General features: G+C 46.6%; 7 protein-coding genes, 1 long non-coding RNA gene and 1 other non-coding gene across 11 annotated transcripts; 8 read left to right on the top strand and 1 right to left on the bottom strand.

Moving 5' to 3' along the window:
• The first annotated feature begins 18,971 nt into the window (after positions 1–18,971).
• On the top strand, positions 18,972–19,532 carry LOC112897619 (ethylene-responsive transcription factor ERF036-like). The gene has a single exon (XM_025965968.1). The coding sequence runs from the start codon at positions 18,972–18,974 to the stop codon at positions 19,530–19,532; it is 561 nt and encodes a 186-aa protein (XP_025821753.1).
• A 2,334-nt stretch (positions 19,533–21,866) lies between these two features.
• LOC112901297 (protein WVD2-like 7) lies at positions 21,867–26,591 on the top strand. 2 transcript variants are annotated; one of them, XM_025970289.1, is made up of 10 exons: positions 21,867–22,092; positions 22,653–22,791; positions 23,052–23,798; positions 24,360–24,857; positions 25,107–25,165; positions 25,252–25,335; positions 25,417–25,489; positions 25,701–25,796; positions 25,926–26,011; positions 26,147–26,591. In XM_025970289.1, the coding sequence occupies exons 2-10, from the start codon at positions 22,717–22,719 to the stop codon at positions 26,169–26,171; spliced, it is 1,743 nt and encodes a 580-aa protein (XP_025826074.1). In that variant the 5' UTR covers positions 21,867–22,092; positions 22,653–22,716; the 3' UTR covers positions 26,172–26,591. The 2 variants fall into 2 exon arrangements, with proteins under 2 accessions (XP_025826074.1, XP_025826001.1); XM_025970216.1 differs by having other exon boundaries at positions 25,405–25,489.
• A 672-nt stretch (positions 26,592–27,263) lies between these two features.
• LOC112902045 lies at positions 27,264–30,714 on the top strand. Its single transcript, XM_025970978.1, has 2 exons — positions 27,264–28,356; positions 30,106–30,714. The coding sequence occupies exons 1-2, from the start codon at positions 27,403–27,405 to the stop codon at positions 30,229–30,231; spliced, it is 1,080 nt and encodes a 359-aa protein (XP_025826763.1). The 5' UTR covers positions 27,264–27,402; the 3' UTR covers positions 30,232–30,714.
• A 683-nt stretch (positions 30,715–31,397) lies between these two features.
• Positions 31,398–32,191, bottom strand: LOC112902243 (molybdopterin synthase sulfur carrier subunit). Its single transcript, XM_025971247.1, has 2 exons — positions 32,030–32,191; positions 31,398–31,908 (listed from the first exon to the last, which is right to left on the bottom strand). The coding sequence occupies exons 1-2, from the start codon at positions 32,049–32,051 to the stop codon at positions 31,607–31,609; spliced, it is 324 nt and encodes a 107-aa protein (XP_025827032.1). The 5' UTR covers positions 32,052–32,191; the 3' UTR covers positions 31,398–31,606.
• Positions 32,147–40,700, top strand: LOC112901527 (APO protein 3, mitochondrial). 2 transcript variants are annotated; one of them, XM_025970568.1, is made up of 5 exons: positions 32,147–32,269; positions 32,399–33,160; positions 33,257–33,600; positions 33,646–34,288; positions 40,366–40,700. In XM_025970568.1, the coding sequence occupies exons 2-4, from the start codon at positions 32,745–32,747 to the stop codon at positions 34,173–34,175; spliced, it is 1,290 nt and encodes a 429-aa protein (XP_025826353.1). In that variant the 5' UTR covers positions 32,147–32,269; positions 32,399–32,744; the 3' UTR covers positions 34,176–34,288; positions 40,366–40,700. The 2 variants fall into 2 exon arrangements, with proteins under 2 accessions (XP_025826353.1, XP_025826279.1); XM_025970494.1 differs by having other exon boundaries at positions 33,257–34,288.
• TRNAS-AGA lies at positions 32,209–32,290 on the top strand. Its single transcript has one exon. It is a non-coding gene; the product is annotated as a tRNA-Ser (tRNA).
• A 1,028-nt stretch (positions 40,701–41,728) lies between the features above and the next one.
• Positions 41,729–48,119, top strand: LOC112901438 (ferrochelatase-2, chloroplastic). The gene is made up of 11 exons (XM_025970390.1): positions 41,729–41,893; positions 41,984–42,101; positions 42,586–42,868; positions 43,216–43,359; positions 44,917–45,018; positions 45,449–45,552; positions 45,639–45,765; positions 46,204–46,356; positions 46,431–46,531; positions 46,705–46,906; positions 47,622–48,119. The coding sequence occupies exons 2-11, from the start codon at positions 41,995–41,997 to the stop codon at positions 47,844–47,846; spliced, it is 1,548 nt and encodes a 515-aa protein (XP_025826175.1). The 5' UTR covers positions 41,729–41,893; positions 41,984–41,994; the 3' UTR covers positions 47,847–48,119.
• Positions 48,120–50,360: 2,241 nt separating this feature from the next.
• LOC112886416 (chloride channel protein CLC-c-like) lies at positions 50,361–57,579 on the top strand. Its single transcript, XM_025952319.1, has 8 exons — positions 50,361–50,475; positions 52,348–52,692; positions 53,400–53,600; positions 53,938–54,115; positions 54,779–55,041; positions 55,215–55,484; positions 55,584–56,715; positions 57,058–57,579. Exons 2-8 carry the CDS (start codon positions 52,433–52,435, stop codon positions 57,169–57,171), a joined length of 2,418 nt encoding a protein of 805 aa, XP_025808104.1. The 5' UTR covers positions 50,361–50,475; positions 52,348–52,432; the 3' UTR covers positions 57,172–57,579.
• A 2,609-nt stretch (positions 57,580–60,188) lies between these two features.
• Positions 60,189–62,972, top strand: LOC112898415. Its single transcript, XR_003229831.1, has 4 exons — positions 60,189–60,863; positions 61,376–61,448; positions 61,535–62,790; positions 62,888–62,972. It is a non-coding gene; the product is annotated as an uncharacterized LOC112898415 (long non-coding RNA).
• Positions 62,973–68,891: the final 5,919 nt, after the last annotated feature.

Here is a 68,891-nt window from a genome sequence, read left to right as displayed (position 1 = left end):
TTAAGCCAAGACACGTACATTGACAAGATATTGAATCGGTTCAATATGCAAGATTCCAAGAAAGGTTTCTTGCCAATGTCACATGGCATTACTATAAGCAAGAGTCAGTGTGCTACGACACCTGATGAGCAAAAGAGGATGAGTACGATTCCTTATGCTTCAGCCATAGGATCGATCATGTATGCTATGCTTTGCACGCGCCCAGATGTTTCCTTTGCTCTAAGTGTTACGAGCAGGTATCAATCAGATTTCGGTGAAGCTCACTGGACAATTGTAAAGAGTATCCTTAAGTACTTGAGAAGAACTAAGAATATGTTCCTAATATTTGGAGGTGAAGATGAGCTCATTGTAAAGGGTTACACCGATGCTAGTTTTCAAACAGACAAAGATGACTCCAAATCGCAATCCGGTTTTGTTTTCTGCCTCAATGGGGGGGCAGTGAGCTGGAAGAGTTCCAAGCAAGATACGGTGGCTGATTCGATGACAGAGGCCGAGTATATTGCAGCTTCCGAAGTTGCAAAAGAAGCTGTTTGGATCAGAAAGTTTGTTTCTGACTTGGGTGTTGTTCCTAGTGCGTCCAGTCCAGTGGACCTCTATTGTGATAATAGTGGTGCCGTTGCACTAGCAAAGGAGCCTAGAACAACCAAGAAGTCCAGACATATACTGCGGAAGAATCACCTCATCCGTAACTTTGTTGAGAGAGGTGATGTGAAGGTTTGTAAGGTGCAGACGGATTCAAACGTTGCTGATCCGTTGACGAAACCTCTCCCACAACCAAAGCATGAGGCACACATGAGATCTATGGGTATTAGATACTTACATCAGTAATTCTAGTGTGCATGGGAGATTTTTGTGTCATGAGTATGTTTATGTAATGATGAATAATTATTATTTGTTCCATGGATGATTATTTTTTACATTGATTATCAAGTACGTGACTTGTTAGTGAAACTCTTTGTTGACCATGATATGATTCTAAATTATCCCTAGTTTATGTCGTTATGCGGGACAACAACGACGTTGAGACTAGCACATGCATTAATTGATGATCATGTTTCACGGATCATGGATATGGAGATATCGGATTAATGATGTGGACACATGTTGGTGAACATGGTGTTGGATTGACCCACTCCAAGACAATGTTGGGATTGTTATTTTGTATGTGCCATCAGTTGTTCTTGAGTGTTATACCTACTGGATCCTTAGACCAGAGATCGCCATTGTTTCTCACTGTGTGTAGTGGTGCATCTTGGGGCTGCTAAATGCTACTCCGTAACTGGGTAGTTACAAAAGTAGCTTACAGGTGTGTCATGAAACTGTTATCGCCATATTCTGGATGGGCCAGAAGTGGGCCAAGGAGCAAGATGGGCCTAGGAGAAGGTTTCGGCACGATTACAGATCGGTTCCCGTACAAGTGTTTGGGGCCAGTAAGGCCGTGTAAACTCAGGTTTAGGCGGTTAGGATTCGTGTTGTGTTTGGTTAGGGTTAGTTGAAGAGGGCAAGTCTACGGACTATAAATATGTACCACGAATAAACAAGAAAGAGAGATTCATTCATCAACAACTCACGGCGCATCGCCTCCCCTGTTCCAGGGTTTTCCATCGGGTAAGTGCCATGTGGCCCCCTGATCACGCTTCGCGTGATCGGGGGCGCATTGCTCTTGCTTGTTTACTTCATGTGTTGCTCGTTCTGAAGCCTTGTAGATGGCGAGTAGCATTAGTTATCATAGCACGCATAGAGTAACGTTATTTTATTTGTATCATGATCATGTTCTGTTCATTGTTCTTGCGCGCTCCGCGATCACTGTGCCCGACTATGGATGCAATGGTCGCACCTTGCTTTGTTTATGTTGATAGATCCGATCTGTTATGGCTAGTTTCTATTTATTAGGGATTTAGCTCAATATGTGCATGATTAGGCCTTGCAAACGGGTTGAAAGTTCCGGCAGTATGTTAGTATCGGATCTTAGCCTGGGTAGAGGATTCCTTAGGAATCGGCTCTTTAGCTGTTTTTAGGGTCTCTGTTTAGGTTGTTTGTTCTGATGCTTTGCGTATTCGTTAGGCTCAATCACGAGTAGGATGTTCCGATCGTGTAGTGAGGGCTTAGTCATCGTGGATTGGATTAAATCGATATCCATAAAGCAAGTTTCATCTCATTATTGTTTACATACATTATTTGACCCGAAGGTCCGATCCGGTATTGATGCAATCGGCTCTTTACAGCCGATACCGGGGAGGAGTGATGAGCCAATCACGGCTCGGACTAACCTTTACAAGTATCTGTGCTTACAGGAATTTCATGAATCACACCTTCCTGATCAGGTGCAGGATCAGGTGGCACGCCTAGCGACTCCAAGCCAGGGTGTGCGCCAGATCGCTGGGCCGTTGACCGAGGGACCGGGGCCCGCCAGCCGTCCCGGAAGCCTCCCGGCTCCTCGTGTTGCCTGTCGTTGCTCGCCGGTGGGTTTCAATCGACAACATATTCTGGCACGCCCAGTGGGACCATCTTCATCGACTTCGTCATCGGTGTTTGCACCTTCTTCATCGACTTCGTCATCGGCGTTTGCATCTTCTTCATCGACTTCGTCATCTTCGTCGGCTCTGTCAGTAGTGGTCAGCAGGATGTCAAGGGACGATCCGATCACTTACGAGGAACTCTCTGCTGAACATAAGCAGAAGTACGATGAAATCAAGACTCAGTTTGAAGCCGATCTCATCGGCTCTTTCGAAAGGACTCGCAGCCATGGTGTCAGGTGGAAGGGATTTTCACCTGAAGGTGCTCTTGATGGAGTAGATTTATCTATTCCATCTGAAGATCGTACTAGAGCGCTACGTCAGGAAGTGAATTATGCGCTGGCTCATTCATTGCACCGACATTCGGAAAGTTTGGTTAATGCTTTCGAGCGTGTGGCTCTGCGTGTGGTCCAGGAGATTATGAAGCATCAACATTCCCCAACTGGACCTACCTTGGGGAGCCATAGGGGAGAATTGCCGTTCCAAACCAGACCACCGTTGCCTTATACACTTGCAGCTGCAGAATCCCATGGTGCTCCAGCTTATGTAGTTTACAAAGAGGGTGGTGATCCCCCGGATCACCAGTTTTTCAGCGAGCCACCCAAGGAGATCCCACATGGTTATGTGTGTGCGTATATACCGGACAGTAACAATCCGGTACGTCCTGTACAGAAGATAATTGGAGGGGTTTCTGGTGCTGATGCGGACAAACAAGCGTGGCTAGCAACTTACGCTACCGGGCCGAGTCATGACAGTATGCACTCGGCCCCTGGGTCACAGACAGCGGAGCAAATCAGCACTATCCTAAGGGATCAGTTCGGCATATTACCAAAGAGGAGAGCGATCGGCTATACTAAGCCGTATCCAGGAGATTATGATTTAATCCCGTTACCACCCAAGTATCGGCTCCCCGAGTTCACCAAATTCAGTGGGGCAGAGGGATCTAGCTCCATCGAGCATGTGAGTCGATATTTAGCTCAGTTGGGAATGATTTCTGTATCAGATCCATTGCGAGTAAGGTTCTTCTCGTAATCGCTTACAGGACCAGCCTTTGGATGGTACACGTCATTAGGTCCGGACTCCATCCGCACCTGGAAGCAGTTGGAGGAGCAATTTCAAATTCAGTATCATTCAGAAGCCGCGGAAGCAGGAATTGCCGATCTGGCACAGCTCCGACAGAAGCGTGGAGAAACCGTAGCAGAATTTATTCGACGTTTCAGAGAGATGAAGAACAGGTGTTATTCAACACGGATCTCAGAAAAAGAGGCTGTCGAATTGGCATCAGTAGGATTATTAAAGCCGATCAGAGATCTGGCTTTTCAACTGGAGTTCACCTCTTTGGCACATCTGGTCCAGAAACTGTCGACATATGAGCAGCGTCATCCCGAGTTATACCAAGATAAGTTTAAGCGTCAAGTAGCGGTAGCCAACACGGAAGAAGCCGATGACTCGGAAGAAGAACTGGAGGTGTCGGTTGCTGAGTGGGCTCGTGGCGCAAATCCTGTGCCTTGTAAATGGCTGAAGCAAATTGGTCCTGCAAAAGGGTTTGACTTTGACGTGAGTAAAGTCGAACAAATTTTCGACTTATTACTAAAAGAAAAGCAGTTGAAGTTTCCAGAGGGACATAAACTTCCCACGGCACAGGAATTAAAAGGAAGATCATATTGTAAATGGTATGACTCCTTTACTCACGGCACGAGTGATTGCAAGGAGCTCCGTCGGCAAATCCAATCGGCTATTGAACAGGGCCGGTTGATCTTGGGACAGACCGCCATGAAGGTAGACACTCAGCCTTTTCCTGGTGTAAATATGGTGGAACATCATGATCGGTCTGCAAGGCGACAGTTGGACTTCGCGCTCGGCATCAACATGGCAGGGATGGCGTCGCGATACCAGGCCACCAATAAAGAGGCTGATTCCAGCAATCGGCCCCAAAGGGAGAAAAAAGGATATGTCACAGAAGAACAAGTAAGGTATGTAAGGAATCATCGTCCAACTTCTTCTGATCTTCTCAGGAAATATGAGTATCAGTACCAGCAGCGCCTCCGACGGGAATCTGAAGATGAGGAATATGAGCATCGCACTGGGAAGCGTTTGAAGAAGCATGAGGATGCTCGTGATCATTGGCACTGCCCATTCTTCAGGTACTGTTGGGATTCCGGTATGAACCGACTGCCTACTGTTAGGGACTACCCAGAATGTGGATCTATGAAGACAGAGGCAAGGGAATCAGTTTTCGGACGGTTAGGACCTGTGCCAACTCAGCAAGAGCGGGTTCGATCACCACGAAGGGAAGATGAAGAGGAGGATAGGTATCATCGCCCACGTTGGTGCCCGGATGGACTAAACCGTTCACAAAAGCGTAGGGTTCAGAGGCTACGGAGCTTGGAGGAAGCTGAGGCTAGATACATCGAGACATTGAAGAAAGCGCGACTAGATCTGGCAAAACAGGTTCATTATGTGCAGGGAAAGAAACCGCGCGCTTCAAGGAAAGAATGGCGACCCAAGTCAACAAAAGCCGATAAGAAGGTATCGGCTGATACGCACATGGTTTTTGTGCTTCCTGCAGAATTCCATGCCCGGACCTATGAAGAGCCGTCGGTAGCCCAGCTTGATTTGGGACCACGGCCGGTGATATTCGAGAAGCCGCAAGTCAAGAATTACAAGCACTTGAAGGCATTGTATCTCAAAGGGTATGTCAATGGTCAGCCCGTTAATAAAATGCTGGTGGATACGGGAGCGGCAGTCAACATTATGCCATATTCAGTTCTGCGCCGATTGGGGCGATCCACCGGAGACTTGATCAAGACCAATGTCACGTTAAGTGACTTTAACGGGCAAACTTCAGAAGCTCAGGGTGTCCTCAGTGTAGATCTCACCATCGGGAGCAAGACCGTTCCTACTTCCTTCTTCGTCGTCAACAGCAAAAGCACCTACAATATCTTACTCGGCAGGGACTGGATCCACACCAACTGTTGTATCCCCTCAACAATGCATCAATGTTTGATCCAATGGGATGGAGATGAAGTGGAGGTAGTCCAGGCAGACGACTCAATCGAGATTTCGCATGCTGCCATGAGCATCTGGGATGCGGAGGACCAAGAGCCAATCTCAGGGATAAGCTTAGAAGGGTGTGATCGCATCGAGGCTACAAAAAACGGAGTAAGGCTGGTCTTATCCACTGGCCTTACAGAATAGAAAAGTTGCATGAAGAGCGTCACGATAATGTACCCATTGAGGCCGATTCGCGCAATCGGCCCCCAAAAAATGAATTTTTGGTGACAGGTGTTTTACATAGTTGTCATGGGATGGCCAGCACTGACAGTCGGCTTGATTCTTTTCATAAAAACTTGGAAAATAATGAAATATGTGTATTGGCCGATACTAACGATCGGCTGGAAATCGTTTTGTTATCTTCTTTTCCTATCTGCAGCATTGATCTAACGGAGGACGGGAAGTTAGGATATGGCTTCACATCGGCTGATGAACTTGAAGAAATCGATATTGGTCCCGGGGATAAGCCGCGACCAACGTTCATTAGTAAGAAATTGCATCCGTCGTTGCGAGAGCCGATGATAACTCTATTGAAGGAATACGCCGATTGCTTTGCCTGGGATTATACAGAGATGCCTGGGCTCGATAGGAGCATAGTGGAGCATCGGCTCCCTCTCAAAAGTGGATTTCGACCATTCCAACAGCGGATACGTCAGATGAAAGCCGATGTCTTGGTCGAAGTAAAAAAGGAAATAGAGAAAATGATAGAAGCCGGATTTATCAGGGCTAGCAGATATGCCGAATGGATTTCAAGCGTCATACCCGTACAAAAGAAAGATGGCCAATGGCGGGTTTGCGTGGATTTCAGGGATCTTAACAGGGCCACTCCGAAAGATGAATATCCAATGCCTGTTGCAGAAATATTAATCAATGCAGCTGCCGGCCACAAGATTTTGAGTTTCATGGATGGTAATGCTGGGTACAATCAGATTTTTATGGCCCCCGAAGATATACACAAAACGGCATTCAGAGTACCCGGAGCGGTGGGGCTGTTCGAGTACGTGGTTATGACCTTCGGATTGAAAAATGCCGGTGCAACATATCAGCGTGCCATGAACCACATCTTCCATGACCTAATCGGCAATCTGGTAGAAATCTACATCGATGATGTCGTGGTAAAGTCAGCATCAGTCGAAGGGCACCTGGATGATCTACGGCAAGTTCTGGAACGAACCAGAAAATTCGGGCTCAGGATGAATCCGAAAAAAATGCACTTTTGGTGTAACAGCTGGGCAGTTCTTGGGTTTCCTGGTTCATGAAAGAGGAATAGAGATTGGCCTAAAAAGCCAGGAGGCCGTGCGTACTATGGTGCCACCCACTAACAAGAAGGAACTCCAGCAACTTATTGGTAAGATTAACTTCGTCAGGAGGTTTATTTCTAACTTATCTGGGCGGATTGAACCCTTTATGGAATTAGTAAAAATCAAAACCAATGAAGAGTTCCGCTGGGGGGCAGAACAACAACGGGCATTCGAAGAAATCAAAGAATATTTGTCGAGACCACCTGTGTTGGTGCCACCACAGCAAGACAGGCCATTTTACATATATTTATCGGTCGGTGACACCTCAATTGCTTCGGTGGTAGTACAATTATACGATGGCAAGGAGAGGGTGGTGTTTTATCTCAGCAGAAGGATGTTGGACGCTGAAACAAGGTACTCTGACATGGAAAAACTTTGCCTTTGTTTATTTTTTACATGCACCAAGTTTCGTCACATCCTGCTATCGGCTGAGGTAATCATCATCTGCAAATCGGATGTTATAAAACATATGCTATCGGCTCCTGTGTTGAAAGGCCGATTGGGAAAATGGATGTTTGCATTATTAGAATTCGACATCCGATATCAACCCGCGATGGCAGTTAAAGGGCAAGCATTGGCAGACCTCATTGCTGAGAGGGTTAATACCAACATAGCAGCGCTTTCCATACGAGCCTGGGCTATGTATTTCGACGGATCCGCCTGTGGAGATGGATGTGGAATCGGCATCTTGCTGGTATCACCTCGGGGTGCAACATACTCTTTCTCAATTAGGTTACCTGCCACTTGTACTAATAACCTTGCAGAGTATGAGGCGGTGCGTAAAGGCATGGAATTGCTTCTGGAGGCCGGAGCTGAAGCCGTAGAGGTCTTCGGAGACTCTAAATTGGTGATCTCCCAACTCACAGAAGACTACAGGTGTGAAAGTGAGCTATTGTTTCCGTTATGGATGCAATGCCAGGAACTGATAGCCCAGTTCAGGTATATAAATTTTTATTGGATACCTAGAGCTCGGAATGCAGAGGCCAATGATCTCGCGCAGCTGGCTTCAGGATACAAAGCCGATCGGTCAAGACATCAGGTGTATTTCCTGGATCAGGGAGATTGGAGAGCCGATATCTTCAACTACTTGAAGGATTCGGCTCGGGGGGCACCCAGGAAGATACGATATAAAGCCATGAGGTACGTCCTGATAGGAGATGATATGTTTTACAGGACCTTGGAGGGGCTGCTGCTCAAATGTCTAGGGCCGACCGAGTCCAATCGGCTCCTGCATGAAGTTCACGAAGGAACGTGCGGGACTCATCAGTCAGCTCACAAGATGAAGTGGCTAATCAGGCGGTCAGGATACTACTGGCCCACTATGCTTGAAGATTGTTTTAAGTATTATAAAGGATGTCAAGCATGCCAGAAGTTCGGAAAAATCTAGACGGTGCCAGCGTCCGTAATGAATCCCATTGTTAAACCGTGGCCATTCAGAGGCTGGGGCATGGATATGATCGGCAAAATCAATCCTCCGTCTAGCAAGGGTCACCAGTTCATTTTGGCTATCACAGATTATTTCACCAAATGGGTAGAAGCCGTCCCAATGAAGTCAGTAGCATCCAAAGATGTGATCCAGTTTGTCAAGGAACATGTTATTCACAGATTTGGGATCCCACAAACTATAACAACGAACGGTGGCTCGGTTTTTATTTCAGAAGAATTCAAGAAGTTTGCTGCCGATATGGGTATCAAGCTGATTAGGTCATCTCCTTATTACGCCCAGGCGAATGGGCAAGCTGAAGCATCCAATCAGAGCCTTATCAAATTGATTAAGAGGAAGATCGATGAATATCCCAGACGCTGGCACGAAGTCTTGTCAGAAGCATTATGGGCATACCGTATATCTTGTCATGGGGCGACAAAAACTTCCCCTTATCATTTGGTCTACGGGCAGGAAGCCGTGTTACCGTGGGAGGTTACAGCCGGGTCCAGGCGCATTGAATTCCAGAATGACCTATCCACTGAAGAATATGCTACTCTGATGAGTGATAATGTGGAGGACCTCACGGAACTCAGGTTATGGTCACTAGAGAAGATTAAGGAGAATAAGGCTAAAGTAGCCCGTGCATATAATAAAAAGGTCAAGCCAAAGGAATTTCAGGTAGGAGACTTGGTTTGGGAAGCAGTATTACCGTTGGGAACCAAAGACACAGCGTATGGCAAGTGGTCCCCAAACTGGCACGGACCGTACAGGGTTGACCAGGTCCTACCCGGGAACGCATACATGCTCGAAGAATTGGACGGCGTCAAATTTCCAGTAGCAGTCAACGGCCAACACCTAAAGAAATACTTCCCAAGTATGTGGGCTAACGAACAGTGAAGCCGATGGCACCCATCAGGCAAGAAGCCGATGCAACCAGCAGGCTAAGAAGGGGGGCGAAGGCTGAATCAACGACGTTGGCGTTGGCAACACAGGAAACGGGAAAAGGCCGATAAGCGTTGATCGGCCCGTACGCTAATAGAAAGGATTAGAACAGCCGATGCGGTGCCATCGACTTTTAGAAGTTTTGCTTATGGCAATCAAGCATCACAAATTATCAGACAGCCGATGTGTCACCATCGACTCTAGGTTCACTACATGAAAACACAGTGGGTTCACTACATAAAGGCACAAAGTTTATCTTAAACAGGACTACTGAAGGAAAGCGTCTATAGCAGCGATAGCATCAAGGCGGATGCGGTCGACCTCAGCAAGTACCGCTTCATCCTCTTCATCCACCCCCGGCACCACTTGTTTGCTCAAGTTGCTCAGCTCGGCCAAGTCCGTCTTCAGCTCGGAAGTCAAAGCTTCTGCCTCCTGCTTAGAACCCGCAATGAGATCCTTCTCCTCCTGGATGCACTGCTTGGTGGCCCGGACTTTGGCTTCAAGATCTTCCAGTTCTTTCTCCAAGAGGCGAAGCCGATGGGCAGAAGCAGATGTGTTGACCTTTGCGTCGAGTGCGGCCTTCTTCTTGTTGATCGACTGACACATCTCAGCGATGATGGTCCTTAGGAGTGATTGGGAACGCCGAGTCTCGATCCTGCGGCGAGCTTCTGCCACTTTTGCTTGGAAGGAAGAAAGGTATCCGGCCGGCAAGAGCTTGGCCTGGAGGCTCACAGGGAGCTGGGAACTGACCTCGTCAAGGATCTGTTTAACTGCATTGGAATCTTGAATCAGGGCGGAGATCGGACCCGACAGAAGATCCTTCACGCGGAGGAGCCGATCGGCAGTGCTGGTCAGGCCTGAGGGAGAGTCATCGGCTTCCAATATGGTCGACCCAATCGTGGCAGGATCAAACGCGAGGAGCTCTGAAAGATCCAGGTTCTGGAGGAAAAGAGGGTAAGCAAGGCGTCGCGGGGAAAGATCAAAGTAATTGCGAAGAAAAGCCATACCTGTCCTGAGAAGGAAGTAGCGATGGCCAACGAAGGGACAGTCGGCTCCCGGGGGTGCGTCCTTTCCGAAGGATGAACGATGGCGGCAGAGGCTGTATGAACCGCACTTCCGGAAGAAGAGGCGACAGCCGACGGAGCAACAGTCGGCTCCGCGAGAGAGACAGCCGATGAGATGACGATCGGCTTCGCGGGACGTACCTCTCGTACAGGGGAATCGGCAGTGGCTGAGGCAGTAGAGGGTCCTTCCAAATAGGGGCCAGCAGGGGATGAAGTCACGATCGGCGCCTGCGGGCCTGGCGAGGCAGTTGGGACAACAGCCGATGCGGAAGGATTCTCTAAGATTGTCGCGCCGGGATCACGGAGAGTGATCAAGGCCCTGATGGGCGCATCCACGTCCTCTGGCACCTCTGAAGCTGAGCCCTTCTGGCATGGGGGCTCCTCCCCGCTGGAGACTTCTACAACGGCAGGCTATAAGAGAAGGAAGCATCGTTAAAGGAGATATGAACAAAAGTCCGATTACAAAGCGGGAGGAGGGGCCAAACCTGGTTGGTGACTGGAGATGATGGAATAGGGGAAGACGGCGTAGCTTCTTTCCGGACCTTTCTGACAAGAATTTTCCTCGTCTTAGCGCGAGCCCGGGGGGCAACAGCTTCTGAAAGTCGCTTTCGCTTGGGGGTTAGCTTAACGGTGCTCGAATGAATCTGCATCACGCTTTTGGAAGGAGGAGGCGCACTCTTGCCGAAGAGGACCACAGGAGCAACCGCCAGGAAGCAAAAGGGCGACCCATCATCGTTCATCGGCTCTGGGCCGTCTTCTTGCTGCAGAAACAGAAAATGGATTCAGGAGGGGTCTGGTAAAAATTAAAAGAAGAAACGTCAATCAAAGGCGGTACCTATCATACTCAGGATGGATCTGCTGCAGCATCGGGCCCAGAGCTCTTCGGAAAACATGAGTTTTCCACATCGACCACCATTCATCGAAGTCAACAGCCGAAGAAGTAAAGGAAAGATTGGCAGGAACAGATAAGGGGAGGTCTGTGAACAGGCTGTAGCACCTATGGGTGGTCAAGGCGTCAGGAAGGTCCACCCTGTTTGATGTCAACAGGTGGAGAAGGAAGTGGGGAGGCACCTGTGCAAGACCGAACTGCCGGGCTGCTACGACCGGCTGGTAAAACTCATAACCAGGCTTGAGGATCCGGTTAGAGGTACTCATGCCAACTGGGAGGAGACAGGGTCGAACCATGATGGAGAAAAGGCGCTTAGTGTCGGCATCATAGGCAATATCGGCTAATCGGAAGGTAGCCGGGTTCTCGAAGAGCTCAGAATCGGCATAAGGAAGGAAGTTTGGGTTGTCAAGGCCTTTATAGAAAACCTTGAACCAACGGGAAGCATCTAGAGGATTTAGTTTCCCGCCAGGGAGACTGTACAAGGCCTGCCCGAAACTAGTGCACCTAATTTGTCTCCCACTCAGATCAGGGAAGGAATTGCCGACTAAGGAAGGTAAATCAAGGGGAAAGGTGAATCGGCATCGTCTCAGTTCCTGAGGAGATTGGTACAAGGCAGTCATATCGGTTGGAAGTCGAAAAGGCATATACGGATTGGAAGCCGAAGGGTCAAGGTGGTTTTAAAATAAATGATTTCGGAATTACCATCGCCGAAACCAGGGGGGCATGTGTTATCGCCATATTCTGGACGGGCCAGAAGTGGGCCAAGGAGCAAGATGGGCCTAGGAGAAGGTTTCGGCACGATTACAGATCGGTTCCCGTACAAGTGTTTGGGGCCAGTAAGGCCATGTAAACTCAGGTTTAGGCGGTTAGGATTCGTGTTGTGTTTGGTTAGGGTTAGTTGAAGAGGGCAAGTCTACGGACTATAAATATGTACCACGAATAAACAAGAAAGAGAGATTCATTCATCAACAACTCACGGCGCATCGCCTCCCCTGTTCCAGAGTTTTCCATCGGGTAAGTGCCATGTGGCCCCCTGATCACGCTTCGCGTGATCGGGGGCGCATTGCTCTTGCTTGTTTACTTCATGTGTTGCTCGTTCTGAAGCCTTGTAGATGGCGAGTAGCATTAGTTATCATAGCACGCATAGAGTAATGTTATTTTATTTGTATCATGATCATGTTCTGTTCATTGTTCTTGCGCGCTCCGCGATCACTGTGCCCGACTATGGATGCAATGGTCGCACCTTGCTTTGTTTATGTTGATAGATCCGATCTGTTATGGCTAGTTTCTATTTATTAGGGATTTAGCTCAATATGTGCATGATTACGCCTTGCAAACGGGTTGAAAGTTCCGGCAGTATGTTAGTATCGGATCTTAGCCTGGGTAGAGGATTCCTTAGGAATCGGCTCTTTAGCTGTTTTTAGGGTCTCTGTTTAGCTTGTTTGTTCTGATGCTTTGCGTATTCGTTAGGCTCATTCACGAGTAGGATGTTCCGATCGTGTAGTGAGGGCTTAGTCATCGTGGATTGGATTAAATCGTATCCATAAAGCAAGTTTCATCTCATTATTGTTTACATACATTATTTGACCCGAAGGTCCGATCCGGTATTGATGCAATCGGCTCTTTACAGCCGATACCGGGGAGGAGTGATGAGCCGATCACGGCTCGGACTAACCTTTACAAGTATCTGTGCTTACAGGAATTTCATGAATCACACCTTCCTGATCAGGTGCAGGATCAGGTGGCACGCCTAGCGACTCCAAGCCAGGGTGTGCGCCAGATCGCTGGGCCGTTGACCGAGGGACCGGGGCCCGCCAGCCGTCCCGGAAGCCTCCCGGCTCCTCGTGTTGCCTGTCGTTGCTCGCCGGTGGGTTTCGATCGACAACAGAAACATGGAATGGGATGTGAGCGGATCAAGATGGAATTTGCCCCTCCTAGATAACGGGAGAGATATCTCCGGGCCCCCTCGAGATAGTTGGATTTGAAAGTGCATGGCCATGCCAAAGTGATTAAAGAGTTAATCATTATGACTAAAGGTTAGTTATTAATAGAATCCACTATTAGATCGAGAGAATGGTCGAGCTATCACAAAGGTGGCACGCATCTCGCCTTGAGCTTGACTGGTATCGTGTGGCAAAGGGATCGGTGTATGAGTATATCTAAGGTTCGGCCGATATGATCTTTATGTGTATTTGTGAGTCACTATGCCCTGCTAGGTGCCGCTATTGACTTGTGATTCGGAAATGATTTCCGATCACGACCACCTACACATGAACCTAACGGGTCACACACTTAAGGGGTTTGGAATGTTGGAAAGCTTGCCTGTATGATTGTCTCTAGTGCAAGTGGGAGATTGTTGGTGATATGCCCCTGAGCCCATCATCACAATACGGTTTAAAGGCCAAGAGGATATTGATCCAAGAGGGATTAGGATTACTAATGGGCCTATGAGATAGAAGCCCATTAGTACGCTCTATATATACGAGGGAGGGGCTAAGGGGGCGTGACAAGCCTGTGAGCCGCGCCACTTCCCTAGCCGTCGCCCTCCCTTCTCTCGGCCGCCGCCCTTGCCGTGTGTACGGTGCTAGCACACCGACGCCCGGCGTTTCATCCCCGTACGTGTGGACTCCGTGGAGGCGCTGCTGCGACTGCTGCGCTGATCGCAGAGCTTATGAGAAGCACTGCAATGACTCACTTGATGTCAGCTGTCTATGCTCGCCACCATATCCCCTGATCTGCAGAAGCAGTATGAGCATGCGGATGCTCACACCATGATCGAGGGGCTGCGTGGGATGTTTCAGAACCAAGCCAGGACTGTAGGTGAACGGGTAGACTACACGTGCGTGCCGTCGTTGTTGCTGCGCTGGTGACCGCTGATGTCCCGTCACACGTGCTGGCGAACAGAGAAAAGAATTCGGTTGTCAAAAAGATGAACCGAAGGCGGCACAGTTAAATTCGACAGTAACTAAGCTGACGTGACTGCGTGACAGTGCGAGAGAAGGAAAGAGGCAGGTTCTGTGTATTGCATTTTTGTTAGCTGCGATGATGCCTGTTTCAAGAAAGGAACTAGCTAGGGAATGGGATCCCGTTTCAATAATAGGACAGGAATCCGCATTAGTTTAGGGAGGCTTTGTTTGAGCAAAGTGGTAGAGAGATCTTTCCTACAAATTGAAGTTTCGGAGAGGTTCAACCAGAGGCGAAGACAGAATAAATGCTACCAGGGTCAGCCGGGTTCTTGTTGAACATTAACTGGAATCCAACATGGTGAAAAACTGTGGGGTAGAATTCATGTTTTTGACAAGTTCTATTCGAATTTTTAGGGATACTTAAAACCGGATCTAGATGTGGAAACCTTCTCCTTTTCCAATTTTTAAGCATGTATATGATTTTCACCTGAGTGTTTTAGCAGTACATGTACATTTTTTACTTGCGGATCATGTTCAATCAGACGCCTATCATGTTGTCTTCGTTGTCAGCTTCTTCCTCCTCTTTTTTCTCGAAAGGGTGGCAAGAACTTTGCCGTAAAATTTTTACGGTAAAGTTGTAAGTTGTAACTGTCCTTTTAGAAAAAAGACTTCTTCCCCCTCCCTCACTCCTCCTCTACCATGGTGTCCTCGTCGCCCCTGTCCTGCCCCCACTGCTACATGCTTCCATCTATGACAGAATTGTCATCGAGCTGTCCCAGTCTCGACCCTTTCCACCGGCCATCATCTTCCATCCTAGCTAGCAACGCTGCCACCGCCCCACCCATCGTCCTCCACCGTCAAGCCAACCTCACCCCCCTGGGGTTTCTCTAAATTCACAAATCACTAACTCTAACCTGCCAGATAGGCTGAATCTTACTGTATAGTATATCTTAGAGGAGTTGAAGAGGATTATAAATGAGGAAGAGGTGTTACATTCAAAAAACACCGAATGTCATGTCACTTTCCCATTCAATTGAAACGAAACAGGTAGGAGATTTGCAGTTTGGGCACATGTGCAAATGAACATTTGCGCAAGATGCGCAACTATACTTAATTACTGATATAGGTAGCTGTATTATATCTGAATCCTTACAGTATATATGTACACATATATAGATTAGGCAAATATGCTCGTGCGTTGCTACGGATAAAGTTGATATAAATATAGGATTCGTATAGTTATTTGTACGTTAATTTGTAGGAATCTGCATGATCGAGTCGTGGACGAAGGGCTGGTCCGACTCGCATACGGGATGGACTAAAACTCACCTATCAATGATACAGTACAGATCAACCCAAACTTTGAGTGGAAACCTTACGTGCTTTAAAAATAGATGTATAGATACAGATTTAGATATAAATTGGTGCCTTCAGGTGGCGAACATACACGATCCTCCTAGCCATCACGCATCATGTGACATTCGTGATGATAATTCAGTAACAGCAGAACGCAGCTACCTATCTATCCGTCCATCTATCGATCAGATCGAATCCCCCGTATGATTGCCTTGTTGCCCGGGTACTTCGGGCCTCATACATGCATGAATGCATGATCTATCCTTGTGCACGCAATCGCGGTCGGTCAGAGCTATCATCTGGACCCGGCAGTACGTGCTGCCGACTGCTCGCTCCTAGCATCATCACGGGCGAATGATTGGGTGGGACCGATCGCGCAGCTAGCAGCTGTCACGTCGATCGCATGCAGCCCTGACCCAATGATTGGAACGGGATCTTTGCAGGCTGCAGAGGAGTCGTACGGGCGCCTGCACCTCTGACCTCGATCTCACTCACCTTTCTCCGTTCTCTGGATCGGATCCATGCACTTGCAGGGATCAGGGATCAGGGATCCATTCCTGGCCGGGTACAGCAGCCAGATCAACTTCCTCGCGCTGTTACAATTACTCCTCGTCCCTGTTGCTGTTGCTGTTGCCTCAGCTTGCAATTGCATCGCCCGGACGGACGGCCGGCGCGGATACAGACACACAGTGCACGCAAAGAGCCGGCTACAATAATGCAGCAGCTGACGATAATTTCCTGGATCAATTTGTTCAGGATTGTGTATCGATCGATCGAGTCTCGCTGATCTGTCCACTTCGATCATGCAGTGCGTGCTCGCCGCCACGACCAAAAGCCAGGGCCCAATAATCATCACTAGCTCGAGGTCGAATATATGCACGCTCCGGCCGACACCGTTGTATATAGTGTTATTACTGTATGTGGATCTATCGGAGGCGATGGGGTTGGGATCCGACCCCTTTTTGACCTGACATCTGATCGTCAGGTGATCTGCATCATAATCATAATAAGTCACAAGGACAATGCTACAATCCTAGTTGTTTTTCATCGTCTTGTCAGCTAGGAAGGTGCGGATTAGACAACGTCCGATTTTCCTCTCCAGTTTCATGAGCTAGGACTTCAGTAAAATGGAGAAAAGGGGACTGTCTATGACTTTAACCATTTCCCATGTATGTCTATACCCAAGGCCATAATCTAATCTAATCTACTCACTGTAGAGAGAGCGCATCTTACTACCACTTAATTACGAGATGAGGGATCGAGGACCTTTTTTCGCGCTAAAGACAGCGAAAAGAAAAGGGGTTTGCTACGGTACTCCAACTACCTCCTAGGAGGTAAGAGCTCGAATGAATCACAGCCGTCGATTTTTCAGATAATTAAGTATTAAATAATTAGTATTATCTGAAAAAGATAATCTAAGAAAACGCCGGCAATCTCGGTAACCCGCACGCAGCGCCGCTGCTTCTCTATTCTTCAGAAGGCACGCGGATCGGCGGCGGCGGCAGGGCGTCCCTGCGCAGGGCAGCGCGAAGCTGGGCAGGCGGCATAGCTGGTTCCGCGAGACGCCTGCAGGCCGCCCCATCGGCATCAGGGCTGGCACCAAAGGTTGCAGTCACCTGCGTTGCCCCTACAGTTGATGGAAAAAATAAAAGCAAACGTTACATGCAGGCTGCTCATGGGTACGTGACGTGATTGGAGAGGATAAAAAAAAGTTCCTTTTCAATCTAATTCCCATAGCCGGTACATCACGTGGAAAAAAAACAGAAATCTAATATCTCAACTAATCTGCATGCAAGTTAGATCTAATTCTCTATTTTCTAATTTAAAATATATACAATATATATTAAAACTATTACCTACTAAGAGGTAATATGGCTTATAGATCGTAGATTTTGAAAAGCTGGTGGGATCTTGATTTGTAGATTGTTCAACCTAAGGGCTAGAATGTAGTAATAAGGTAGGATTTGTTTGAGCTATGGATTGTACAATTGCAAGCTAAAACAAACACATCCTAAGTCAAGTAGTTCCAAGAACCCCGGGGACAGGTCGGCGACGACCTTTACACTAAGCACAGTACGCACATACCACTCTCGCTTTGCCACCACCTTTAGACTACAACACATTCTCCATCAAGAAAAATGACCCATATACCCTTTATCAAATAAAAAAAACTAATATGGGCACCGGTTCCACTATTTTTTGTACTAACCCTACCTATTTGGTACTTTCGAGTGCTTTTCTTCAGGTACCCCTACTTTTAGACCACTGGGTTTCCCTCGATGGATGGACGATCCTTATTTTTCTCAACCATTACAAAATTTCTCATAAACTAATGCTGATACGAGCGAAGAGCATATTCTGATTCAAGAACGTACGGCGATCGGCGCCAGTGCACGCATCACACATCTCCGGTTTTTATTATATTTGGATAATTAATCGCCACTCTTTGGAATTATATTACCGGTGATTTGATCAAATTGCTGTGAAATTAGATGCAAATTGTAGTACAAGAAAAATATAAGCCACTGGACACTAAAACTGTTAGCCACTCATACAAAGCTGCTGATGATAAATACAGCGTGCTATCTTGTAGCGCGTGTGCACTTCATTAGAAGCACTAGAAAACTAGTATGCAGTTGCGAAATCGTTTTCGCTCATCTGATGATGACCAGAGGTTCCTCCTGCTGGATTCTCGGGGAGCATTTGCACGGCGCAGGTGATGTGAGTGTGCGTACGGGACGGTTCAGAAGGGCCTTTCGGACGGGCCTCAAGTGGATCGAACGTCCTAGGTGCAGCCAAAATGGCACGTGGACGGTCACTGATCGCACATTAGTTACTCGGTTACACCTGCAGTCTCGCTGCAGATTATTCCCATCTTCCAATGCAAACAATTTCTTTCCCAGTCGATGCTCAGGATTCCCGGCCCCGTGGTCGTCTCATCTTCAGTTTGCCGCCGACCTATCAAATCTATCTGCTATCTATCTATCAGATCTTTCCAGCATCCCCACAAACAGTCTAGGAAAGAGAGCGTGTTAGTTTGCATATCCTCTTTTGTCAACCGATCAAGTTCTTCTCACAATCCCACTGCTCCGGATTGGATATGATCCAGCTGCTTCCATCAAGGTACACGTCGTCATCTCTTCTTTAAAAAAAAAGATGTTCATCACCCACTGGCACCGTGCCGTTCCGTCCTCTCAACCTGTCAATCGCAAGCACAGCGCTAGCGTTTCACCGTGACAGATCCAGATCAGTAATGGTCACGCAACAGTTCGCGTAGCGGCAGCTTATCCTCGCGTCGTTCCCATGCACGCCACGCATTGCATGAACAGCGCGCTCGCTCGATCACTACCCGGCGGCGTCGGCGCGCGCCTATATAAGAGAGCTCCGAGATCGATCGGTCGATCTCGATCACTTGCACCGTCGCTTCGCTAGCTACGCTGCTTCTCGCACTACCATTCCAGCAGGCATCGTCATCGCGTCGTGAGATCATCGAGCGAGCTCGATCGCTCGATCAGCCATGGAGAACCTGCACCACAGCCAGCAGCAGCAGCCGGCCGCTCCGGCGGCGTCGGCAGCGCCCGCCCCGCAGTACCGGGGCGTGCGGCGGCGGAAGTGGGGCAAGTGGGTGTCGGAGATCCGGCAGCCGGGCACCAAGGTCCGCGTCTGGCTCGGCAGCTTCGACTCCGCCGAGGCCGCGGCGGTAGCGCACGACGTGGCGGCGCTGTGCCTGCGCGGCCCGCGGGACGCGCAGCTCAACTTCCCGGGGTCCGCGGGCTGGCTGCCCCGCCCCGCCAGCACCGACCCCGCCGACATCCGCGCCGCCGCGGCGGAGGCGGCCGAGCGCGTGCGCCGCGAGCCGGCGTTGGTCGCCGCCGCCGAGCCCCCGGCGGGCCGGCTCGACGACCTGGCCGTGGGCGGCGAGTTCGGCGACGACATGGAGTCGTCGCCCCGGCTGTGGACCGAGATGGCCGAGGCCATGCTGCTGGACCCGCCCAAGTGGGGCCCCGACGGCAGCGACGGCTCCGAGGGCTCCGGCTCCCAGCATTGGCCCCAGGGGTCCCTCTGGGACGCATGCTAGGCTGCCACGTTATCAACCTCTGCTGCTGATGTCCTGATGTGTCCACGTGGCGCTTCGTCCGCGATTCTATTCTTTCCTATGGATTTGCCAGTCAGGTCGATGGAAGCTGCGATTAATGCTAAAGCATATTTTTCAGGATCAAACGAGACGGACGTGCCGGCAGTTAATAATTAAGCACATCACCGATCAATCTTCAAATACTATTGTAGAGCAGCAAATACGCGGTACGGTGCCTCAAATAAAAAGAGCTTAAATAATGTGTCAAAATGTGTGTAGTGTATGCGATGTATGGGGTAATTGTAATGAATAAACATACTCAAATTAAAAGGGGGATGCTCTACATACTAACTCTATGTTACTCGCCATCTGCTGACAAGTGATACTCACGTCTAAATTTAGAGAAATATAAGCTGCATTTTTCGGAGGCGCGCACCTCTGCGGGTTATAAGACGTGGAAAAAAAGGGGTCAGTTTGCCTCATTTGAAGGAATTTATATGGTTCAGTACCAATTTGTCATTTAAAATAATTGCTAGGGCTCTTGCATGAGAATTTCAAACATCTGATAATCAAATTGCCTCATCTCATACTCTTTTCCCTGCCACCGTTTTTTTTTTTGCAGGAGGCGTCGACAAGCACATAAAGTCAAAGTGGGAACCCCTCCAAAGAATTTTTTTTTTAAAAAATAAATACAAATTCGTAATTCATTTAAAAGTAGGCCTAGACTTCCCAAAATTACTGAAATACACCTATATTGTATATTGGTCTAGAGAAATTACTATTGTTGTCAACTGCAGAAACAAAATCAATGTTTTGCTAAACTAAACAAAGAAAATACTTAATTTCGGTTTATCGAATAGATGGGATAAAGACATCGCGGTTCTGTTCGGCAAAAGTAATTTGACGTCCAATGGAAAGACGACATCGCTCCTAATTTTGTCAAATTGTTCTAAGAAAACAAGTTGTCACCCAACAGAGTAATCACACTACTCGAAAACGAGCCTTCAATACCGCGTAGAAATGGTCCTAAGCACCGGGTTCTAGAGCCGGTACTACGAAGTCGAGAATAAAATTCACGGGCTTCGTCACCCGGTATTTTACCCGTGCCTAAGACTTCCTTTTAGTACCAGATGAAGGTTACACCCGGTACCAAAATGTTTTGGTAAAAAATATATTAAACCCAGAAAGAGGCCCGCACCCGCGCACAAGCCACAAGTCACGTGACCCTTTCCACGAAAATATGCGCGCAAGCGGTGGTCGGGATTCGTACCCGCAACTTCTTTCCTGGTGTGAACCTACTTTACCATCTCACCTACACAGCATTTGTAATTGAAAGATTCTTTTAAAGTAACTCGTGGAGAACTCTTTAATACTAGTGGTAACACCATCCGCTAACAAGCAGAACAACAGCAATAAGCGAGGGCAGTGAGTAGGGATCAGCTACAAATGTTTTTAATCTCATTTTCATAATCTACAGCTAATTCAAACATACCCTTAGTTGAGGTAACTTTCACACTTTCAGCTGGCGGCATAAGTTTTCAGCGATTGGAATAGCGGCAATATATTCTTTGTTGTTGAGATAGTTAAGATGTGCAAATCTCTTTCTATATCTCTATAATAAAAAAACACCGTGCGCGAGAATACATCTGTGATCAGAAAAGTATTACGTGCACTATGTATTGCTGCAGTACCATGGGATTCCTGGCCTCCTCTCGTGTCGACACTTGAGCCGTGCTGCAAGATGATGTCCCGCTTGCAGGGAAAAAAGTTTTTCTTTACCAAAGTGTCAAGATCCTTTTGCTTTCCATATTGGAAACACAGGACCCCTTTGGGCTTTGGCTTTGTTCCATGTAGCACGCTGATCTCTACTCAGAGCAGTAGGCACAAGAATATCGTGCCAATAGTTAAAAACAAAAAAAAAACTTTGGTGAAAAGTACCTGCTTTAGTTTGATGGTAAATAGTAGTAGGATCTGCACAGGAGCCGCCAGTCCATGAAATTCCAGCAACCAGCGTAGCAGCACCTATCCGTTGCAAACTTGCTTCCAATGCCCGACCAGCCTCTCCGACCTCGAAGAAGGTCAAAGGTCAAAGCAAAGCACGCACGTGACACGACAAGCCCCAACTCCAAGACGCGAGGCCGCAGGGGACACGAAGAAGAAAACGGAGCCAATCACGTTTTTTTTAATCCTGGGGCCGAGGCCCAAGAGGCCCATGAAAAGGGCCACGCGGACAGGACAGGCGTCGAGCAACGGCTCGCCGGCGAGCCGCGCCGCCTTTAATTCGAACGTTGGAGTCCATCGTCCCCATTCCCCCCTCCCTCCCTCTCCGCCCCGCCCGCATTTACTTACTACCGCCACCTCCCCCCTCCCGGGGCTCCGAGCCGTTAGCCATCCGCCCTCCCTCCCGGTCTTGTTTCTTGGCCAACACCAGCGCCAGCGCCGCCGCGGGCACTAAAGAGCAGGGATTAACTGCTGCGCCTCGCCGGCCGCCTCCGTTACGACCCGTTTTCCGTTGCTCGACTTCGCTTCGCTTCCCTCCCCTTCCTCGGCGGCGAGCCAGTAGGTGAGCCCCGCACCGCCCGCTCTTCCGGTCGTTGTCCCTTTGGATAGGCCGTGCCTCCTCGATCGACTCTGTCCCGTCGCCCTCGGTACGATCCGGGCTCTTGATGGGTTTCAGCAAGTGCTGCGGTTGGGGATGGGACTCGCGCCGGGCGTTCGGTTGGTGGGCGCCGCCGTGGTGGTCACGGTTGGTAGGCTTCTCACTTCTCAGGGCTTCACTACCGCGCACGCGCGCCCAGCAGGGTCTCTTGCTGGTTGTCGCGCGCGTTCATCGGTTCGTGTTTCTTCTTCGAGGTAGGGATGGGCAGGGCGGGTCGCCGTTTTGCGCCCGTGAAGGGGGATTTTCACCAGCCGTGCATCTATGTTTGGTCTGGGGGTTTCCGTTGCTAGATGCGTCCGTTTGAGGTGGATTTGTTTGTTGGCGAATTTTGGTGCTGAATATCGCGTTTCTTGTTCCGTACAATCAAGGCGTTGTTTATTTTGTTCATCCTAATATCGTGGTACCTTTGCTTCCGAGGCGCAACTCATGATTGTGCTTATGTGATGGTGAATTTGGTGCTGCAGGTGTCTCTGCGCTCTTGTTCTGCTGAAGCTAGCTGGGTAGGTTATCCCGACAACAGAAGCAACAATGGCTGCCGATGTTGGGCAGCGATTCAGCGGGTGGTCATGCTCGGATTTGCCTTACAATGACCACAGCACACAGGTATTGCGTTCTGCTTTCCTAATCAGTGATTTCTCACCTGTAATTTCTTGGAATTGTCAACTGAAATCCTAGACCTGGATAGTTCCTGAACATAGTAATATGGTTAGCAGATTGGATTTGGATCCAGTCGTTGTATTTTCCTTCTGTTTTTTCAAAAGTCTAGATAATGGCTCCATGTATGGGTATGGTTGTCTATTGTTCATCTCAATGGATAAATCAAATATCATGAGTTCTCATTGTGCATTATGTCTGGTTTTCAGGATTCTTCAGTTCAGCAAATGGTACTCAATCATGGTTCAGTCTCATTTGGTAGATTTGCTGCAGAATCCTTGTCATGGGAGAAGAGGTCAGTGTTTGAGCATAACAGACGACAAGAGGAGCTAAGCAAGCTCACAGCACCTGGTTTGGTTGCACAAAAGAAGGCATTCTTTGAAGAATATTACAAGAGAGCGAGGCAACTGAAGGCTCGGGGGGCAATGCACCAGACTGAAGCCACAATGGACGAGAGGAATGATGACAGTACTCTTGGCCATAGCAGCCAAGTAGATGAATTACCTGCAGATATGTCAGAAGATCCAGTGGCTAGTGCCCCAAGTTCTATTTCTGAACCTATCACTGAGGTCAGCTCATCAGATGAGAGGAAATGCCAAGATGGTCATGAGCTCGGGTACTTGACATTTAATCCATTATTTTCTCAAACAGCAAGCATGCAAAATATTCAGGAGGAGGAGAGGTCTAGCTCTGGTCAAAAGAAATATCTTGACCAGGAGTTCCCCTGCGCAGCACAGACAAGTAGCAATCATGGATTCAGCTGTGAAGCTATTGAGAGAAAAATTCTTGCTCCAAAACGAGTGGTATCAAATGATAATGGTGAAAGTAATGCTGCTGGCTCGAGAATTGTCTTACCAGTAGCAAGTCTACAACCAGAAGGTTTGGACGTTGATCATGACAAGCGTGCGGCAAGAAAAAGTGTATCTATTGTTAATAGATCAATGAAGATATTGAAGGTAATGTCACATCTGGAATTCAGAATAATTGCTATTTTAGTCTAGAAACTTCATCACAGGAGCACAGTAGCAAAGGTTTTGCTTCATGGCTAGATAATTCAATATTTGGATTTTCAGTTCCTTTGTAGATACACACTTCTAAACACAGGTGTTTATCTATTTTCTTCAAACACCGTAAACAATTAAACACATTTGTTTATGTATTTTCTTCAAATACACGACTAGTGCAGATCATGCTTAGATACTGTAAGATTTGGATACTTATTTACTCTATAGATACACTGATAAAATAACAACCATTAACAAGCATCATAAACACATGTGTTTCTTTATTTACTACAAATAATGGTTAGTGGAGAGCATGGCTTTGTGCTAAATTCCATCCTTAACGTAGTTGGAATGGTGTATTTTCCAAAATATATTTCAGTTCTAGATATAGATGTGAACAAGTGTGGCCACTTTCTAAATTCCATAGACCCTGTCGTCTTGATTGATATAAGATGTCATGGAAACAAGTTTTGGACTTTGTTGATCCGATGTATCTTTGTCTAATTATCTCAGGACCTGCCAACTTCTGTTATACACACCCAAAGGGTAGACTTAAGAAGCAACTCAGAAAACAGGCCCTCTCAAGACTTGAAGGATCCATTCCACAAGAGAGTTGAGATGAAATTGCGTGCTTTATCTGATAGATTGGACGCTGATAGAACCGCAGCCTCTTCAAGATCAGCTTCTTATCAGCATCCTGATAGAGCTATTACCTCATGTAGATCTTCATATCGAAATAATGATAGAGCTGCAACATCTTCCAGATCCAGTTTGCGTCAGAACACCAATAGAGTTTTGGCACCTTCTAAATTAGCTGCTCAAGCTTCCCAAAAATATCTAAATGGTGTGCAACGTTCAAATGCCCTTCCTCGTGGGGTTTCATTTAATAAAGGATCAAGTGCTTCTTATGTTGCATCTGGCAACAGTACTGCTACTGGGAAATTGGCTGCCAAAACATTGGTAATGCCCAGTTCATCTCAAGTTAGCGCAAGAACATCAAAAACTGCTCAGGTAATTTCGCCCCCTAAAAAAATGAGCATTCATCTTTGAATGGCTAAACTTCTTATCCATCCTATTACTTCCAGTTCACTTTTTCCCCTTCAGAAATAGAGCTTCAGTTGCTTACTGCCATAATTGGTCCAAATTTGATCCGTTCATATAGTTTTTCAAAGTGCCAGAATGCTGATATCCTGATAAATTTGCTGACCCTAAAGCATTATCGATTCAAACATATGTGACAAGGTCAATATCATTTTGCAGGTTACATTAAAAAGGTCAGCAGGACTTACTAGCATAAACGATGGATCAAAGAATAAAAGGTCTTTAGTTCTCTTGGTTTCACATATTGAATGGAGATCTTGGAGGAATGTTACTGATATTTTTGCCCTCTTTGAGTAATGATCAGGAAGCAGCTGAGTACACCCGCAGCATTGGATGAAAATAGCAGGAAGAGAGGATATGTGCGTGCATCTGCATCTCCAAGTGCAAGGTACCTCTAGCTGTTTTCTATTTGCTGAATGATTTGTTAAGAAAGATTTAGTTATCTAAACTGCAGTAGTCCTTTGTGCAGAAGCAGCTCCGAAAATTCCCCCCATACTGCAAAGGCACCTAAGACTACAAATATGCCAAATGTGGTATCCAAGGTAAAACCTATATGAGAAACGAGATGATTGTCCATAACTATCTTTTTCCAGGCAATGGGGAGTTCAAACCTCTTAGTGGATTCCATTTAAATCGTTCTGAGATGGACTGCATAATGTTCAGTTTTTTTTATTGTTTGAGTGATGCTGCCAGTTTGCAGTGTTTTGTTTTGGTCCTTGTAACTGACATGGATCAAATGGTACTTCATTGTAGACGGAACCTGCGCAGAAGTCAAGATCCGCGAGCCATACTGTTGGTGCAAGAAGGACAACGACAAAGCGCTCTGTGACCAGTGAACAAAACAGAAAGGTTGGATGCCTCATTTTTGGGCATTTCCCTTGTGCAATGCTCAAAATCGCTATCAAGCTTCCTTTCCCCTGATTTCCAAAAGTCAACATAAACTAAAACATCGGTTGCATACATGGTGTACACAAACAGGTGCTCCGATCGGGCGGCGGAAGGCTTGCTGAATCCGGCACGAGCAATCCGAAAGGTGGTCCATCCCTGACTAAGAACAAGCCAAGGTAGGCCCGCTTCACCAGGTTTACGCTAACTTGCATTCAGTATTGGCATCAAAACCCTTGTGCATGTTTATTTCAAAAAACCCTTGTGCATGTGATGTGAGCCTGTCAACGGTTCTGACCGGCCTTTTTTTGCAGGCAAGAGAGGCCACGATGGCGATGATGATGACGATGATGATCCCGAGAGCACCGTGGGCGCAGTTGGCCCCGTTTACACGCGATGATCATCCGGGCCGGGAAGCCTAAACCACTCGGCCCATTGCGGCAAGTAGCTATCAACAAGGGGCCCAGTACATATGGCAAGGAGGCATGCTTTGTCCTGTAGCTGTAGGTGGTCACATAGATAGATAAACAAAGGTTGGTTGGCTGGTTGCTGTTATTTTACGTGGCGCGAGTCTTGGGCAGCTCCAACCTTGGAAGCGTCCCTGACTAACTTGCATTCAGTGTTGTGAAGGATTCTTCCTTCTCCTGTCACGGTTTGTGAAGGATGCGATGGATTCTCCCTGCTACGCTCCGTGACGTTTCGCCGTCACGTTTGTTGCTATTTGGCGAAGGTAATATATATTATCGGGAATACTCCTTCCATTCGGAATCATAAATAAATTGCTATTTCACCGACCGTAGCCAAGTACGCAGGCCGTGGATTTCACCGCCAAAAGACATCATGAAATGTAATTGTCATTAGTCTCGGTGCACAGCTTTATGATACCGTTATCAAGACTAGATAACTGTGCTAATTGAATTTTATAGAGATGAAATTTCTTTTTTATCCTATAAAATTTTCTTCATTGACGAGGTGGCATGAAATTTAATATATAAAACTTTCCGTAAAACTTGGATTGAGACGGTCACCACCCGCCGTCCTATCGGCGTGGCTTGTCGGATCCGCACCGGGAGCGCGCCACGTGTTGGCGAGAATACCACGTCGGCGCTGGTGGCTCTGCCCTTGGAGCCTTGCAGCACCGGGAGTAGATTTTTTTTTCTCCCCTCGGCGGAAACCGTCCACCAGGGAGGGACACCCCGAATCTCCGACAACCTGCGCTCTCTATGTCATGTGGGGCCCCACCTATCTGTGCGCCTGGTGATCCCACTCTACAGTGAAAGGATTGGACCAGGGAGCCGTGAGCATACTGGTTCGCTTTTATCGTTATCCGACGCCCTGGGGCGGCTACGTGGCCCGCCTGGCCCTTCCCCACTCCGCCTCTTTCCTCGCCCACACCCTTCCTGTCCCTGCTCGTTGGGACCCGCCGAGCACACGGCCCCACCTGCCTGTCTCCTCCTCCCCCGCTTTCCTCCCTCTCTCTCCCCCGAGTCCCAACTCCCAACCTTGCCCCCCTTTCCCTCTTCCCTTTGCCATCCGAGGAAACGGCAGAGCCGGAGCCGGAGCCGCAGCCATGGAGGACGCCGCCTCGGAGATCAGCGACTGGGAGGTGCTCTCCGCGGCGTCCGGCTGCGGGGGCGGCGCTGCCGACGACGACAGCGAGGTCGTGGTCGTCTCCGGCGGGGGCGGCGACGTCCTCCACGACCACTTCGCGCTCGCCCCCGCCGGCCCCGGCGCCGGGTCCCCCGTCGAGGGCCCGTGGCCGGAGCCCGGGGACGCCTGGGAGGGGTTAGAATTGCTGGACGGATTCGATCCGATTCCGGAAGCAAGCTTCGATCTTGCCGCGGGGGTTTGGAGCGAACGGCTGCCGCCGACAGGCGGCGTCGATGAGGCCCGAGGAGGCTCGATTCTTGAGGCCACCGTGGCGCGCGGCACAACCTTGGGCGCGGATGGTAATCAAGCCGAGGCGGTAGACGGTGAGGTTGACCAGGAGAGTAATGCTGTGACTGATCACGGCGAATTGGGCTCGATGCTGCCGCCCGAGCATCATGGGTTGGGAGAAACTCTGGAATCCGATGCAGCTACGCGCGCAGGTGCCTCGCTACAAAGCGAGGCATCGGAGAGTTCCCCTGTCCAATTGGATGGTGGAGAAATTGATGCGGGTGTAGGAAGCCCATGCCTTGAGGATGCTGTGGCAAGTGACGGGATTCATGGTGAACAGGAGGAGCAGGAGCAAGTAGGCAGCGCTAGTGCTGCATCCAGTTGCGATGAGTCTGACAGCGAGGCAAAGGACGGTGCTTTACCTCTGGCTCACACACCAGGCACTGAAGAGGGCGACAAACAAGTAGTGGTCTGGTGGAGGCTGCCGTTCAGGCTGCTGCACTACTGTGCTTGGAAGGTGAAGCCGGTGTGGTCCTTCTCCATCGCCGCAGCGTTGCTGGGCCTGGTTGTGCTGGGGAGGAGGATGTACAGGATGAAGTGCAAGGCAAAGGGATTGCCCCAGATAAAGATTGCATTTGATGATAAGGTAAGCTCTTTGCTTCTGTTCAATACATCTGTTGCTATATTAGAACTATGGATCTGATTCTGATTGTGCTTTAGTCTAGCTCTAGTACAATGGCATAAGCTGCATAGTTAGCTGATAGGAAGGCTTTATTCGTTCATTCAATAGTCTATTTGATGGAGATAATTTGTTATTGGAATTGCTGGATGAGTTATGATCAATACTGTTTCATTAAATTGAAACATCACAGCTAGTGGATGTATTGTTCAGGCACAAGCGTCAAGGAAAAAAAAGAATTTAATTCCGAATCATAATTTACATCTATGCCTGTAAAGTGTTAGCAACCTGTATTTCAGCCATTTTTCGTGAAAGTTGACTTGCGTGGTCTTTTGGATGAACTTGCTTCCAAAGTGGGTTTGAGGTGATCAGTGTTTAGAAATAGGTGTGAGGTGATCAAAGTTTAGAAGTGGGTTTTAGGTGATCAGAGTTTAAATGTGAATAGTACAAAGTTATCAGCATGACAGCATAATGAGCAGTATAAGGAATAGTACAGAGTTTAAGCCTTCCTTTCTTAGACGAGTAACTTTTTCTAAATCATTTTGATGGGCAAAATGATTCATGAGTATGTGTGCAGGTAGTTAATTTTTCACCTTCATATTGTCTGTGGCTTACTGGCTTTAGATAATTTCTGAGAATTCAGCACTCTCATGGGGATCATTGTCGTATGGGGGTCTATAATTATCTGCTATGATCATGTCTCTGCCCTCTGGGGCTTTGCAATATCACTCAATCATTGTTCTCCATGAAATATATGGGTGTATGGGAGACATCTGAGCAAAGCCCTTTCTGAACAATTCTGATTTTGATTACTCTCCTGATATCATTGGCAGCCTTCACTTGAGAAAAAGGTGGATTCATTAGTGACTTTCAGTTTCTCATACTGGTCTCAAAATCAGAGGAGTCCCTCCAGATTTTCTCATGATCAGCACCATGTTTGAGTTTCTCGCATTGATATCAAATCAGAGTTTTCTTTCCAGATATTCTCATGATCAGCACCTCCCATGTGTCATAATGACTACCACATGTTCAGTAGTGCAGTGTCCCTCATGTAGGGGATGTATTAAAAGGCACCTGCCAGTATATTTGACTATGGCTGGCTGGAATTGGTAGTCTGTTGTCCATTAAATGACATTGGATTAGGATTGTGTTTAGTCATTAGTATGTCATGGCTAGCCCGGACCAAAATATTTTGTCGTACTTCAATTTAGACACCATACCATATTTTTCTAGCCCCCCCTTTTTTTCAGAATGAAAGTCACATCTCTCTATAGATAGGTCGAGGCATGTCCACTGGTGTCCACATGGAAGTTAAGAGGAGAATAATAGTCCTACCCTACCCAGTGTCCACTCCCATATTGCACAGTCCTATTATCGTGGAGATGTAGTCACATAGGGGATATAAATTGCGCCTTGCTGTCCATTTTCAAATTGATGTGAAGCCATTTTCAGATGTGAAAGAACACCGGGTACAATTATTGTAAAGTGTGGAAATAACAAGCTAGTAAGGACTTGTGGCAGCAATGTGTGTTCGTTCACTCCCTGCATTTGTTAAACGATAAGTCATTGGTCATAGTAACTTAGTAAGCAATTAATGGAGCTTTTTTTTTTGCATTGACATCATTATTTTTCCATGAGAAGCTACAGCTCCTGACCATACTTTCTTTCCTTGAAGTGTCTAACCATGTTTTCCTGCTTGTTGGTGTGAAAATACAGAGGACCTCCCAGTTTGCAGATCGTGCGGCACGTCTCAACGAAGCCTTCTTGGTAGCGAGGCGTGTACCTCTGCTAAGAACTTCAGCTGGTGCTGTGCTTCCATGGTCAATGGTACAGGAGAGATGAGCCAACCTGCTCAAAGCTCCATAAGAAGGTTGCGGTAACTGGTAAACAACCGATATGGATTATGAGCATCATCACGACCATCTGTATTGGCTTTGCCTAGATGACACTGTGAGGAGAATGCCAATGTAGTGCCTGATGCAATAGCTTTACTATGGCACTATGCTACGACTTGTACTCTCCTCTTCCTTTGTCTTAATTTTCCTTTCTTGTTTTTGGGGAACCGCTTATGCTCCTGGTTTCCATTTTTCGCCCGTACTTGGTTTAGTCCTTGGTCAGTGGTGGACTAGTAGATTTGTCATTGGTACAGACATATGTTTTTTTTCTTGTTAATTTGGATGCTAGACTGCTCAGGTTTCATGTGCGAGCCTGTCGTGGCGCTATTGTGTACTTCTCTTGCTCTTTTACACTAATGATCATGAATCATGATGTTGGCTTTCAGTGTCTGCAGCCATATGCTGCAGCCTGGAGTACTATCCGATTTCAGCTGGTTCACTGTACTACTGCCTAATGAACCTGTGGTTGTTGATGATGAAATAGTGTGGTCATCTGAAGGACTGAAGGGGTACGTAATGGAGCTGTGTTCGTTGTTGTTACCTGACGGAACAGGGATGTGTTCTTCACTTCACCTCATCATCTGAATGTGTGAAAGATGGTGTATGATGCACAGATCCTCTGCATGTGCAACAGATCCTCTGCATGTGCAAAGTTACCTTAAAGAGGGTTAGAACTTTGGAGGTGCCCATATCTGAATTCTGAACTGAAGTTTGGTTCAGGAGCAGAAACCAAGGGGTCGACATTCGATCCGGACCGTTCCAATCTTCCACATCAGAATTCTGAACTGAAATTTTGGTTTGGATGGAGCAGAAACCGAGCAGTCCATGTCAATCCTGACCATTCCGATCAGTGAAGATCAGAGATTCAGAGAGGTCTTCTTTTAACCCTGTGTTTTCTTAGGCCTTAACAGTGCCCGTTTAGAACTAAATTTTCGTTTGGTAGACAGTCTTTCTCATTGATCCGTTTGGATTGTAGCTCCAGCATTGGATCAGTGAACGAACGGTCTCATTGGGCATTATTTGCATGACCACGGCAATCTGAACTCATGTTCAGCATAATCCTGATGGAGTGGTGAGAGAGAAGCGCAACATGCATCAGAGTACAGACGGGCATTGTTTCGGTCACTCTTTCAGATCAAACTATCATTTATCAACGTGTTTTTAAGAACAAAATGTGTGCCAAGAACAGGAGATTGCTTGTCCAGCATGCACATTCTATGGAAGAAAGGGCAAGAATGAAGGCAGACAGAACCTTTATTTTTCTTGTATTATTTCTTTGTTTCTGGTTTTTCTTTTTCCTCTCCAACTCGCTCGTGGTAACTTCAGCCGCCGCTGATGGGCGGTATGACGGCGAGCTCGTCGCCGTCGGCGACCTTGGCGGAGTCTGGCGCGTACTCCTCGTTGAGCGCGAGCACCATGGAGCCGCGGATCTCCTCCAGCTTGGGGAACTCGGCCAGCACCCGTGCGAGGCACTCCCCCGCGGTGGCCCCCGCCGGCACCTCCACCGACGACTCCGCCACGCCCGTCAGTTCCCGCGCGCGCGCGAAGAAGAGCACCTTCACCTTCACCGCTGGCGCCGCCGGCTCGGCCGCGGCGGGGCCCCCCTCCTCCGCGCGAGCAGAATCTGGAGACAGCAACAGGGGACCGGATGAGCGCTTGGTTAGCGCCGGCGCGGAGGAAACCGATAGGCGATGTTTCGCGAGGCCAGAAAAGATGATTAGGAGTAGAAGCGATGGACCAGTTACTTTTGGGATCCTGCGTCGCCATCGCCGGAGGAAAGGAAGCTGCTTGCCGCCTCGTGTGGTACTAATTTGCAGCCGTGGTCAACCTGCCGGTCTGCCGGGGAGTTGGAGGCGGCGGAACCAATCTGCAGAGAAGAGCATAACTCGAGTTAGGAGAACCTAAAGCGAATTGCAACACGCAAGTGGTCGTGCCGGAGTGGTTATCGGGCATGACTAGAAATCATGTGGGCTTTGCCCGCGCAGGTTCGAATCCTGCCGACCACGCCTTTTTGTGACTATTTCTTTGCCTTTTTGGCTCTTTTAGCCAGAATTTTGAAAACTATCTTCTAATATTCAAATTCTTCCGCTGTTGAACTCCTCACAAACTCACAGGTCGCTCGAGTGATCCTGGTTTTTGGTTGTCTACTTACCGAGTACTTGATCGGACGTCCGTGCCGCTTAAATAGTTTGCCTTCCATCCTTGAACGGCAAACAATCTCTACCCCCAATTTGAAGAGGTCCTCTCCGGCGGCGGTGAAGCCCGGCGCTCCCGCTGAGCGCTTGCTGGACTGAGGTCGCTCGTACCGTGTCCGTGTATGTGCCTGCGTGCCCCGGCGCCCAGCTGCTCGACGTTGCAAAGCGCTCCCGCGCTCCTCCTTCGTCCACAACAGGATCGCGCCCGTAAGGTGCTCGACGGAATGCCGGTGCAGAACTAGGCGCGGCAGTGGACGTCTTACAGATGCAGGGGATCCTCCGGCCACTGCGTGCCCTCTTCGCGCGCCAACTTGTCGCATGGGCCGAGCCACCGCCCCCTCCGGTCGGTGCCAGGACGAGATGGCTTCACGTGGGCGGCGGCGGTAGGGAGCCGGAGGAGGACGAGGTGGTCCCGTACGCCGACGTGCCTCGGCCCGGGAGGAGGTGGGAGCGGAAGCCGTACGTGACGCCGATGAGGGTGCTTATCCGTCGCGCCAAGGAGGAGAGGCAGGCCCGGCGGGAGAACCCGTGCCGCGTGCTGGAGCACCCGCCCGACAACGGCCTCCTCGTGCCGCACCTCGTCGTGGTCGCCCGCCGCGTGCACGCCGCGAGGGAGCGGCTCCTCGACGGACTGACCAGACTCGTCGAGGGCGAGGACGCCATCCCGGTGAAGCGATGCAGGTGAGTCAAGCTCTCAACACTGCAGATCGAACAATCATCAGTATCTGTGCAAATTGTTCAAGAACATCACAGCATGATGAAAATGTTTCTTGCCAGGTTTTGTCCGGAGGTGCACGTCGGCCGCGTCGGTCACGAGATCAGGACGTGCGAGGGCCGTGACAGCGGCGCGAGGAACTCCCTGCACGTGTGGCTGCCGGGGACCGTGCGCGACGTCGTCGGCTTCCCCTACTGCTACCACCTGTTCGACCGCGTCGGCAAGCCCAGGGTGGTGCACAAGGAGAAGTACGACGTCCCGAGGCTCCCCGCGATCCTGGAGCTCTGCATCCAGGCGGGCGTGGACGTCGAACGCTACCCGGCCAAGCGGCGCACTAGGCCGGTCTACTCCATCGAAGGCAGGATCGCAGACTTCGAGCCGGACGAAGCAGGCAACTCGGAACCAGGGGCGTTACCTGAACCACCAGCTTGCTCACCGTTGCCGTCTCCAGGGGCGTTACCTGAACCACCAGCTTGCTCACCGTTGCCGTCTCCAGCGGCGCCAACCTCGATCTGTTCTGCCTCACCCGACGCCAGTAATGAGCAAAAGGAGGAGGAGGTGACGGTGCCCGAGCTGGCCTCCCGGACGCTGCAGTCCTGGCTCGACATGCGTTCCGGCGCGGCGAGGCTGATGAAGAAGTACAGCGTGCACACCTGCGGGTACTGCCCGGAGGTGCAGGTCGGGCCCAAGGGGCACAAGGTGCGGATGTGCCGGGCCACCAAGCACCAGCAGCGGGACGGGCAGCACGCGTGGCAGGAGGCCACGGTGGACGACCTGGTCCGGCCGAGCTACGTGTGGCACGTCGCGGACCCCGGCGACGGGTCGCCGCTGGCGAACGAGCTGAAGCGGTACTACGGCAAGGCCCCCGCGGTGGTGGAGCTGTGCGTGCAGGCCGGCGCGCCCGTGCCCGCCGCGTACCGGAGCATGATGCGGCTCGACGTCGTGCCGCCCGCGCGGGACGAGTATGATCTCGTCGCCTGAGGCTTGCGGGTCTGGAGGTGGTGGCGCGCGCCTTGCGGGATTTCAGGGCAATGTGCAACGTGGTTCTACAATTGTGTGTCGGACTGACGAACAGTTTGCAGCGGCATTGGGACGAAAATGCTAGATAACTAGGCAATTTTCGGTATATTTTAATTTCAAATATTACTAGTAATTTTATGGTATAAATAAGTGATAATATGTGAATAAGATATGTGCATGTGTTCATATTATTCTTACTGATAAGCATGAACAAAAAGTTAAACTAGAATAGGTTTAGAGTGCACCGCAAGGCGGGACCAGTGCTGGAGGCACCGGTTACGCTGTTACTGGCTGGAATAGACATGCTATTCGACTGGTCTTGCCTGAAGTAGCCGAACGATGTCGATGCAGGAAGAGGTTTGCAGTGCAGTCCCACGAACGGTCACCAGGAAGCAGACGAAGTAGTCGTTCAGGGAGCGAGCAGTCGCATCAAGACGTTCCCCAAAAACTTGATTGCCCGCGTCCCGTGCAGGACCTTCAACGAGCATAGGTTCCGGAGGCCTGCTCTCGTTAGAGCTGTGCACGCAGCACTAGCGATGGGAACGGTAGAAAGCAGCAGAGGGAGAAGGGAGAGGTCTCCTAAGCAGAAGTGCCTGGATCAAGTGCTGAAGTGTGTGTAGATGAGAGAAGGAAGGGGTGGTTTATATAGGCGTGGAGGTGCCTCAGGTTCAACGAAGCTGGACGTCGTAAAGAGTTTTGATGAGCGACAGTTACTGGTGTGATTCTCCAGCCATCTGTTTTAATACTCTTAACAGCAAAATGTTCTTCTCATCTCAGCATATCACGTCGCACCGCACCTGCACGTCACGTCCGGCCGCGCACGCGCCCGCGCTCCGCCCGTCCGGCAGGCCGCGCCCCCGCCCGCGGCCTCGGCGAGGCGAGCGCGCGCGCGCGCGTGTGGTTCACCGACCTCCTCTTACCGGCTTCACAATTGGTGTACATGAAGTCCACCCTTTAAGTCGGTTAAGATCCTTCTCAAATCCCGGTACGGAATTAAGCAATTGATTCCCTAGCATTTAATAGTAGGCTTTAAATTATTTTATTGTATTGATTATAATAAATGGGTCAAGCCCATAATTCCAATAATCCCCACCAAGAAATTCAAACCACACTAGAAATGCTCTCATTCCCTCATTGATATACCAGTATTTGACAGAGACTGTTAAATTGAACTTTCATTTAGGACAAAAGCTACACTTATTCACAACTGTATAATGGACTATGCCTTGAATTGCCAGTCTTGTGCAAACAAGTCTGACCAGAGCCTTACACTGGTACTAGGCTGCAAAAGCATCCGCGCGGTTTGGAGCTTATAATTTATACTCCAGGCCCTTCATGAGTTTCTAGAGAATACCCAGTTCTCATAAACCATGACCAGTAGTCAGACTCATATAGGTGTGTTCCTTTCAAATGTTCTGTAGGACAACATTTTTGTTTAAAAAACAAATTATTTGTTTTAAAGAAACCACCTGGAACACATTAAGATATAGACCAATCTGCCATACAGATTAGAAGAGAAATGCCCCTTATACACGGAATGAGCCCTTTTCACAAAGGTTCTCTTCTCTCAATCAGACTTTAGTTTATTTCACCATCCTAATTCACGGGATCTCCAATCATATAGGACAGGTTTCCACTATAGAATGACTCATGTGGGTCTTAAGCCCAATTCCATAGATGCATTGTCTATCACATTTCATGAAAGACTCTTTGTAAACTGATCCGCCAAATTTTTAGCCGTCTGAACATAGTCCAGGGCTATAACTCCGAAGTTTCTCAATTTTCTGACAGATTTCAACCGCCTTTTCACATGTCTAGATAACTTCATGTTATCCTTTGAACTGTTCACTTTGACAATCACCGTTTGATTGTCACAGTTCATTAGAATTGTCTGTATCGGTTTTTCAACTATCGGCAAGTCCATAAGGAGCTCACGAAGCCACTCAGCCTCAACAGTGGCGGTATCTAATGCTGTGAGTTCTGCTTCTATAGTTGACCTCGTTAAGACGGTCTGCTTGCAAGATTCCAGAAAACAGCTCCACCACCAAGTGTAAACACATATCCACTTGTAGCCTTTATCTCATCAGCATCAGAAATCCAGTTTAATTCACTATACCCTTCTAGTACCCTTGGGTACCCGGTGTAGTGAATTCCATAGTTCATTGTCCCTTTTAGATAGTGCATTACTCTTTCAAGAGCCTTCCAATAATCATCTCCCGGGTTTGAAACAAACTGGCTCAGTTTGCTTACAGTAAATGAGATGTCAGGTCTTGTAGCACTAGCTAAATACATCAATGAACCAATGATCTGAGAATATCTCAGCTGATTTCGTATTATCCTTTTATTCTTCTTAAGAATTAAACTGGCATCATATGGTGTTGAGAAAGTTTTATAGTCGCTTTAACCAAAGCGACTTAACACCTTCTCCATATAGTGAGACTGTGTAAGAATCACCCCACCATTGCTCTCTTTTACCAGTTTTACATTAAGGATAACATCAGGTTCTCCCAGATCTTTCATCTCAAAACTTTGAGATAAAAACTCTTTGACTTCCTTAATCACATTAAGGCTAGCGCTAAAGATCAGTATGTCATCCACATACAAGCACAAAATCACTCCTACAGCCCCACCATAGCGATAGTACACACATTTGTCAGCTTCGTTCACAATAAAGCCAGCAGACGTCAAAGTTCTGTCGAACTTTTCATGCCACTGCTTAGACGCTTGCTTGAGACCATATAAAAATTTCAACAACTTACAAACCATTCCTTCTTAACCTTTTGATACAAACCCATCCGGCTGATCCATATAGATCTCCTCTTCTAACTCTCCATTGAGGAAATCCGTCTTAACGTCCATCTGATGAACGAGAAAACCATAAGAGGCTGCCAGGGAAAGTAACACTCGAATTGTGGTCAATCGGGTAACTGGTGAATAAGTGTCAAAGAAATCTTCTCTTTTTTTTATATAACTCTTGGCCACAAGTCTAGTCTTGTACTTTTCAATAGTACCATATGGTCTAAGCTTTTTCTTGAACACTCACTTGCATCCAACCGGTTTACATCCATAAGAACGTTCAACCACCTCCCAAGTTCCATTAGACATAATAGAATCCATCTCACTCCTTACTGCTTCCTTCCAATAGTCAGCATCAGGAGATGAATATGCCTCTTCAATGGTTCTGGGTGTATCATCTATGAGGTATACAATGAAATCATCACCAAAAGACTTTACAGTCCTTTGTCTCTTACTCTTTCTCGGAGCATCATTGTTATCCTTCTTAGGATTTTCCACAAGTGTATGTTCATTATGTTCTATCGGCTCAGCAGAGCTATCATCCTCGATGAAGTCTTGCCTAGATGAACTTATTTCATCTCTCATGGGAAAAATGTTTTCAAAAAATATAGCATCTCTGGACTCCATTATAGTACCAACATGCATGTCAGGTACCCCAGATTTTACTATTAAAATCTATAACCAACGCTGTGAATAGCATAACTTAGAAAGATACAATCCACAGTTTTATATCCAAACTTACGTTTCTTGGTTATTGGCACACTCATTTTTGCCAAACAACCCCATGTACGTAAGTATGAAAGTGTTGGACTTTTCTTCTTCCATTCCTCAAATGGTATTATCTCTTTATTCTTTGTAGGAACATGGTTTAGGACATGACATGCAGTCAATATAGCCTCACCCCACCATTTCTTCGAAAAGTCCCGCTGTATCTAACATGGTGTTAACCAAATCCGTTAGAGTGCGGTTCTTGCTTTCGGCAACCCCATTTGACTGAGGTGAATAGGGAGGCGTCCTCTCATGAATAATACCATGTTCCTCGCAGAATAAAGTAAATAAATTTGAGAAGTACTCGCCACCACGATCTGATCTAACTCTTTTGATCTTTCTCTCAAGTTGGTTTTCTACTTCAGTTTTATAGATTTTAAAGTAGTGTAAAGATTCATCTTTTGACTTTAGTAAATAGATGTAACAAGATCTGGTACTGTCATCAACCAAAGTCATGAAATATCTTTTACCACCTTTTGTCAACACTCCATTCATTTCGCACAAATCGGAATGAATTAATTCTAAGGGTGCCAAGTTTCTCGCCTCCGCGGCCTTACGAGACTTGCGAGTTTGTTTTGATTCAACACATACATGACACTTAGAATTTTTGAAAAAAGTAAACTTTGAAATTAAACTTAAATTAGCTAAGCGCATCATACAATCAAAATTAACGTGATAAAGTCTCGAATGCCAAACATTTGTTTCATCAACGTTAATAACATTGTATGCAATTTTATTACAAACATGTGACAAAGAAAGACGGAACAAGTCTCCGATTTCATAACCTTTTCCAACAAAAATACCAAACTTAGACAAGATACATTTATTGGACTCAAAGACTAATTTAAAACCATCTCTACATAGTAGAGAGCCGTTGACTATATTCTTCTTGATGGTGGGGACATGCTGCACGTTCTTCAGCTGCACGGTCTTCCCCGAAATAAACTTCAGATTTACCGTACCAACACCAAGAACACCCGCATGCGATCCGTTCCCCATCAGCAAGGAGGAAGTCCCGCCGTCCTGGTGAGAAGAAAATAAAGAAGCATCAGCACAAACATGAATATTAGCACCAGTGTCAACCCACCATTCGGGTGAACAAAAAATTGAAAGAACTGTAGGTAATAAATTACCGTACCCTGATGTTCCTCCAGTTGTGCTAATGACCATGTTGGCGGAGTCGTTGCCTTTGTGGTTCGGGCACTTTGCAGCAAAGTGTTCCGTCCTAACGCACACATAGCAAGCTCCCTTATTCTTCTTCTTGAAAGTGGTTGTCTGCTTAGTCTTTGGTTGTTTCTGCGGTGGCTTTTTCTTGTTCTTGTGGGAGTTGTTCTTCTGAACAAGATTGGCGCTAGAAGCACAAACAACTCCTTTCCCACATATGTCCTTTTCTCTCGCCTTCTCCTCAACATCAAGAGTCCCTATGAGTCCATCTACGGTGAACTCCTGTCTCTTGTGTTTTAAAGAAGTAGCAAAGTCCCTCCAAGAAGGTGGCAGCTTAGAGATAATACCTCCAGCCATAAACTTACTGGGTAACACATATGGGACTCTTTGCTACAATTTTTGAGATCTTTTGCCAGAGTATGTATTTCATGAGCCTGTTCCACCACAGAACGGTCTTCGGCCATCCTATATTCAAGGAACTGCTCCATCGTATACAACTCACTGCCGACGTCAGACAGTCCATATTGAGCCTCAAGAGCATCCCACAACGCTTTACCAGTTGGCAGCCAGATATAGGAATCGACCAGGTTTTCACCGAGAACACTAATGACCAAGCCTCGAAAGAGGGTATCAGCCTCATCGAACGCACTCTCTTCCTCTGGAGTGAACTGTTCACGCTTACCCTCTTTTACATGGATCACTCTCGATATTGTTAACCATAGTATAAGCCGCTCGTGCCAACGTTTGTAATTTGAACCATCAAAAGGTGGTGGTTTGATTGATGCAGCAAAACTAGATACCGAAAGCCTATTAACAAAGTCAGGTTTTTGATTGTTAGATAACTAGGTAATTTTTGGTATATTTTAATTTTAAATATTACTAGCAATTTTATGGCATAAATGAGTGATAATATGTGAATAAGATATGTGCATATTCTTACTAATAAGTATGAACAAAAAGTTAAACCAGAATAGGTTTAGAGTGTACCCCAAGGCGGGACCAGTGCCGGAGGCACCGGTTGCGCCGTTACCAGCTGGAATAGACATGCTATTCGACTGGCCTTGCCTGAAGTAGCCGAACGATGTCGATGCAGGAAGAGGTTCGCAGTGTAGTCCCACGAACGGTCACCAGGAAGCAGACGAAGCAGAGAAAGCAGCAGAGGGAGAAGGGAGTCGCACCGCCCGTCCGGCTGGTTCACCTCGCCCACGGCCTCGGCGAGGCGAGCGAGCGCGCGCGTGGTTCACCGACCTGCTCTTACCGGCTTCACAAGTGGTGTAAACGAAGTTCACCCTTTAAGTCGGTTGAGATCCTCCTCAAATCCCGGTACGGAATTAAGCAATTGATTCCCTAGCATTTAATAATGGGTTTTAAATTCTTTTATTGTATTGATTAGAATAAATGGGCCAAGCTCATAATTCCAATAGAACATTATTAAGACGCAGGGATCAGCTTTCTAGGTGTTTTCCTGCCACTCGTTGGCAGCAATGTTCATCGATGCAGTTTTCTTTTTCTCTCGAAACGAAATCATCGATGCAGTTTTGGGAACAGGCCACTTGCTTGTTAATACTTGCCAATGTTAAAGAGGCTCTTTAACATTCCTTAATTCGTCAGTGAATATGATAGCTGTTATTTAAAATGAATTTCAGCAGTTGTTATTGCTCTGCAGTATTTGATGGTTTGTTTCTTAGTTCTCATCTCAGTCATATTCCATGTATGAGTGGTGAAAGGATCATTTTGTGTTTTTGTTTCCCTTGAATATTGGGTCGTGTCTTCAATGATTATATTCTCTCAGACAAGTTAAGCAAACCACACGACTATTTCTTACCAACCATGTGGAAAATGTGAAGCAACAATACATTTAAGGAAAAAGATTCTTGCGTAAGTATCGTTGCCAACTGTCAATTGTGGTAACATTCTTGTCCCATCTGAATAACGTCGGGACAAGATCAGCCAGCGGGAGATGTATGGACAAAGCTTAATCACTAGTCAGCCGCTGGGGCCGGTGGACAGTGCACCGTCGTTGCCTTCCCCTGTCGATGAATAGTAACCGTTACAATCTACTGATGCTAGCATGCTGCAGGTTGATACTCCGATGGAGCTTGGAAGGGCAATCTTGTTTCTTCCGAACCGAAGGTGCTCACCGATTGCGGTGAGCTGAATTCCCAGATGAGCAGGCATCCGTGCTGCACTTGATGAAATTTGAACCCCCAACCGAGAAATTGTTCGGGTTCTTGTGTGGTATTCGATCTTGGAGCCCCCCGGACAGCGTTCGACTGCACTGCGCGCACTGATCTTTCCTCCTCACCAGACGATGTCCACAAACAACAAGGCCGAGCCCGATCCAGGTCTTGTGGAAGAAGAGAAGAGCGCCGCTGTTGGACGCGAGCAAGTATCCGCTTCGCTGAACGATCCGATCGAAAGAGACCGGGAAGGAGGACTAAGAAGGCCCAGTCTCCCTCAAGACAGCGCCGCCTCCGGCGGTGAAATAATCGGTACCGCAGGGGCCGGATCGTAAGATCTCGTCGAGATAATTTCTCCTCCCCGTGCGGGTGCGGCCGTGCCCCCGCGATCGCAACTCGCAAAGCTGCGCCTGCGCCCGACGGAATGGGCAGCACGGTCGAACGTCACTGGAAGGTGGGTCCTACGGGGCATGGCCCCACTGGTTCAGTGACCGTGTTGCAGCTCCGCGGCGGGGGTCCAAGCGCGCCGCGGGCGCTAAAACCCTCCAAAAACGCAGGGACCAACCGTTGCGGATTAGTATTTTCTCGCTGGCCTGGCCTCGCCTCCTTCCCCTCTCCTTCACTTGCGTCGCGCGTCGCGACACGCCTCCCCGTGTCCCTCCACCACCGCCCCCGCGCGCCCGCACTCTCCCTCCGGCGGCGACCCCCCTGCCGGCGATCGCTTCGCCGCCGCTCTCGCGGGCCGTCCCCCTTCCGCGCTCGTGAGGCGAGGTGAGGTCCCGTCCCGCCGCCCCTTTCGCGGGGCCGGCCGACCGCCAATTTTTGACACGGGGAGGTCCCTTTTTACTGTTGTACGCGCAGGTGAGGGGACGATGTGGTCGTCCAGCCAGGCGAGCACGAGGGGCGTCGTGGAGATGGGGAGGGTGGAGGCCGGGCCTTCCCATTTCCCCAAGAGGCCCGCGCCCCGGAATCCCGCCAGGTATGCGCACCCCGGCTTTTTTACTGGTGCGTGGCTTGCCTAGTTGATACTGCCGTGCGTCTGTTTTGGTGCCAACGGAAAAGGGGTAGATCTGCTCATGTTTCCTCTCTGCTTCCGGGGTGATGGTTAAGCAACGGCCGAAGAACTCTGCATGCGGCACGCGTGCTTGCCGGATGTTGCCAGAAGTGGCAACCGTGTTCCTGCCACGAGTTGCGGTTGCGGCTGTGCAAATGAGCTAGGGTGTTTGTGTTACATGATCATGTGGAGGTTTGGGCATACAGTATATAACAAGGGACGGATGTACCCGTATCTGTTGGGTGCGATTTTTACTAGCTCCCATAACTAATGTTATGCTTCCCTGTATCACACTTCTCTCTTTTCTGCGCAAGTGCGGCAGCATGATGTTCATATACTGACCTTTCTTATGTCTACTATGACATGCCACTGTCAATGTTACGCCTAACACACCTCCTGTGCCTGACAGGATCAATCTATCAAGGACACATGCAGTTAAGCCTTGCGCAGCTGGCGAGCACTCGGGAATTTCAGTCAAATGCAACTTGGGATGGTCTCCTCAACCATCGCCTGACTTGAGGCAGCACTTTAGAGGATATTCATCAGCATCAGAGGCAGTTCTTACTTCCCAATCTGATTTCAGAAAACTTTTTGTTGGCAATGAGAAAATTGGCGTTCTCTTGCTCAATCTTGGGGGCCCAGAGACTCTCGACGATGTGCAGCCTTTCTTGTTTAATCTTTTTGCAGACCCGGTAATTACTATACTGCAAAGCAATACTTGCCTCTGAGTTTTTTACTCGTTATATATTGTTTTTGTAATTTTACCTTGCAGGTTTAACAATTGTGGCACAAAAATAATTAGTGGTTTGTTATGTAAATGTGCAGCAGGTTTAAGTACTGCAGATATGTGGGGAGATAATTTTCCGTAATCCCATGTTTTGTTGTGTCATTACTCAACATTGGAGCGTAACTTTCTAACATCATGTTATGATTGCTTGAGCTAGAAAGACAGATGAATGCATGTTACTACTGTATTTGAGTACATCATAGAGCAAGCCTTTTCTCTTACTGATTGTATATCCATGACTCATGATCACAGGACATTATCCGTCTTCCTAGGCTGTTTCGCTTTCTGCAGAAGCCACTAGCACAATTCATATCGGTAGTGAGAGCACCAAAGAGTAAGGAGGGTTATGCATCCATAGGCGGCGGTTCTCCTCTCCGACAAATTACTGATGCACAGGTATGTATTAGGGTGTGTTTGATTGAGCTGTGGCTTTTGAAAAAGTAGTTGTGGGCTGTAGAAAAGCTGTTGTGAGGTGTGGGCTGTGAGAAAGCCGAAAGCCGTTTGGTTGGGCAGCTGTGGCTTTTGAGAAAACTGTTAAGCGGACTCCACATGTCATCCACATCCCTCCCCACTTGACTCTCTCCCTCTCTCACTGACGCGCGGACCCCGCTCGTCATCATCTTCTTCCTCCACTCCGCTCCCGACCGCCGTTGACCCTCCCCTCCGCTCCCGACTGCGCCTAGGCGGAGCTCGTGCCCGAAGTAGCAGCAGTAGGCAGCCGTCTCGGAGCGCGTACAAGCCCGGCGGGCCGTCGAACTAGAGCAGGGCAGAGAGGTTGTACGCGAGGGCAGAGGCCGCGGCGTCGAAGGACATGAGACGGAGCTCGGCGGACGCGGGCACCCGTGGCGGAGCTGCGCCTTGCCGGAGAAGGGCCGCGTGTCCGCGCCAGAGCTTCCGCGGTGGCGTGGCCGCGCTCCGGCCCGCGCCCAAGTCCGCCTCCAAGGCCAACCCGCCCGCGGCTGGACTGGAGGTCGGCGTCGGAGGCACCCGCCCGCGGTCGCACCTGCCCGCCGGCGGCGGAGCTCGCCCTTGGGGCAGCGGGAGGGAGGGCAGTGGCGGTGGCAGCGCAGGAGGGCAACGGCGTGACGGTGCGGGTGGGGAACGGCGGCGGACGGGAAAAGAACGAAGAAAACGAATCGGTATCTTCATAATGAGTGGCAGTGGGTAATTTCTTCAAACTTCCCACAGCCACAGCCGGGGAAAGCAGGGGAAACTTGCTTTTGGATTTGTACTACAAAAAAGCTGGCTTTGGGCAAATGCAGGTATGGGTTTTGGGCCCTCTGGTTGGCTTTTGGCTTTTGGGGGGCAAAAGCCAAAAGCCAAACCAAACAGACTCTTAACCTTTTGTTGTCAAATTTGCCAATTGCCATGACTGCCATGCACTGAATTTCTTAGCAATGTGGATTTCCATTTACCTAGAGTCAGACATAGGATACAAGAGTGCCACGGTAAAACTAATTTTCAGATGACAAATAACCCATCGATTAGTGTTAGAGGGGATCTTGATGGAACTTCAAACAATTAGGATTAATGCTGCAAGATCAATTCCCAGCATGCACCTTATACTACTGCATGCTTGCTTTTCACTTTGTTGAGAAATGGTTTTCCCAATAATTGGGTTAATATTGCTATGGCTTATAGGTTAGGCCTAGGAAATGTCCCAGTGATTTTATACTGTGTGAAGATGCTGAACTTCATTTGTTGTTTCACCTATGCTCCAAGATACTAGCTGATCTTATACTATGAGAGACGACATTTTGGATTTTACTGTCAGTTATCTTTTACATTGGACAATGATAGGATAATAGGATTGAAATGTGAATATATGCTGCTATATTTTTTTCCAAGAATGTCTATGCTGCTATATTACTTTATTGGAATTAGTAGTTTTGGGAATAATTAATGATTTTCCCACCATGAGCTCTCATTTGGTGGGTTTAATGGATTCTGCAGGGGGAAGCACTGAGGGAGGCATTATGTGAAAAAGATGTTCCTGCCAAGGTGTATGTTGGAATGCGATATTGGCATCCCTTCACTGAAGAAGCCATAGAACAAGTACGGGCTTGGCATATATCCAAAATACTTCTGTGTTCTGTTGATTTTCCCGGGTTTTTATTATCTTAGCAATGAAATTATACCTGTAAATCGCCATTGTTTGTAGTAATGTAAGAAAAAAAATCAAATGTAATTGAATTGCTCTTTCAAATTAGATCTTCAATCATGGATATCATTTTTCCCTTTAGGATTTGCAGAAGAATATGGATCTAGATTGCACTTTTGGTACTTTAATGAAACAGTTCGCGTCATGAATGCTATTCTATTCTAGTTATGAAACCATTAGCTAATCGACTTACTCTTGTGGTCGTATTCATGACACCATGTGCTATATGAATACTATTCTAGACATAGAGAAATAAATACTTTCTGGTGCTTCATTGTTCATACATATCTATTAGAAAATTACTTATTATCTTTGTGAACTCAGATAAAACGGGATGGAATCACAAAACTTGTTGTGCTGCCTCTATATCCTCAGTTCTCCATATCAACTAGTGGTTCGAGTCTCCGTTTATTGGAGAGCATATTCAGGTAATATTTGAAAATCTAAATACCTGTATTTCTGATGCTTAGAAAATTGATGCTTATGTGACTATGCCACTTTCAATTTCCTTTAGAGAGGATGAGTATCTGGTGAATATGCAACATACAGTTATACCTTCATGGTATCAACGAGAAGGATATATCAAGGCTATGGCAACTTTGATTGAGAACGAACTGACAAAATTTCCAGAACCCCAAAAGGTAAGAAGTAAGAACTATGGCTTGAAGCACTTGTGATGTAGAGGGTTGTTAAACTTGGTGGACATTTACTTTACGTGTACAAGTCATCATACATGTCTGTCTCTTTTGTAGAAGAGTAGGCAACATGTTTTTTGTTTTACCTTTTTTTTCTTCAAACAAGAATGTTTCCATGTCCGCCAAACTCACAATGCTTTCAAAAGGGTAGAAGGTTTGACTTCTTTAGACATCAGGCAAATTGTTTTTTCTTTCAAAAGTTTGTTTCCTCTTGGCAATGCTCCTTAAATAATGCGGTAATGTGTGAGTGAAGCTGGCTTCTAGTACCAAAAAATATTTTCCATGACTGTTTCATTTTTGCATCCATTTTCCATCCCTGCCTGGGTGCACCTATTATTTTGATGATTTTTCAAAAGAAAATTCTAATGAGAAATCAACTTGCAGGTTATGATATTTTTCAGTGCTCATGGAGTTCCTTTGGCATATGTTGAAGAAGCTGGTGATCCTTATAAAGCAGAGATGGAAGAGTGTATCGATCTCATCATGGAAGAACTTGAAAAAAGAGGAATAACAAATCCATGTACACTTGCTTATCAGGTCGCTGGAGCTCTTTCAACCAACCAAATATGGTGTTTATTCTTCTTTTACTAATCAATCTTCTGAATCTACAGAGCCGAGTAGGACCAGTGGAATGGCTGAAACCGTACACTGATGAGACAATTGTTGAGCTTGGGCAGAAAGGGGTCAAGAGCCTTCTAGCTGTTCCCATTAGGTATTATTTCTCTTAATTTGGCTTCTGTTGTCTTGAACTCTTAATAAAAGTGATGTTCTGTTTGTGTTGTGCTTCTTATAACCCACACATCTTACCTTTCCGCTTACTTTAGTTTTCTCCCATTAATTTTGGTCTGGTAATCCTCATGTTTTCTTATGGTCTTCCCTGTTCAGTTTTGTTAGCGAACACATCGAAACTTTGGAAGAAATCGATGTGGAATACAAGGAGTTGGCTTTAGAATCTGGCATCAAGAACTGGGGACGAGTTCCTGCATTAGGCTGTGAACCAACTTTCATTTCGGATCTTGCTGATGCTGTTATTGAAAGCCTGCCATATGTTGGCGCAATGGCAGTTTCCAATCTTGAGGCTCGGCAGGTAACAACTAGCACATGGCCAGCAAAACTGTGCATCTCTTTTGCTTGGTTGGTCAAAAGAATATTGCTATTACCTGATGCTTTGGGTTTGGGTATTTTGTGCCCGACTAAATAATGGTGACTTCAGCTATCTGTTTTGATCAACAATATATTAGGACAATACCTCAGTTAATTTTAGCTATTGGGCCATTTGCTGACACATTGATGTAATCCATACACTCGCATATTTTTTGGTGGAACCATACTCTCACGTATTGGGGCTAGCTTCATTAGATGGAGCTGCTAAGATGAAACAAGAAGAAAGGTACAGATTGCATATTTCCGTGTATATATATAAAAAGATACCGCATAATCATGTTTGGACAGGATCATGATCCACCATATTACAAGATTGAAGATTGTTATGCAACTTGCCCATATCAGCAAAAGAATCCTGATATTCTTGTACGCATATATATATATAATATATAAGGTGTGAATAAAATGTTAGGACACTGAATCACACCGACTCATGTGGCATGTACTACCAAGCCTTGAAATCTTTAATTGTAACAATAATCGCTCCTGAGCCAACGTAAAACAAATCATTTTCAAATCCAATGATATGCTATGGTTTCTGAGGCTTTGGCATCATTTAGCTCACATCACACCCTTGCTATCGTAACCCAATCTGCTCAATATTTTGAAGTGATGGCCGGTGGTTTTGCATTTTGCAGTCACTTGTACCCCTTGGGAGCGTGGAGGAGCTGCTAGCAGCATACGACTCGAAGCGCGACGAGCTGCCCCCACCGGTGATCGTGTGGGAGTGGGGCTGGACGAAGAGCGCGGAGACCTGGAACGGCCGCGCCGCCATGCTGGCCGTGCTGGTTCTGCTAGTGCTGGAGGTGACGACCGGGGAAGGGTTCCTGCACCAGTGGGGAATACTGCCGCTGTTCCGCTGAAGCCGACGGTTCTCCTGCCCTCTTACATCTGGCCGTAATTTTGCTGCATCTGGAGCACCTTTCGATGCTGTATATGAATCCATTTGCTTTCGCTCGTGTCAGAAAAAAAAGGGAACAAGACCTGGTATATCATGTTATACTGTAACGATTCGTCGGAAAAAATTGTTATACCGTAAAAGTGAAAAATATGGGACATGCAGTATGAAGACGATGCACAAACCTAACACGCGTGGACACTTGTTTGCCACACTATGGAAACTCATTGTTGGCTAATAGTGCCCAGAGCTGCTTCTGATCATAAAGGGATAGATAGCAGACAAGGTTTTATGTTTAACTTTTTTTCATTAGTTGTGGGTGGCGTGCTTTGTGGTGTTTCTGGATGCACACACACTCTCAACAGAACAATCATATGATTTGAGGATCACGAGTTTATATGCAGGTACAATTATTACTTGCCCCATCCACACGCAAAGCCATCCAGGCCATAAAAAGTCAGCAACGAAAAGAAAAAAAATGGTGACCATGCAGAAGCAGAATTTCCGAAGGGTTTGGGAAAAATAATTAATTCCTTGGAGCGTCTGGATCGAAGGATTAAGGATCGCTGCGATGCGTCTGAAACCGGCCTCGTGCACACACACCGGCCGCCTGATCTTCCAGCGTCTCTCTCTCTCTCTCTCTCTCTCTCTCTCCTGTACTCGACTGTTCGTCACCGAGCCGAACTGACCTCGGCTGTCGTCACCGGCACAGACACGATGTTAAAGAAAGATGGGTCGGGAGACTACTGCTTCCTCCGTCCCGAAGTATTAGATATTTTAATTTATCTTAATTTTAAATAGTCTAAATTTGATTAAATTTATAAAAAAATATTAACATCTCATATATCAAATAAAGAAATTATAAAAAATATATATGTATCTAGTTATTCTCATTTGATATTTAAAATATTATTATCTTTTTCTATAAAATTGGTTAAATTTAGAATAATTTAACTTAGGATAAATCAAAATGCAAAATATTTTATGATGAGAGGGAGTAAATGGCTGTTTGGTAAGGACCACGGCGCGATTCCAATTCCAACTCGCGAGCACGTGCCGCGGATCGCGCGCCGGGCAGCTGCTGAGAGATCGATCGCCAGCGGGCGGTGGAGCCATGCATTGCGTATGCTACTACTATATGATTCAGCGTGTTCCACGCCGCGCGTGTCTGCACGTGCCAACGACCCCTCTCGCTCGGGCTCGGCGGGTGGGGGAAGGACGGACGGATGGGAGCACGTGCCAAGCATCCTGCGGGATTTATTGGCGTGGTCTCCTCTCCGTATCCGGATGCCGGGCGATCACATCGTCACGTCGCCCCGTACCACCACCCGCCCAGCGCCGTGCGTGGTAGGCTCGTGCTCCTACACGCCCACGCCGGCCAGTATAAATGCTTGCGAATCCATGATCCACCCACTCAGTTCGCTATGAACCAGCCGAGGGCCCCTTTGGTTTGAATTCAATTCATCCTTCAATTTGGTCCGATTCCTCCTCTTGGGTGCATTTTTATTTTTAGCATATTTTTTGAAAGTTTTGTTTTATTTTTGGGCTCCTTGTTGAAAGGATCCTGGGAATGGACGGCCACACTTGGCGCGGTGCCGTGATCTTTGACGCCGTAAACGCTTACCGCATGGTCGGATTAAAATCAGAGGAAGCTACGTAATGTAAACCTCCTATTTGTATTACAAGTAGGAATCTATCTATCTTGTAACATTTGAAGTTCAAAGAGTGACTACAATCGTGAAACAAAAGGCAATTCTCTAATGCTCCGTTATACGTGAGCGAGTGGACGCGCGGGGCGAAACATACGTCAGCTTATGCATCCGTGGCCAATGGCTGCCTTTTCGAATACCTCTAAAGTCACCTGCTAGAATCTTCTAAAGTCTAATACTCGCTTAAAAGACCGATGAATCCCTTGAATAAAAAATGGAAACTAGAACGCCGACGTCAGATGCTCGATTGTATTCATTCATGGACTCGATGGGATGCACCCAACGAAGACATCACGTGCATGATTCACGTAGGACGGGGCGGCGCTGGGGCCGGGCACGCGAGTCACGGCCAATGAGAGCCCTTCCGTTTCAGAGAAAAAGACTGGAATACAGACACCAATAATCCAACTCCAAGCAAGCACGCAACGCTAGTTCATACATTGACTAAAAAAATACGGATACGCGGACTAGAGTGTGTAATGCGTATGGGCGATGATGAGTAAGCGAATGGATTTTCACGGGGGTATAAAAACGTTGGCTTTTCCTCGTAGTTTACTCGAATCCATTCAGCATTTCAGTCGCCGCTTCTCCAGGGCTTTGTTTCTCTTATCCGCCCCCCTTGTATTTTCTATTTTCTTCAGAAGCTTCCCGTCCAGGCCTTGTTCTCTTCACCTTCCACTGATGCCTGCTACATAAGCAGCCACAGAGGGAGGGGGAGAGGGGGAGGGAGGGAGAGAGAGGGAGGGGGAGAGGGAGAGAGAGAGAGAGAGAGAGAGAGAGAGAGAGAGGAGCTGCTGATGAATGTGTTAGCAGCGCCTCAACTGGACAAGTTCTAGCTTGGCTAGCTGGATCAGTTCATCCATCAGCGGCAATCTACAAGGTAAGGTAAGCTCCTACCCTTCCATTTTGGAAATGCTCACATATATATGCTGCTTCTTTCTCCTTGTCTCAAGCAACCTGCTTTTGCATTCGCTTTAGTGTTTGCCACCATGACAATGTCTGCTTGTTGTCTGCTTCGAATATGCAACCGATCGATCCAAAAGTAATATTCTTGTCCATGTTATGCCTTGAGGAGAGGGAGAGCTATCTTTTTCCTTTATTTGTGCCATGATCAACTCAGATTTGAGAATGGAAATCAACTTTTACAACTCCCAATCTGCATGTAATAGAGATGCTATGAACTTACTCGCAAAAAAAAATGATGCTATGAACCTACTGCTGATCTGACATTGAAGAAAAGAAAGGGGAGTGGTGAACATGTTTAGTAGGTTCTCGCTCTGCATCATGGGATGGTTAACCACACATATATGGGGGGAGAAATAGGAAAGCCAAGCTGGATCCGATGTGTCTACGGGCCACTGGTCAGTGTTCATCTCGCTACGCCGGCCCCACTTCTTGTCCCGCGGAAGTTAGAAACAGAACTGTATGGCCAATAATGCTGTGCCAACCAAAACCGTTCTACCAAAACCAGGAGGCCTGTCCCTCCTGCGCAATCAAGATATGATTTTTCTTGCGGCTTTTTTATAATTAATCTTTCTTACGGCTTGATCTAATTTTGGCCGTTCGTTTACGAGCCGATCATAAGCTGGATCATTATTAAATAGGACATCTTCTTGTCAAAGTTAAAGAGCCTGATTGGTTTGGTTCCAAAATTTGGCTGCCAAAGTTTTGGCAACTATAAATTTTGGCATCCATTTGGTTGAAATCCAAAAAGTAGCCCACCTCACAAAGTATTTGCCAAAATTTTGGCAAATTTTTTTTTTGCCAATGTTTTGGCCTGCTCTAATTTTAGCAAGGTAAATTTTGGAATCAAACCAGCCAGGCAAGTTGTCGTCACTACGCGATGACATGGATTTTCATTATTGCCACAATACAATGACACGATGCATCTTGCCTTAATCAGGGTCCATATGCTGTCCCTGTCTCATCTACTCCTATTCCCATGGCCCTGGCCTATGGTGAGCAAGATGCATCATGACTCCAAAAAGAATACCCCTAAGCATCATAATTTAATCCAAAAAGCTGCACACTAAAACTGGTATTGTTGTTCCTTCTGTGGGAACATCATATTTAATTTGGACAAAAAAGAAGCGAGATTAGAGGAAAATTACGCGCTGCACGGGTCTAGGTCGACGCTTGGTAGGCCCAGCGACAGCGATGCCTCGTCCGAGCTGGAGCAGGCAGGCAACGTGCAGCATGCGTGTAAACGTGGCGTCTCAGCTAGCCACGACTAGTCGCAGGGCCCACCGAGAAGGGAGAGAAGAAAAATCTCATCTCCGCTGCGGTGGAGTGGGCGGTGGGCCCGGCTTCCTTGCGACGCTGCTGCTTCAGCTTCACTGCCAGGTCACTCCGCCGGCGGGTGGGCCCGCCCTTCACGGCCCCACACCTGCCCGCGCCATTTCTTCTTGCTCGAACGCTTGGTCTCCGAATCTGCTGCTGGCTTTGAGCAAGTGAACGTTGCACTCTCTGCTTTGATGGAGTGTTAAATGAGATTAGGACTTGCTCTGTTTTCTTTGTTCTTCCAACTTTATGCCGGCAACGTTTTAATACAGACCCCCTCAAAAAATGTGCTAATACAGCAATACATTGATTAGAGTGTTTTCTTCAAAAAAAAAGACAGTGCCGATTTCAGCTCCACACACTGCTCGCGATGACGTGTTGACCCGACAATCTTCTCTCTCTCTCTCTCTCTCTTTTTCTTCCAGTTGGAACGCGATCCTAATCATGTTCAACTTTATAATCTGGATTTTCCTTTAGGCTCCGCTTGGACATTGCGCAAGCGGAGACCGGGACGGCAAGGCAGCAGGAACAGGAGCATACCCAGAGCAGAGGAGGCGGCTCGATGGACGGCGGCTCCCCGCGGCCGCCCCGCCGCCCGGAGCGGGAGGGGAGCTACAACCACGACATCGAGAGCATGGACGGCTCCGGGGCCGGGGGCGGGCCGCCGTGGCGGTCGCAGAACGGCTCCTCCGAGGCCCTGCTCCGCTACGACGACGGCGGGAGCGCGCGCGAGCCGCTGCTGCGGAAGCGCACCATGAACACCACATCCCAGATCGCCATCGTCGGCGCCAACGTCTGCCCCATCGAGAGCTTGGATTACGAGTAGGCATTCTTCTATCCTTTTTTTTTCTCTCCTTCCCCCTCTTGGACTATTTCTCTTCATTTTTTACTTTACTTTTTTGTTTTTCTTCAGCCTTTCATGGCGGGGAACTTTTTTAAAAAAAATCTTCTCCTGTGTTCTTACCTTATTGCTAATCTGATTTGGTTATTGCTCTGAGAGAAATCAACCGCGGGGCTTTGGGACATAGGATGGCAACTCTTGGCTCCTGAGTTGTTAATCCTCGCATCTTTGCCATTCATCTCAATTGCATTTTTAGTACTTCTTGCTGCGTAGAAATCTTTGATATGCCAATGATAACTGCAAGGTGGTATCAAGAAAAGAAACGAAGAGATTTTACACTAGCTCTGCCCTGGGCTGCTAAATTACGTGCAACTCCTTGTTTCAGAAAAGAAAACAAAATCGTCAACAAAAAGTAATGTGCCAATCTATATCTCCGTTTTAAATAGGAAGAAGATTGGTATGCATACATTTACTACAAAGGTTTCCAGATATTTTTTTCCCTGAAGAATACAAGCCCATATCCATATTGTAGTACACGTAATTACCTCCTAGAGTTTTTATAGTGATGACTGAATTGCAGAGGTTATTCAAATGTGTAGGTATACCCAGTACCAACTCATGTGCCCAGTGCACTTTATGGACACTTTAACCTGTTTTGTTAGACCCTTGAATAATTTGATTGTTGCAGAGTTGTGGAGAACGACCTTTTCAAGCAAGATTGGCGATCAAGAAAGAAGAAGCAGATATTTCAGTACATTGTTCTCAAGTGGAGCTTGGTGCTTCTTATTGGCTTGTTAACTGGACTTGTTGGCTTCTTCAACAACCTCGCTGTTGAAAACATTGCTGGACTCAAGTTGCTACTCACGAGTCGTCTGATGCTCAATGAGAGGTAAAGTGTTTTCTATTCTTTCTTTAAGGACAATTTGCATTTTGTACCTTTTAGTATTACTTTGTCATAATTGCTTCAGCTCATCACTGATGTGGTGTTTGCCACTCGTTACACTGTTATTGCCATGATGCTTGGAAATTTTACCAAATTCATGAAATCAACCATGAAGTTTTATTGCAGCCTGTAAGTCTCTAACAATTACTAGCAGTAGAAATCCTTCTGTGACAACTGAGGAGCATGCAGGGTTGCTAGTATTAGTAATAAATACATGTTATATCGTTTTAAGCATTCGGAGTACTTTGAAGTAATTAATGATAATGTTCTGCTTCCAGTGCAGTTATTTCAAAGCATTTTTTGTATATGGAGGTTGCAATTTAGTCTTGGCGGCATCTGCAGCAGCAATCTGTGCTTATGTTGCACCTGCTGCTGCTGGATCCGGTATTCCTGAAGTTAAAGCATATCTTAACGGGGTTGATGCTTATTCTATATTGGCTCCTAGTACACTCTTCGTTAAGGTAACTGCTGACTTTTAACCATATATATAATCGATTTTTTTACCTTTTTTTATCTTCTTTTGGTATTCTGTACACTATGCATTTTTTTTTGTTAGCTTCTGGAACAGGGTCATCGGATTAGTAAGCTCAACTGAGTTCTTTTTTTCTTATCATATCATGGTCTAAAACTTAGGGACTTCTCTTGAAAACAAGTTTAATATGAACGGAACTTAATGCTTATTTACTTCTAAGTGGCAAGAGGAAAAATATTGCTTATGATTTTGAATTACTAAGGTCCATCAGCTGAGATAATGAAATGTAGATTCACTTGTGAATCATACATCCAGTGCTATTTTACTGATGTCTTTTTTTTAAAAAAGAACTGCAATAAAAGACCAGATTGGTTGCGATTATTCATTCTTAAGATTTTTATGCTGATAGTTAACCTATTACTTTCTAAAGAGTGTCCATTATGAAAATTATGTAGAAGATATTCTGTTAGAAAAATTTATATACTGAATATGATTGTTTGTACATACTAAATGTGGGAAAGCTTGATTGACTTGGCAATACCATTCCACATTTAAAAGGACAACACATTGTGCCAATACCAACATGGGTACTAGGTTGCTGTAGAAACGTCTGACTCTGAAATATTCAAACTCAATATTCTACTGCTTGCAGATATTTGGTTCAATACTTGGAGTTTCAGCTGGATTTGTACTAGGAAAGGAAGGCCCTATGGTACACACAGGAGCATGTATTGCCAACTTGCTTGGTCAGGGAGGATCACGCAAGTATCATCTTACATGCAACTGGCTAAGATACTTTAAGAACGACAGGGATAGGAGAGACTTAATTACATGTGGATCTGCAGCTGGAGTGGCAGCTGCCTTCCGTGCACCTGTTGGCGGTGTTCTGTTTGCTCTTGAAGAAGCAGCATCATGGTAGCACTCTTTCTTAGAAAGTTAGCATTTGTTCTTTCAGGCTAAGTATTTTCCCTATTCAACACTTTGCACGTTTGGATATGTACAATATCACTGATGCACTATCTAGGCGCTTTCAATATCTATCCTGTGATGAAAGATGGTAACTAGTGTTTCTATACGTCATTTTACAGGTGGCGAAGTGCACTTTTGTGGAGAACATTCTTTACAACTGCTGTTGTTGCTGTGGTATTGAGGGGACTGATTGAATTCTGTCGCAGTGGAAAATGTGGTCTCTTTGGGCAAGGTGGATTGATCATGTTTGATCTCAGTTCAACTGTTGCAACCTACAGTACTCCAGATCTGATTGCAATCATAGTCCTTGGTATAATTGGTGGCATCTTTGGAGGCCTCTTCAACTTTCTCTTGGACAAGATCCTGCGAGTTTACAGTATCATCAATGAGTAAGTACTCGATTGTAATCAACACATTTACCTAACTCTTCAGTTTAGTCAGCTTATTTTAAGACGTGATAGCATCTGCATTATTTTGTCTGCCCACAGGAGAGGTGCTCCATTCAAGATCCTTCTCACCATAACAATATCAATAATCACATCAATGTGTTCCTATGGTCTTCCTTGGCTTGCTGCATGCACTCCATGCCCAGTTGATGCTGTGGAGCAGTGTCCAACTATTGGCCGTTCTGGAAATTACAAAAACTTCCAATGCCCACAAGGATATTACAATGATCTTGCATCACTCTTCTTCAACACCAATGATGATGCCATCCGCAATCTCTTCAGCAACGGCACCGCAAATGAGTTCCGAATGTCCAGTCTTTTCATTTTCTTCACTGCTATTTACTGCCTTGGACTTGTGACTTACGGGGTTGCTGTCCCCTCTGGCCTCTTTATCCCTGTTATTCTTGCTGGAGCTACTTATGGGCGCATAGTGGGAACACTTCTTGGATCTATATCTGATCTTGATCCAGGCCTTTTTGCCCTTCTTGGTGCCGCATCTTTTCTCGGTGGAACAATGAGAATGACTGTTTCAGTTTGTGTGATCCTTCTAGAGCTCACCAATGATCTTCCCATGCTCCCTTTGGTCATGCTTGTACTTCTCATATCCAAGACCATAGCAGATAACTTCAACAAGGGGGTTTATGATCAGATAGTGGTGATGAAAGGTTTGCCATACATGGAGGCTCATGCTGAACCATACATGAGGCATTTGGTCGCTGGTGATGTGGTTTCTGGCCCACTAATCACCTTTTCAGGTGTTGAGAAGGTGGGGAACATTGTTCATGCGTTGAGGATAACGGGCCACAATGGGTTTCCCGTGGTTGATGAGCCGCCTATAACAGAAACCCCAGAGCTGGTTGGGCTTGTGACTAGGTCTCATCTACTGGTTTTACTGAACAGCAAGAATTTCATGAAGGGGCGGGTGAAAACTAGTGGTAGCTTTGTTCTGCGAAGATTTGGTGCCTTTGACTTTGCAAAGCCAGGGTCAGGGAAAGGTTTGAAAATTGAGGACCTGGATTTCACTGATGAGGAGATGGACATGTATGTGGATCTCCATCCGATTACAAACACCTCACCTTATACGGTAGTTGAGACAATGTCACTGGCGAAAGCCGCAATTCTTTTCCGGGAACTCGGGTTGAGGCATCTCTTGGTTGTGCCCAAGACACCAGACGTAAGAGCTCGCTTCCTTAGTCAGACATTGAATGCATATGCATGAAAATTAATAGCAACAACTTAGATATAATAATGGATGATTCAAGTGCTTAATCATTCCGAGTTTTTTATGTGCTTAATTAACCATTTTAGTAATTTGCATGCTTGATATGGATTTCAGGTGCCCATTACCTCATTAGTTGCATGTCAGGCTCAAAAAAAATATATAATTTCAGATTAAGTGCAACCCACTGGGTTATGCCCTTATAGTTATGACCATAATTAATTTTTTATCTCCCTTCTTTAGTTTGGGAATTTTTCCCTGTCTGATTATCAGTATTTCCCTTCTTGTCGAATGCAGAGGCCTCCCATAGTTGGAATTCTGACAAGGCATGATTTCATGCCTGAACACATTCATAGTCTGTTCCCAAATCTCAACCCTCACAGGTACCATTCAGCGTCTATGGCAGGTTGATCATGAAGCTTTTTGCTACTTCTCACCTGTGTAAATTATTTGGGTGCTGGTTGTATGTAAATTACAAAGGTGTATCTGGTGTTCAATTGGAGAGAGCTCATCTTCTTTACATGGTATGATTTGAGTGGATTTTGTAGCACATGCTCTTCTGCAATAAAAATGTGGCAGTTATTTGGTTGGTGACTGCCCGCGGTAAGAAAAGGTCGGCAAATTGTAGAGTGAATGTTCCAAACTCCAGAATATGGAGCAAAAGTATGAAGTGTAAGGTTCCTGCGAAGCATGTTTGAGAATTGAGACTCTTGAAGGTTTATTTTAGTGAACTTGGGCCTAAACACTATGCCACTGGCACTTGTAATGCAGATTTATTCTTTCTAATTGCAAGATCTACTTGGCTTTCTATTCTTGACATTTCTGCTGTGATCTGTTACTGCACCCACCTGTCAAAATTGTGTGAACATGCTAACTTTGGTTCGTGCACAACTGGGGCATGGGCCAAGTTTTTCTTTCTGAATGAAATGGAGATAAGGATGTCTCTGATTCCTGTTTACAACTCTACATGGGGTCACCCTTGTTCCTTCTTTCCTGAACACGGAGATCCCTTGTTCCTTCTTTCCTGAGATCTTTTAAGTTTAGTAGGTCTTCTAACCTTTGGGATAAGGACAATTATAGTATCATTCCACCCTATATCTCCTCCATTCAGGTCAGCCCCTATTTCTTGTTTCGCCTGGTCTCCAATCAAGTGCCAGAGTTTTTTTTATAAAAAACAGCAGGGAAGACATCAGCTCCTGGAGCTTTCAGGTTTCCAATATTCTCTAAGGGAAACACCAATATATTTGGACCAAGTAGTCCATAGCGGTGGGCTCCATTCATAGTAAGCTGTAGCTATTGCAAAATCCACAATGTTGAGTGTAAAAATAAGCAGTACTAAGTTGACACGGAGAAAGAGAAGGAAGGAGAGACATGGAAAGAAAGGGGAGGATGGAGTGAGATAAATTGATATTTTACTTCTTATGGGCAATCCATAAGGGCAAGGGCAATGTGCAATGCTCAAATAGCATTAAGATGGTATCCAATAAAAACAAGCATTAGTTATTGCCATGCCTAACATTAAGATGGGCCCAACTTTTGATAAGAAACATGGTATCCTTCGTAGATTCTTCTAGCACCAAAGGCCATGCCGGTCACGTTGAGCAAGTGGGAGGAAAGAGAAATACTTTTTTTACTTGTCCACACCTTAAGCTTAAGGTTGACCTTAAGGTTTTTTTTCTCTTAAGGTGTGTCCACAATGGTTGTGGATAGAAAAATATACATGCATTTATTGATTAAGGCTAACTTTTTATCATATTGTGTTTGCCCTAACCTTATGGGTACCTTTTTCTATGGACCATTATATGGACCACCTCCACAATGGCTGAGATAGGTTTATTAGAATATTTTAGTCCCTGTAGACTGGTTTTGGACCACATTGTGGTCGCCCTTAAGCTGCCCATATTTCCGCTTCAGGAAAGCTTCATTCATTTCCTGTGTTACCCGTCCCTGAACACAATCAAGAACTTCAACAATGCACGCATCAGATTCAGGGCCTACAAAGGAGAGAAACAACTGTTGATATTGGTTAGTAGTAAAACTTATCAGATGTTTTCCTTCAACAGTCCCACCCCCATCTTCCTCCAATTTTTTCACGAAATTTTTCCTTCTTCTCTCAGAAGCTTGAGCATGGAAAAACTTAGTATTCCGGTCTCCCTTTGTTAACCATGCTATATGAGCTCCTTGCTTCCAGTGGACATGAAGTTGGTCCTGCAAGCGTCCGAGTTTATATCGCAAAATATGTTCCCGGTTTACTTGTTCTTGTGATATGCTCTTCCTCCTTAATTGGCAGTTCAGCTACGCGACCAGCAGAAAAGGAATGATGCATCTACATCAAATGTGACAAGCCAGAACACAGAGGATTTTAAATGGGCAAAATTACGGTGAATCAATCTTTCAAACAAGATTAAGATGTTTGTGTTGCTCTTTGCACATAATAGCCTGCCTGTGAGAAGGAATGTTGCAAGGAGAGGTTTTCGACTTGATGCCCGCTGCTCTGTCTGTTGCAGGTTTGACGAAGATTGCGGCCACCTATTTTTGAAATGTAAAAGAGTCAAAGAATGCTGGAGAATTCTATGCATGGAACATATAAGGGAGTTATTGCAGACTTGCAGTTCAGGCAAAGAAGTGATTGAGAAGGTGTGGACTTTACAGGAGAAAGAACAGCAAAAAGTATGGGTACTTCTTTGGAGATGGTGGTCAGCTCGGAACAAGGCAAACGCAGGCGAAAGAATGGCTAGTGCAGCTTGAAATATGAAATTCAGTAAATTTGAACAGCTAAATCTGAAGGAGGTCAGGAAAGTGAATAATCTGAAGGAGAAAGAAACTTGGAGTCCACCCCCAGATGCTGTGTAACAAGATTATTGTTGATGCATCCTTCCATGCTGATATGAAGAAAGGAGGTTGGGGATTTATTGTCCGGGATAGTACGGGTGAATTTTTGGGAGGAGCAGGAAATATTCCACGAGCTGCCTGTCCGGCTGTCCACTACAAGCAGAGGCGCTGGCTGCTCTCAACAGTTTGCAGCGTGCTGCCCATCTGGGTATGACAAAGGTGATTTTGGAAACAGATGCTTTGGAACTCGGTCATGCACTTAAATCAACGGAGATGGGTCGTAGTCCATATGGAGCTTTGTTTATGCAGATACGCAAACTCATGTACTTACAGTTTAGTCAATCTAATATCTCTGTAGTATGTTCTAGGATCTATAACAAAGTAGCTGATAGCATGGCTACTTATGGTGCGTGCGTTGTTAATTCTAGCTCCCATGTGTTTATGATATAAAGAAAAAATGAAGATTATATAAATAGACTCCTATAGTCAATTAGCAGCAACGTCCAATCTTTTTCTCTCTCGCCCGTCTTCTCCACAATTTGCACAAACGCCTCGCGCCCCCGTCAGCCTACTGCCCTGCCAGGATGGCCTCCGGGTCAGAAAAGAAACCATTCAATGCCTTGTCTGAGCAGTCCAAAGCAAGCGCCGCCACCGCTACAGAGCCACCTTCCCCTGCTCCGGCGCATGGAGCATCGTGCCACCGCGGTGGAGGCAACGCATGCAACTCAGCGGGGCTCCGCGGGCGAGTCCCCACTCCCGCGCCGCGCCGTCCCTAGGGATCCTCTTTCTGAGCTCCTGAGCTCCTCCAAGAACGGGCGGCGTCTGAACCCGGCGGACAGAACCCCTCCGCTGCCACCACCGTAGAGGCAGCGGCTGCAGCTCGACGGGGCTCCGCGGGCTGCACCTCATCCGTCTCGACAGCAAGGGAGCCGAGCTCCGCGGGTGGCGAGGCCCCACTCCCACGCCACGCTGTCCCCAAGGATCCACCTTTCGAACTCCTCCAAGAATGGGCTGCATCTGAACCCGGCAACCGAAACCCCTCCACCGCCACCGTCGCGAAGGCAGCAGCAGCGGCTCCGCCGGACTCCGCAGGTCGCGCCGCCTCCATCTCGAAAGCGAGGGAGCCAAGCTCCGCGGGCGGCAAGCCCCCACTCCCGCGCCGCGCCTTCCCTGCCTCGACTGACGATATCCCTACCTCGACCGATGAGATGTTGGTGAAGAACAAGACTGAGATAGACCACAAAGTCATGCCGGAGGGAATGACAAAGCAGGTGTGTTTCCTTTATCATTCTACTACATTCTTGATTCCAATGTTGAATCCTGCTGAGGGCTTTGTCTTCCTTGTTGGACTAGAGGTGCACGTGCTTGCACTATGTGGCGTTTAATGAACATATCTTGTTCAAAAATTGGAACATTAAGTTTAAGCATTCATGATTAAATGTTCATTGCATATCAAATTGATTGAACAGATAGTGATCCTTTATCACATGACAATTTGAACATTGGTTGGTTAAATACAACTGAACAATACATTGATGTCTATATATGTAAGTGCCTACCCTTGAGCATTGGTTGGTTAAATACACCTGGGTTACCCTTAGACATTTTTTATTTTTCATAGCTCGATTATACTGGATTTGGTGATAGATAAGATGCTCTTGTAGTATTCTGACAATATGATTTTTATTTAATTTTAAAAAAGTATTAGAGTTTCATAAACATATAATATTTGAAAATTGGAACAATTAAGTTCAACCGATAATAAGCATATCCTTAGTAGCAGGTGGGTAGGAAAGGAAGGAGATTAAATTCTAGATGGACCTCTCTTATTGTCATCCTGCTATTGATCATTACAGGTAACTATACAATTTTATCCCAATTAAAAATGCTTAGTTGCGTGAAAGTAGATATTAACTGTTTTTTCTATTTGGTACCCATGAAGCTTTCCGGAGATTTGAGAGCTTAGATATGGGAGAGCAATTGTCTACAAGGGAACTCAAACATTTATTCTCTATAACTTGGTACAATACAAGACTCTTATACTCTTATGTCACTACCCTATTATAACACAACTATGCTACATGGCTGCCATATCATCTCCTATTTAAAACCTCTTATGCCATGATATAGCAAAAGAAGAGGGGAGCACCCCTATATATGACTCCATGGCTTATGTGGTATTACCATGTGTCCATCTTCTACACTCTTCTTGATCTCTAGAACTATCACTCATGCTTATATAATTTTTAATATTTCTGTCATGGTAAAATATTCTAGAGAATTCTTAACTTGCATGTAGTATGAAAACTTCTCTCTTGTCATTTCCAATTTTTTCTAAAACCTTCTCAAGTATGAATTGATATCATTCAACACTCCCCTCAATGCATACTTATCTCTGGTGGCGCGTCCCCTTAAATCTTTTGCTCTCTGTCATTCCGAACCTTCTTTTCCGTTGTCGTTGTGATGCGATCTGATTTTCCTTCGGCTCATACTCCTTAGCCTTCATTTGCAGCTTTCCAGCAGGTAGCAGACTTGATGCAACCATGCACCTCTTATTTCTTCTTTTAGGTGTCGTGTCACACCCTAAAATTTCTATTTTGGATTGCGAATAAATGATATTAAATAAAATAATTGTTTGTATTATTTTTCCAAAATTAATCCAACCTTTAATTAGTTTGTTATCAATTTAGATAGAAAAATTAAATTTGTTTTCTAAAATTTTAAATCGATCTGTTACGGGATGTTGCATTCATGCTGACTGCACAATATTTTTTATGAAAAACAAATTTAATATTTTTAAAAAATACGTTTAGATTTTTGTTCCATCCAAATCCAGCTCTCAATCTCTTAATCAATTCATAAACCTCTCTTATCCTGGTTCTTCTTTTAATTTAGAGACAATCCAGCCTTTTCTTTTCTCCTTTTTCCATTCTTATCTTCCTAGCCAACCCAATGTTGGCCTCTCAGCTCCCTCCCCGCAAGTATAAAAGGCTAGTACATGGAACCTTTCAGTCATGCCTCACCCATCTCAAACTCAATCTCACCTATACACATTTTGCTTGTTCCAAAAACTCTCTCTTAGCGCTTTGTCTCGATCCTAGGATGGTAAAGAAATCCACGTCCGATAGCACTCGACCTCGTTGTCTCTCATTCTCCAGTACTTGAGCCGCTGTGCCGCCACCCTACATGATGCCTAAAGTGAGTTCATCGCAGCATCGACATTCTTCCTTTTAGTAGGCTTTACATAAATGGTTTTATATGAATGGTGTATTGCTTTTATTTATTGTATGTTTAGCTTGTCCGTTTGCGATGGATGCTTATCGAGATGAAAAGATGAACAATACGAGGAGCACGAGTTCGGATCAACTCCAAACTAACGGCAAGTATCCTTGATCATATTCCAGCACCTACTTTATTTTATTTTATTTAAAGTAGATAGACCATTAGCTGCATGGTGAGTCTAATATGAATTCCATGTTAGGGTTTACTAGAATTTCCTTTATCGTTCCTTGAAGCCTAGGTTGGTTTGGTAGTATCATGCGTAGCCTTGCAGTCTTAGTTGGGCTGAGTTAAAAAGATAATCTTAATAATTCTGGTGATAACATGTGAGGAGGTTGGAAACCTCGTGATCATGTTGGGTTGGGGAATCTGATTTGATGGTTTTGATTCGGTGTTTCTGAGTTTGTGCTGGATTCCTGCCTCGGATTCTAAGGACCGGTTCTCGAAGTCCGTAGCCAGGCTTAACCACGCAGCCACGAGATCTATATGGCTCTGAACCGAACTAATCAATTAGCTATCTATTCCTGATGCATGGTGGTAGTTTGTGTGGCTCAAGACGGGGCCGCTGCCATGGTGATGTTATCACACTATTAGAGGTGAAATCTTAGTGTGTGCTGAAGGAATGAGAGTACTAGCTTTGTAAAGGCCTTGTAGTGTAACTCTGGCTGATCACCTTGGAAGTATGAAGCGTAATGCAAAGCACAACTCGTGGGTAACGATGCAGAGTAAAAATTGATATATCAGTCATGCTCAAGGTCAAGAGCGGTTTGGACTTCTTCGTGAGTAGTGGTGCTCAAGATGGTTGGTTGGCTTGCCGGTGGTTTTGCTTGGATGGATTTTCGAGGGTTGAATCTGGTTGAGCTGGTGGTTTCACATATAGTAAATAGGTGCTAAGGACCTAGGATAAACATTAGAGTATGTTCCTTAAGTGCATGTTAAACCTAAAAAGCCCTCCTATTTAAGTCTCATGTCATAATTTTTCCACACTTGTGAAATACAATTCGTTGTACTCACCCCCCCCCCTCCCTCCCCTGCTATACCCACAGGACGAGGTGAACTCTGTTGAAGACGACGACTTCGATCCAGATGCTACGTTCTAGGCTGGTGTACCATCGGTCGTCCACCTGTGGAGATGGAGTTCCATTCCGCTAAAGACTTTGATATATCTATATATTTTCTTTTGGACCCACGGGTCATTTTGTAATGAAGTATGTCGTTTATGTTATAACATTTGCTACGATTGACTATTGTAAGTGTCACATTTATGAATAACTGATCCTGGCATATATGTGATTCACATTCAATTTTGTTTATAAAATCGGGTGTAGCAAAAGCAGTATCAAAGCCGATGTCGGCCGTAGGACACTAGCTTAGATAGAATGATGGTATTTCCTAAACTATTTTACTAAAAATATACTCTATTTTCTCTTTGCCTTACATCCTCAAAGCCCTGCTGCCTGCTGCTAGCAGTTCTTTGCTGGAGAAAGTTGATTTTAGAGCGTGTTTGGTAGAGCTTCGTCTGATTTTTATTCTCTGTGGGAGTTGATTTTCTGAGAGAAGTGATTTTATGGCTGAAAGTGATTTTCTTTGATTTTTTTAGCATAAACTTTTAAAATCAATATGGAGAATCACTTCACAGAGTCAAGAGAAGCTACTTTTTTCAGCTTCCAGCCTCTTAGTTCATTTCATAGATTCACTTCACAGAAGCAGAGAATCACTTCTCTCAGAAAAACTATTTGGCAGAGCTTCTACTGGATTCAGCAGATAATCAACTTTGGGAGCTCTGTCAAACACACCCTTAATCTGAACATCCAAACGGTATTGGTAATTTAATTTAAAAAAGTTTCTATGTACATCCAAAAGAAAAAAAGAATTGAATTAGATTCTAAGCAATTCATTTCCTATTGAAACTAATTGCTAGAATTTAATTCATAGAATGAGTTTCAGTTCTAGGGATCCAAACATGCCCTAACGATCATTACGCTATCACCTCCGCCATCAACCATCCCTAGATCAGTGCTAGCACATAGATACGTTTAGCATTGATGTTCTACACGTGTGGCCTACCATGGAGGTACTGCGCCTTGTACATTATGTCATGCCATCCGACTAATTAATTTCTTAATGCCGACTACTCCCGTTACGTCAAGTTTTTTGTCGCTCCGTGTGATGAGAAGGTATAAAGTATAATCGATTTTTGTTTATGTGATAGGTAGTATATATATCGCGTTGCCATACAGTTCTAGTGTCATTTAATTTAAGGGTAGAATCATTTTGTTTTACTATGCTGCGCACCGTGAATAAAGACAGACACTACTCAGCACCAATCTCTCTCTCTCTCTCTCTCTCTCTCTCTCTCTCTCTCTCTCTCTCTCTCTCTCTCTCTCTCTCTCTCTCTCTCTGTGTGTGTGTGTGTGTGTGTGTTTTAATCCTTCCGCACATCATGTTATTACCAACTCTTGAAAACTGATTTTAACTTTCCCTGCGCTTTTAGGATTTAGGGTTTGAGAGGAGTTCTTTTATACATATAGTAAAATTGTAATTTTCTTGTTGGTTTTTAAAGAACTCATACAACCGAATCCATAGGATCCGTAATAAAAAAAATACACAGGAAAACTACACGATCCTGTGGGTGGGGACACAACACATTTGGAAATTACAACAAACATATATATGAGAGTACAGTTAACTCCCCCCCCCCCCCCCCCCAGATTCGAGGTGATCAACCACTAAATATGTATTTATGGAACATTTATGTTTAAAAAAATTAAATGTATTTTTATTTATTTGTTGGGATTACTTCGCATTTGAACTACATATGTTGTTAAAATTATCTTTAAATTATAAACAAACATATATGCGAGTAGACATTTCAATACCACGTGCAAATTTGGTAACAAAAATTCAAATGTTAGTATAGTTTTGCTCTAGCTTTTATAGTCACTTAATAGCTTCCAAAATTTAATAATGCCTAAGTTTATTAGAAAATTATGAAATTTGGTTGGGCACCAAAATACATCTTTTTTATGGGAGAACCAAAATACATCATTATAACAACTAAAAAATCTATCCGTATGAGAGTACTGGCTGGAGCTCGGTAGATAACCATCGTTTGCAACGCGGCGTCATTGGAACCTGAAGCCATCTTCTTGGCTTGAAACTCGACGAGGTGCGTGAGGGTTGGTGTGTGCATGGAGGGGTCTCGTTTCTCTTACACCAACGGCGCCAGCAGAAACTATAGCTGTCGTGACATCATTGTAGTTGTACTAGTCTGTATAGTCCACCGGCTTTGCATTCCATGTATACAACTATACAAGTCTTTGCTGCAGAAAGATTTGTTTATCGGGTGCACCTGATCGGAAACTTAAACCCGGATGCTTTCCGTTTTCTGAAAATGTCGCCAAAAGCATGCCCTTTTTCTTCGAAACAGCTGGCAGGAGATCTGCTGAGCTTTGTGTCCGTAGCGGGTTCGTTATTCAAAAAAGAAAGTACCAAGTTGGGCCGCACAAAACTGGGCTGGTCGTCTGCCATTCCAAGCCCATGCCATGCGGGACTACCAAAAGTTGCCGCCCACGGCCCACCACACTTTCTACTACTTTGCATATACTAGGAGTATAAGACAATAATGAATGTCTGAAAATTCGTGCATGGACATTGTGCAGCAACTCGAAGCATGTGTTTGGTTTGGAGATCAAGTGGGATGAGTTGGGTCTATCTCTACTGTTGGGTTGAACCCACCTCGTATTTTTGGTTGAGTGGGATAGGTTCATCCTAATTTTTTATTTGGTACGAAGGATGAGATACGTGGGATGGATGATAATTTAACATGTTAGTGCTATTGCCCATGCGACCCACAAGTCATCTGCTTACACCTTCTCCTTCTCTATGCACGCACCCGCCGCTCGGCTCGCTTGCCGCAACGCCTCCACGCTCGCCCCCGACGTCGCACGCCACGGCCTCACTCATGTATGCTGCCGCGCGGCCGCCCGCTGCTCGAACGCGAGGACGCTGCTCCCCTCGCCGCACGCCCGCGCTGCCCGCTCGCGGCCAGCTGCGCCGCCCCACCGCACTTGGCCACGGCTCGCGTGCTCCGCTCTACCGCGCTGCTCGCCCATGCACCATCCGCGCTCCTTGCTTGTAAACGGAAGGAGTCGGGCGCGATGAGGACGAAGTGGGTTCGCATGATCCCTTCGTTTCGGTGGAATCATTCCAACCTGCATCTACAGAGAATATTTTTATCTGGATTCATCCTAACATATATATAAATATTACAACTAATCGCAGGCTCAAGTAGATGGAACCTATCCCAACCCACCTCGACCCACCGTCCAAGCGCATGCGAAGAAGCCATCGGTTCATGCCGACGCGATTGTACGGTGAACAGCTCGTGTTGTGGGCGTGGCAGATGGCAGCCCAGCTTGTGTTTGCGCTGTGGACGCCAGCTGACGGCCGGCACGCTCGGAAACACATCGCCACGTGGACCGTGACGCGAGACTGCCCCCCATGTTCGTATCGCAAAATACACCCGCATCGCTCGGTCAGATCCCACCGCACGTGCGACAACCCTATCTGCTTGCTCTAATGATTACCCATCAAGCGTGCCATCGATCGGTCTCAATTCTTAGTACCATACCATGCCGGTACATTACGTACAAACTCTGATACGTGCTCCCCGTGGATTAGCAAATCCAACAAGTAAACCACGGCCACTTGCGTTGGGAGTTTAATCGTAATCCTGTCCAGCTAATCCCAAGCAGCCACTACTAATTATATATATAATGCATGTAGCGTACTCCTTAGTCCTTACTCCATCCAATCAAACTATGCTTGTAACTAGAGCTTGCACGTAACTAGGCTTTTAAGACCGGGTGCAAGTCGATTTTAATTTTGATTTTTCGTTGCCTAGCTAGAGGCTACGAATGCGGCACTCGACACGTAGGCCGCGCGCGCGCGCGAGCGAGCGGCGATGGCGACGCGGAGCAGCCCACGTGCGGCGGCCGGCGACCACCCGCGCAGCGGATCCCCCGCCACCGACGCGCGGGCCCCGGCCCCGATCCTCATCGAGTGTGCCTGCGGCCACCGGCGCATCGCACGCGCGTGGCGGATGCGCTTCGGCCCTCTCATGCACTGCACCTTTGACCGCCGAACAGCAACGCCACCACAAGGCAGGGCACGCAGGCGCGACCGCGCCCGCGCCACGCTGCTCTACGCACCTCGCCGGGCCAAACTGCCATCTTTTCTACCTTGGATTTTTCTTTCCCCTCGAACATCTTTCTACCATTAATTACCGCAACTGGAGAAATGGTAAGAGATCGTGTTTCTACAGTCCTACCTGTTTGGCATTTTTTTTAATTAAGAAGTGCTATTTTGACGAGATAATCTGGGCAGAGAACAAAAAGGAAAACGTAACTTTCAAATGACCCATCGCCATCCAAGAAAGAGACCCTAGAATTTGCGCATTAGAAAAAAGATCTCAGAGGGTGGGGGGCGCTGGGGAGATTCCTCAGCCACAACCACAGCCGCGGCCACGAGCCCCGGTTGGTTGGTGGAATTCCTGTCCCCCTTTCCTAGGCCCTGCCAATCAGGCCGGCGCAACCTCGTCGTCGATCATTACGGGCGCGGCACCGATTATCTTAGCGCCCCTGATCCACACGGCCGCTTCCGGATTAGTTTAGCTAATAATCTAATCCCCCTCGGGGTTAAACTAATGCGGCCGCCCGGCACTGGCAGGCCGCCCCTGCTGCTCGCGCAGGCGCAGCGCGCATGTCCCTGTCCCCCGCCACCGCGGCCTGCCTGCTTTTCCTCCCTCTCTCTCTCTCAAACTCTAATCCGGTAATCCCATCCCGGACTTTGACCTCTGACTACTCCGGCAGCTAAGCACGTTGGGGGTTGATTAATTAAAGGACGTTGCTTTCTGCACCCCGTGAGGCGCACCCAGGAGCGAGCGGTCCCCATGGGTTGGGGCGAGCTGCTGACTGCAAGGTGAGCCGTCGATCGGTAGCCCCTGGGAGTAGCTATCT

This window comes from Panicum hallii, chromosome 1 (genome assembly GCF_002211085.1).
Source record: "Panicum hallii strain FIL2 chromosome 1, PHallii_v3.1, whole genome shotgun sequence".
NCBI lineage: Eukaryota > Viridiplantae > Streptophyta > Magnoliopsida > Poales > Poaceae > Panicum > Panicum hallii.
This window is presented reverse-complemented; position numbering and strand designations above follow the sequence as displayed.

What these genes read in the sequence shown, in the direction of transcription:
- LOC112897619 (XM_025965968.1), top strand. Translation starts at nt 18,972, where the DNA reads ATGGAGAACCTGCACCACAGCCAGCAGCAGCAGCCGGCCGCTCCGGCG.
- LOC112901297 (XM_025970216.1), top strand. Translation starts at nt 22,717, where the DNA reads ATGGCTGCCGATGTTGGGCAGCGATTCAGCGGGTGGTCATGCTCGGAT. An exon ending in GATCAATGAAGATATTGAAG is followed by an intron (nt 23,799 to 24,359) that starts GTAATGTCACAT and finishes TAATTATCTCAG; the next exon opens with GACCTGCCAACTTCTGTTAT. An exon ending in CCAGTGAACAAAACAGAAAG is followed by an intron (nt 25,797 to 25,925) that starts GTTGGATGCCTC and finishes GTACACAAACAG; the next exon opens with GTGCTCCGATCGGGCGGCGG.
- LOC112902045 (XM_025970978.1), top strand. Translation starts at nt 27,403, where the DNA reads ATGGAGGACGCCGCCTCGGAGATCAGCGACTGGGAGGTGCTCTCCGCG. An exon ending in AGATTGCATTTGATGATAAG is followed by an intron (nt 28,357 to 30,105) that starts GTAAGCTCTTTG and finishes GTGAAAATACAG; the next exon opens with AGGACCTCCCAGTTTGCAGA.
- LOC112902243 (XM_025971247.1), bottom strand. Translation starts at nt 32,051, where the DNA reads ATGGCGACGCAGGATCCCAAAA. An exon ending in GGCGACGCAGGATCCCAAAA is followed by an intron (nt 31,909 to 32,029) that starts GTAACTGGTCCA and finishes TGCTGTCTCCAG; the next exon opens with ATTCTGCTCGCGCGGAGGAG.
- LOC112901527 (XM_025970494.1), top strand. Translation starts at nt 32,745, where the DNA reads ATGCAGGGGATCCTCCGGCCACTGCGTGCCCTCTTCGCGCGCCAACTT. An exon ending in ATCCCGGTGAAGCGATGCAG is followed by an intron (nt 33,161 to 33,256) that starts GTGAGTCAAGCT and finishes GTTTCTTGCCAG; the next exon opens with GTTTTGTCCGGAGGTGCACG.
- LOC112901438 (XM_025970390.1), top strand. Translation starts at nt 41,995, where the DNA reads ATGTGGTCGTCCAGCCAGGCGAGCACGAGGGGCGTCGTGGAGATGGGG. An exon ending in GCGCCCCGGAATCCCGCCAG is followed by an intron (nt 42,102 to 42,585) that starts GTATGCGCACCC and finishes TGTGCCTGACAG; the next exon opens with GATCAATCTATCAAGGACAC. An exon ending in CTTCTAGCTGTTCCCATTAG is followed by an intron (nt 46,532 to 46,704) that starts GTATTATTTCTC and finishes TTCCCTGTTCAG; the next exon opens with TTTTGTTAGCGAACACATCG.
- LOC112886416 (XM_025952319.1), top strand. Translation starts at nt 52,433, where the DNA reads ATGGACGGCGGCTCCCCGCGGCCGCCCCGCCGCCCGGAGCGGGAGGGG. An exon ending in ATCGAGAGCTTGGATTACGA is followed by an intron (nt 52,693 to 53,399) that starts GTAGGCATTCTT and finishes TGATTGTTGCAG; the next exon opens with AGTTGTGGAGAACGACCTTT. An exon ending in CTAGTACACTCTTCGTTAAG is followed by an intron (nt 54,116 to 54,778) that starts GTAACTGCTGAC and finishes TACTGCTTGCAG; the next exon opens with ATATTTGGTTCAATACTTGG.